We start from the raw sequence: 72,089 nt of genomic DNA on the forward strand, positions 1-72,089 counted from the left end.
ATTGTTTTTTTCATTTTTTGTTTGTATTTTAGATTTCTCATAAGTGACATCATATGATCTCTGTTTGACTTATTTTACTTAGCATAAAACCCTCTAGGTTCATCCATTTTGTTGCAAATGACAATATATCCCATTCTATTTTATCTACTACTTCTTCTTTATCCATTTGATTATTCATGGGCACTTAGGTTGCTTCTATGTCTTGGTTGGCTATTGTAAATAATGCTTCAGTGAACATATGGGTACATATCTGTTTCTGAATTAGTGGTTTGGATTTATTCACATATGTTATATATGGAAAAAAGGGGAATTGCTAAGTTATATGATACATCTAATTTTAATTTTTTGAGAAACCTTTATACAGTTTTCCACAGAGGCAGCACCAGTCTGAATTCTTACCCACAGTGCACCAGGGTTTCCTTTTCTACACATCCTTGCCAACCCTTGTTGTTCATTGATTTATTAATGGTAGCCATTCTGACAGGTGTGAGAGGATATCTCATTGCAATTTTAATTTGTACTTCTCTGATGATTAGTGATGTTGAGTATCTTTTCATAAGTCTATCTGTCATATGTAAGTCCTCTTTGTGAAAACATCTATTGAGATCCTCTGCTACTTTATTAGTTGGTGTATTTATTATTGTTGTTATTTGCTATTAGGCTATATAATTTCTAAATTAAACCCTTATTAGATATATCATTGATGAATATCTTCTCCCATTCAGTAGGTTGTATTTTAAATTTTTTGGTGTTTTTCTTTACTCTCTGAAAACTTTTTAGTTTGATGTAGTTCCCTTTCTTTATTTTTTATTTTGTTTCCCTCGCATGAGTAACTAAAAACTATTCTTAAGAGTAATGTCAAAGTTTAATACTTATGTTTCTTCTAGGAATTCTATGGTATCAAGTCTTACATTTAAGTCTTTATTCTATTTTGAGTTTACTCTTATTTATGTATTAAGAATGTGGCCTAGTTTAATTTTTTGCATGTATCTGTCCAATTTTCCCAGTACAATTTATTGAATAGATTGTCTTTACCCTGTTTTACATTCTTGCTTCATTTGTCAAATCTTTAAAAAAATGTTTTATTATTGTTTAGTTACAGTTATCTCCATCTCCCCCTATTAGTCTCTCCTGCCCTGCCCACACCCCTACATTCAACACCCCTCTTGTCTTGTCCATGGGTCCTTTAAATACATTTCTTGACTTGACCCTTCCCCTTCTTACCCCTATTAGCCCCCTCTTACTTCCACTGGGCACTGTCAGTTTGTTCTCTTTTTTTTCCCCATATCTCTGGTTATATTTTGCATGCTTGTTTGATTTGTTGAGAAGGTTCCACTTATAGGTGAGATCATATGGTATCTGTCTTTCACTGCTCGGCTTATTTCACTTACCATAATGCTCTCCAGTTCCTCCAGTACTATGCTCTCTAGTACTATGTTGAATAAGACTGATGATAGTGAACACCCTTATCCTATTCCAGATCTTAAGGGGAAAGCTTTTAGTTTTTTTCCTGTTGAGTATAATGTTGGTTGTAGGATTCTTGTATATGGCTTTTATCTCTACCTCACCTAGCTGAGTGTTTTATTATAAATGGGTGCTGTATTTCATCAAATGCTTTTTCAGTATCTATTGATATGATCATGTGATTTATTCTCTTCATTTTGTTTATGTAGTGTATTATGTTTATTGGCAAATGAGGTGCAATCCTTGCTTCCCTGGGATGAATTCCACTTGATCACATTGTGTGATCTTTTTAATGTATTACTGAATCCAGATTGCCAACATTTTGTTTAGTATTTTAGCATGTACATTCATCAGAAATATAGTTCTGTAGTTTTCTTTCTTTATTGTGTCTTTATTTGGTTTTCAAATTAGGATGATACTGGCCTTATTAAAAGAGTTTAGGAGTATTATCTCTTCTTGAATTTTTAGAATGGTTTGAGGATAGGAGTTAGCTCTTCCTGAAATGTTTGGTAAAATTCACTCATGAAGCCACCCAGTCCAGGCCTTTTGTGTGCTTTTTTATTTATTTATTATTTTTTTACTCCTGAAATTTCACTAGTTGTTATTTGGTCTATTCAAGCTTTCTGCTTCTTCTTGTTTCGGACTTGGAAGGTTTCATGTTTCTAGAAATTGGTTCATTTCACCCAGGTTGTCAAAGTTCTTGGTATATAGTTGTTCATAGTAACTTCTTACAGTCCTTTGCATTTCTCTGGTATTGGTTGTAATTTTTCCTCTTTTGTGTCTGATTTTACTTATTTGGGTCCTATCCTTTTTGCCTGATGAGTCTGGTTAAAGGTTTGTCTATTTTGTTTATCTTTTCAAAGAACAAGCCCCTGGATTTTTTGATCCTTTGAATTGTTCTTTTTTAGTCTCTATGTCATTGAATTCTGCTCTGATCTTGATTATTTACTTCCTTCTACTCCCTCTGGGCTTTGTTTATTGTTGCCCCTCAAGTTCTTGTAGATGTAGGGTTAGGTTGTTTATTTGAAAAATTTCTATATTATTTGGTATGCCTCAATTGCTTTGAACTTCCCTCTCAATACTGCCCTTGCTGTGTCTCAAAGATTTTGGGTTGTCCTGTGTTTATTTCATTTGTTTCCTGATACTTTTTGATTTCTTATTTGATCCCATTGTTGACCTAGTCATTTTTTAACATGTTATTCAGTCTCCATGTATTTGAATGTTTTTGAGTTTTTTTCCTTGAGGTTGGTTTCTAGTTTCAATCAATTGTGACCTGAGAAGATGCTTGATATTTCATTTTTTTTAATTTGCTGAGGCTTATTTTGCACCCACCATTGTGGTCTATCTTTGAAAATGTTCCATGTGCATTTGAAAGGAATATATATTTTGCTTCTTTGGGGTAAAAATTCTTCACATATTAATTAAATCTCTTTGATCTAAATAAAGTGTTGTTCAGTGCCTCAATATCCTTGTTGATTCTTTGTTTGGAAGACCTATCTATTGTTGATACTGGGTGTTAAAATCACTTACAATGATTGTGTTATTGTCAATATCTGTGTTGAACTCCTCCAAGATTTTCTTTATATATTTAGCTTATTTTATGTTGGGCCCATTATTGTTTACAAGGGTTTTGTCCTCTTTTTGTGCCACTCCCTTAAGTATTATGTAGTGACCTTCTTTGTCCCTTTTAGTGGCATTTGTTTTGGAGTCTATTTTGTCTAAGTATTGCCGCCCCAGCTTTTTATGTACATTTTGTTGGAATATTTTTTGCCATCCTTTCATTTTCCATCTGTGTAGATTCTTTGTTCTGAGTGGGTCTCTTATAGACTGCATATACATGGGTCATGTTTCCTTATCAACTCATCTATCCTATGTCTTTTTATTACAGCCTTTATTCCACTTATGCCTAAGGTTGTTATTGATGTGTACTTACTTATTCATTGCCATTTTTTTCCTACCTATGTTCTTCTCTCTCTCTTCTCCTTTCTTTAGCAGCCCCTTTTACATTCCATTCAGTGCTGACTTGGTAGAGATGTACTCTTTTATTCTTCTTTTGCTGGGAAGCTCTTTATTTCACCTTTCATTTTAAATGACAGCATTAATGGATAGAGTAGTCTTGAATGTATGTGTTTGCCTTTTATTACCTGGAATATTTCATGCCAATCCATTCTTATAGTGTTTCTGTTGAGAAATCAGCTGATAGCTTTATTGGAATTGCTTTGTATGTGACTAGCTATTTCTCCCTTATTGCCTTTAAGATAATTTGTCTTTAAAATTTGCCATTTTTATGGTGTTTTGGAGTAAGTCTCTTTGGTTTCTTCTTGATTGGAACACTTTGTGTTTTCTGAACCCATGTACCTTTCTTCCCCCAACAAGTTAGTGAAGTTTTCTCTCATTACTTTTCTACCCCTTGCTCCTTTTCTTCTCATTCTTATGTTCTGCAATGTTTTTACATTTCATGTTGTGCTATAGTTCCCACTAAGTTACTTGTAGTTCCCATAAAGTTCCTTGTAGGTCTAACTGAGTTCCTTGATCATCCTTATAATCAATATTTTGAATTCTATCTCTAATAAATTGATTGCCTCAATTTCTTTTAACATTTTTCCCTGGGGATTCCTCCTGTCCTTTATATTGAGGGTTATTATTTGTCTCCCCATTTTATCTATTTTTGTTTCTACATCTCAGGTTGCTCTACTTTGCATGCCTTTCTTTGTAGGGTGGGCATCTGTGGTAGGAGTTCTATGGGACTCAGTGGTCCCATCTCTTTGATCTCCTGATCTATATGTTCTAGGGTTGCTCTTTACTCAGTTTATGTTGGCTCTGTTGTTTAAACTGTACTTTGATTTTTGATGGCTCATTTGTCACTGGTTCTCTCCTCCATCTGGCTGACTGGAAGTCACAACCCCTGATACTATGTATGCTGCTATACAGATACTGGTAAACAAAGCAATATCACCTAGAAAAGCAAACCCATGCCAAAACAAATAGCTCACTATCACATTAGCATTATCAAAAGCATTGAGAAAAGATTAATAAAAGTGGAAAGAGATTAAGAATATTATAAGATAGGCCCTGGCTAACGTAGCTCAGTGGATTGAGCCTGGGCCTGTGAACCAAACAACTGCAGTTTGATTTCCAGTCAGGACACATGCCTAGGTTGCAGGCCAGTTCCCAGCAGGGGACACATGAGAGGCAACAATACATTGATATTTCTCTCCCTCTTTCCTTTCCTTCCCCTCTAAAGATAAATGAATAAAATCTCTTAAAAAAGAATAGTATAAGATAGGAAAAAGGGAATGTGAGATGACTAAAGGAGAGAAAAATGATCCTTTTTGAGAGAAAAGAGTGGGGAGAAACTATCTGATTAGGGAATAGAAACAAGGCAAAGAAAGAGAGAAAATATAATTTAAAATGTAAAAACAGGAAAGGATGATGGCAAAATAAAGTAAGAAAAGGGAAGCATATAACGTGAGGTTTAAAATAAAATTGAAAAAAAATACTGAACCAAGGGGAACAAAATTGCAGAAAAACCAAGACTGGATCAATAACAATGACAGATGAGCAAAGATTAATAAATGTTGGAAAGAGAATAAGAATATTATATGAAAGAAAAAAAAGAGTGTGAGATGTCTACAGTAAAGGAAAATGATTTGGGGAGCATAGAGGGTGGAGAAATAATAAGAATATGTAATAGAATCCAGGCTAAGGGAAAAAATAAAATTCCAAACTGAAATAAGCCTGGGTGGGTGAGGAAAAATGGAGTAAGATGGGGCCAAGAAATCCCCTTGCTGTGCACGTTTCTGATCTCTCTGCACAGCTCTATTCAGTAGGAGCAAACTGTGGTTTCAATCTTTTCCCTTTGCTGGCTAAGCAGCTATGCCCAGGGTCCCTGCCCTGCATGCTTCGCTTTTTTAAAGTCTTTCTGGGCACACCTACTGCAGTACTGAGTCATTGTCCAGTTTCCCACACATACCACCTATCCAAAAAGCCAAAAGTGTCTCAGTCCCAGCTGGCCATGGTCTGCCTTCACCTAAACCAGATGCAAATATAAGTCCCTCTTTCCCTGGCACTCTGCCAGCTAGTACTTGCCACTGCAGCTATGGGTATGCTGCTAACTGTGTGTGTACGTGGACTTGATCTCTCAACTTTGTGTATCCAAATCACTTCTGGCTCATGTCTGGGGGTTCTCTGCCCTGGGAATGGAGGGAGCCAAAAAGCTGCAATTTCTGACTAGGCCTTCTGTGGCGGCAGGTGCTACACATGGAGTATTTCCCTGTCAACTTTTAAAATCTCCTTACCACCCATTGTGAAGCATCTTCTGTTCTCCTTGGCACCCAAACTTCATATCAGCTAAGATTCCATTGAATGTTAAGTTTATATGTTGACAGACCAGACAAGTATCCAAGCTGGGGGCAAGAACAAGTGGACTCAGCTTCTATTTACTTGGCTGCCATCTTCTCCTCCCCTGATTGTGGTAAATCTTTGTAATGTACTGTTGGATTTAGTTTACTGATATTATGTTGAGAATTTCTGCAGCTATATTTGTAATGGAGTATAGTCTAGGAGGCCCCAGAACACTCCTTCCTGATACCCCACGCTGCCACACAAGTCTGGCTTGGGCATGGGAGAAATGGAACAGGGTCATTGAGGGTTATTTTGCATATCAACAGCAGTCTAGCTAGCGAGCTGAGTGTGACTTTGAGCCATGACATAACTGGAAGGCAACTCCCCTGGTTACAGTGCCTGAACAAGAGCTTAGAGATGGTTCACTCCATACCATAGGGCCACACCTACCTGGACGAACTATGTCAGCCAACAAAGCCATCTCCTGTGGGAGTGCTGGTAGTTGTAGCCAATTGTGGGAGTAGTGGGAAATGGGGGTATGGAGGAGGTTTCAGGCAGTGATTTAAACTAAAGGTGGGCAGCTATGAGCAATGAGAGACAATGCAGGGGGACAATATGAGACCATGTGGAAAGAAAAGGACACTTGATGGCAGGCCAAGAGGAGGTGCCACATGGCTTTGGATTAAGAACTGAAGATCCTGGCGACAGGGCTGATAGTGCTGGGGACTGCCCAGCCAAGCCCGTATTACTAGGAGGAACCAGGAGTCTAGCTGAGCTACGGATTTTTATTTCTTTTTCTGAGATGCGGTACCCTTGATTGGCCTGGTTTAGCAAGGGAAGGCAAAACTGTGTGCGTGTTCTGGGTGTTTTAAAGGCACTTTGAGATTTAATGATGATATTCTGCCATTCCTCTAAACCTGTATAACTTGAATAAATAGTTCCTTAACTTTTTAAAAAACTTTGGCATTGAGAGCCACAATTACTAATACCTGGTGGTGAGCAAGAAGAATCATAGTACAGAAAGACCCTGGGAGAGGGGGCTTGTTTCAGTGACAGTGTCTGGGCTCCCCAACAGGTAGATTTTGCAACGTGTTCATCAGTAATATTTATTTGCCTATAATTTTCTTTTTTTGAGGGGGTTAGTGTCCCATTGTCTCATTTTGGTATCAGGGTATGCTAGCCTGGTCGAATGAATTTCAGAGTCTTCCCTTCCCTTGAATGTTTTGAAAATATTTAAGAGTAGGTATTAATTCATTGAATTTTTGGTAAAACTCATCTGTAAAGCCATCTGGTGCTGGACTAATGTCTGTTAGAATTTTTATTTTTTTTAATAACAGTTTACTTTCAATAATATTGGTTTCAGGTGTTCAATTGTATACTTTACAAAATATTCCCTTGATATTTCCAGTACCCAACTAGCAACATACATAGAGCAATATTATTAATATATTTTCTATCCTGTATTTTATATCCCCATGACTACTTTGTAACCAGCAATTTGTATTTCTTAATCCCTTCACCTTTTGCCCAGGCCCCTAATCCCCCTCCTCTATGGCAATCACTATTCTATTCCGCTCTCTGTGTTTATTTATTTATTTACTTATTTTTATTGTTCTTTAGAATCTACATATAAATGAAATCATGTAGTATTTATCTTTCTCTGATGTATTTCACTGAGCATATTACCCTCTTTGTGGAACAATGATGTGGCAAATAGTAAGATTTTTATTTTGTTTTTTATAGATGAGTAATATTTTATTATATACCTGCACCATCACTTTTTTATTCACTCAACTATCAGTGGACCCTTGGGCTGCTTCCATATCTTGGAAGCTATTGTAAATAGAGTGATGAACATGGAGTGCATATATCTTTTTGAATTAATGTCCTGGATTTCTCTGGATATACCCAGAAGTAGACAAACTAGGTCATATTGCAGTTTCTTTTTAATGTTTTGAGGTAACTCCATACTGTTTTGCACAGTGGCTACACCATTCTGCATTCTTACCAAAAGGACAATAGAGTTCCCTTTTCTTCACATCCTTGCCAACACTTTTTTTTTTGTTGATTTATTGATGATAGCCATTCTGTCATATGTGAGGTGATAGCTCATTGAGGTTTTATTTGGAATTTCTCTGAGGGTCACTGACTTTGAGAATCTTTTTATATGTTTATTAGATTTCTGTATATCCTCCTTGAAGAAGTCCTTTGCCTATTTTTTAAACTGGGTGGTTTGGATTTGTTGTTATTGCTGTTGCATTGTCTGACTTCTTTATAAATGTTGAATAGTAACCCTTTATTAAATGCAGCATTGTCAAATATGTTCTCCCATTAAATGAACTGTCTTTTCATTTTGTTCATGGTTTCCTTTGATGTGCAAAAACTTTTTAGTTTGATGCATTCCTACTTTTTTACTTTTTCTTTTGTTTCCCTTGACCAAGTAGATATATCAGGAAAAAAATTATTACTAAAAGAGATGTCAGAGATTTTACTGGCTATGTTTTCTTCTAGAGGTTTTATAGTTTTGAGTCTTACATTTAAATCTTTAATCTATTTTGAGTTTACTCCTGTATGTGGTATAAGAAGGTGATCTAATTTCATTTTTTTACAAGTATCTTTTTTACTTTTGCCACACCATTTATTGAATAGATTGTCTTTACCTTGTTTTATGGCCATGCTCCATTTGTCAAACATTAATTTACCATGTAGACATGTGTTTATTTCTGAACTCTCTATTCTGTTGCATTTATCTATGTGTTTATTTTTATGCCAGAATCATGCTGTATTGATTACTATAAGGTTGTTATATAGTTTGATATTAAGTGTTATTCCTCCAACTTTTTTTCTTTTTATTGAAGCTTTTGTAGTCTTTTGTGGCTCCATATAAATGTCTTGAATATTTCTTCTAGTTCTGTAAAATACACCTTTGGTACCTTGATATAAATTGCATGGAATTTATAAATTTTGGGGGTAGTATGGGCATCTAAACAATTGTAATTCTTTCTATCCATGAGCAAGTTATATACTTTCATTTATTCATATATTCTTCAATTTCTTTCTTCAGTGTCATAATTTTCCAAGTACAGGTCTTTTACCTCCATGGTTAAATTTATCTTAGGTATGTTTTTTTGATAGAATTGTAAATGGGATTTTTTCTTAGTTTCCCTTTCTTAGAGTTTATTATTGATGTATTAAAATACAACTGATTTCTGAATATTTTGTATCCTTCTACTTTATTAAATTTATTTATCAGTCCTAGTAGTTTTTTACTAGAATCTTTATATACAGTATGATATTATGTGCAAATAATGATAGTTTTACTTCTACATTTTAAATTTAGATTTCATTTTTTTGTTATTTCTTCTTTCTTCTTTTTTGTCTGAATGCTATGTCTAGGACTTCCAGTACTGTATTGAATGAATGGTTAAAGAGGACATCCTTGTCTTCTTCCTAATCTTAAGGAAAATGCTTTAAAAATTTCTCCACTGAATATGATGTTAACTGTGTGTTTGTTATATAGAGACTTTATTGTGTTTTCTCTATTTCTGCATTGCTGAGATTTCTTTTTATCATAGAAGGGTGATAAATTTTGTCAAATGCTTTTTCTTCATCTATTGATATATGATTTTTATACTTCATTTGGTTTATGTAGTATATCATGTTTATTGATTTACATACATTGTATTAACCTTGCATACCATAAATAAATCCCAGTTGATCAAGGTGCATGCTATTTTAAATATATTATTAGATTTGGTGTGCTAATATTTTTTGAGAAATTTTGTTGCATCTATGCTTATCAGTGATATTGGTCTATAATTTTTTTCCTTGTGGTGTTTTTATCTGGTTTTGGATTCAGAATAATATTGTCCTCATAAAATGCATATGGGAGACTGTCCTTCTCTTAAATTTTTTGTAATAGTTTGAAAATGATAGGTGTTAGTTCTTCTTTGAATGTTTGAAAACATTCACCAATCAAGCCATCTAGTCCAGGTATATTGTGTGTTGCAATATTTTCTTATTACTGCTTCAATTTCATTAGTTGTAACTGGCCTATTCAGATTTTATGTTTTCTCTTGGTTAAGTTTTGGAAAAATTTATGTTTAGAGGAATTAGTCCATGTCTTCCTAATTGTCCAGTTGTTGGCATATAGTTGTTGTAATGTGTTCTTATCATTTCTGTTTCTCTGGTATCAGTTGTTATGTCTTTTCTTTCATTTTTTAATGCATTCATTTGAGCCCTATCCTTTTTTTATAATTCTGGTTAAATGTTTATCAATCTTATTTTTTTTTAAATAACCAGCCCTTTAAAACCTATTTTTGGTGAAATTTAAGTATTTGCCTCCATCTTTCATTTATACTTTTATCCTTTATTTTACAGTTTCATTTCTATTTAAAAGAAATATAAAATTAAATAAAATTAAAATACTAAGATGACAGTAAATAATAAAAATTCAGAAACACAAATGAAAAACCAGTGAAATATATGGCAGTCTAAGGTGTGAATATCTGAGAATATTTGGTTTGTGGGTCAACATTTATACTTCATATTTCAAAATTTTATAATTGTTTGAAAAAATCATTTAGGGCATCTATTTGGCCATCAATTAAATATTTTGTAACATTTGAGGTTGTACTATTATATAAACTTTACTGCTGAAAAGAATCGAAGAGCTAACCAAATTTGGTCAGATTCTTTCACAAACTATGTACCACTGACATAAGTCCTGAAAAAAGATTCTGTCACTCTACATTAATAATAATAGGCACTGTTTTCTCTAAAATATAAATATATTATAAACACATTTCTGATTTCTTTCTTTATGTATCCCTATTTTTGTTTTTATTTTAGAACTGTGGTATAATTTACATAATATATTATCATAAGATATACAATTTAATGATTCAATATTTTTATATATTTTGAAATGATCACAATGATATCTTCATTGTGATCAATACCTATCACTACACATAATTACCAAGAACTTTCTTTTGTTTATTTAAATTTTTAAATTTACTTTTATTTATTTATCTTGAAGGGAAGGGAAGGGAAGGGAAGGGAAGGGAAGGGAAGGGAAGGGAAGGGAAGGGAAGGGAAGGGAAGGGAAGGGAAGGGAAGGGAAGGGAAGGGAAGGGAAGGGAAGGGAAGGGAAGAGGGAGAGAAATATCAATGTATGGTTGCTTCTCATGTGTGTCCTGCTGGAAACTGGCCCCTGCTGGGAACTGGCCTGCAACCCAGGCATGGGCCCTGAGTGGGAATCAAACCATGATCTTTTGGTTCACAGGCCCATGCTCAATCCACTGAGCTACACCAGCCAGGGCTCCCAAGAACTTTCTTTTTAATTATAACTTTTAAAATTTACTCTCTTAGTAATTAATTTGAATATGACATTACATATTGTTTTTTAGTATATTTTATTGATTATTCTATTACAGTTGTCCCAATATTTCCTCTTTGTCCCCCTCCACTCAGTATCTACCTTCCCTCCGGCCATCCCCCACCCCCTTAGTTCATATCCATGGGGCATACATATAAGTGCTTTGGCTTCTTCATTTCCTAAACTATTCTTAACATCCCCCTGTCTATTTTGCACCTACCTATCATGCCTTTTAATTCCTATACCTTTTCCCTCCTCTCTCCAACTTATCCCCTCTAATAACCCTCTACATGATCTCCATTTCTATGATTCTCTTCCTATTCTAGTTGTTTGTTGTCATTGTACTGTTCATAGTTTCAATCTTTTTATTTTTCTTAAATAAGTTCCTTTAACATTTCACATAATAAGGGCTTGGTGATGATGAACTACTTTAGATATACCCTGTCTGGGAAGCACTATCTGCCCTTCCATTCTAAATGATAGCTTTGCTGGATAGAGTAATCTAGATTGTAGGTCCTTGCTTTTCATCACCTTGAAAACTTCTTGTCAATCCCTTCTTGCCTACAAAATTTCTTTTGAGGAATCAGCTGATAGTGTTATAGAAACTTATTTGTAGGTAACGCTCTTCTTTTTCCCTTGCTGCTTTTAAATATTCTCTATCTTTAATCTTTGGCATTTTAATTAGGATGTATCTTGGTGTGATCCTCTTGAGTCCAACTCGTTTGGGACTCTGTGTGCTTCCTGGTCTTGTATGTCTATTTCCTCTGCCAGATTGAGGAAGTTTTCTTTGCTCTTCCTCTTCCTTTTTTGTCATCCCTATGATTTGGATGTTGGCATATTTGGAGATGTTCCAGAGTCTTCTTAGTCTCTCCTCATTTTTTGAATTCTTGTTCCTTTATTCTGTACTGGTTGACTATTTATTTTTTTCTGTATGTTTCAAATTGTTGAGGTGAATCCTAGCTTCCTTCCCTTCATTGTTGGTTCCCCGTGGATTTTTCCTTATTTAACTTAGAATAACTTTCATTTCTTCTTTTATGTGTTTGTCATACTTGAAAAATTCTCTGAGCATTTTTATTACCAGTGTTTTGAACTCTGCATCTAATAGATTGGCTATATCCATTTTATTTTGTTCTTTTTCTGGAGTTTTGATCTGTTCTTTCATTTGGGCCATATTTCTTTGTCTCCTCAATTTGGCAGCCTCCTTATGTTTGTTTCTGTGTATTATATAGAGCTGGTCTTGGCATACCTGTAATGTTCTAAGTGATGGAGCCTTAGGTATTTTCCAGGATAGGGCAACCACTTCACTGCTTTGTGGTGCTGTATGTGGGGGAGGGGTCACAGAGGAAACAATGCTACTTGCTTGGTTCTCACCCTGTTTCCACACATCTTATACTTTCTATATGAAACTGGCACACTTCTAGATGTTCTCCTTGTGCTGAATCCAAGAATGGGTGTGTTTACATACATTCTAGTATCATGAAGTTCCTTTAAACGGACGCTCCTGAGAGACTTACAGTTCCTTCTGTCACCCCAATCCCCACTGGTTTTTATAGCAAGAAGATGTGATACTTTATTTTCACAGCCCTGAAACTCTGAGCAACTCTGGTTGGTTGCTTCTCAGTTGCTCCTCCCAGTTATTATCTGCCACAAGTCAATGTGGGACCGCCTATTCCTCCAGCCACTGCCACCCCTGCCTTACCATTTCCTCACAGCTGCCACCTTACCACTGCCACACCATGTCTTCTCCATCCTGGATGTCCATCTCTGTCCCTCCTACCCATCTGGATAAATTTTTTTAAAATCCTTGGTTGTCAGACTTCCTACAGTTTGATTTTCTGTCAGTGCTGTTTGTTTTCAGTTTTGAAGGTAGTTGTAATTCTTCCTATGGTTGTATGAGGAGGTGAAGCATGTCTACTTATGCCTCCATCTTTGTGGGAAGTTCCAATGCTGTATTGATAACTACAGTCATTATGCTGTATATTATGTTTCCATGATTTATCTTAGATTTGGAATTTTGGGCCTTTTCACCACCTTCACCCATTTTGCCAATCCCCCAACCCTCATCATTGGCTCTGGGAACCACCAATCTGTACTCTGTAGCTATGATCTCAGTGTTTTGTCTTTCTTTGTGGAGGGAAGGGATATTCAACATCCAAGTACAACTCTATTGTTATTGTCTTTCTGTGTCTGACTTATTTTACTTACTATAATATATTTAAGGTCCATCAAAGTTCTAGCAAATGCAAGCTCTCCTTCATGTTTATGACCAAATAATATATACCCATAATACTTAAAAAATTTGTCATCCATTAATAGACACTTGAGTTATTTCCACATCAACTATTGTAATTAATGCTGCAATGACCATGTATCTTTTCAATTTAGTATTTTTATATTCTTTGGATGAATACCCAGAAGTGGAATTGCAGGGTCATATGATAGTTCTATTTTTAATTTTTTGAAGAATCTCTATACTGTTTTCCATGGTGGTTGTACCATTTTACATTCCCATCAACAGTGCATTGTGTTTCCTTTTCTGCATACATGCTGACACTTATTATTTCTTGTCTTTTGGTAATAGCCATTCTAACATGAGTGAGATGTTTTTGGTTTTGATTTACATGGCCCTTGTGATGAGTAATGTTGAGCACCTATTCATGTACTTATTGGCCATTTGGATGTCTTCCTTAGGAAAATATTATCTATTCAGATCCTCTTCCCACTTTTGAATCAGATTTTTACTATTGAGTTGTATGAGTACATAAAGTAGATTTCACATATGAGTTTGTCCAGAAAGTATCCAGGATGTAATATTGAAAATACAGACATTTGTTGAAAATACAGATACTAGAAACATTGTACATAGGATAATGATGTCTCAGTCCCCTTCAAAGTAGGCACTTTAAGACCTCACACTATACTCCCAATCACCACCAGCTGTGTTTTTCCTGAATCTTATTGATGCTCTGAAATCTCTTCCCTTTCAAATGTGATAAGTTTTGGGAAATGCCAGAAGTTTCAGGGCACCAAATACGGACTGTAGTTGGGGCTGAGTCACCTGGGTGATTTGATATTTTACCAAAAAGCTCTGAATGAGACATGATACATGATCAGGTGCATTATTATGATGAATCTGCCAATAGCTATAGCCTTCTGAGTCATCCAAATAGTTTCCAAGAAAGAATGTTTCCTTTGAGGAGGGAAATGAAGCTTAATGCAAAATTCAAAGCAAATTCATTGCTTTGCTCACTCAGTCATGTTGAATGCAATGGCCATGGAGTACATATGTGTACTTAAAGGTGTTTACTGCTCCTATAACAAGTACAGTGAAGTCATCATTGTTCATGCATGTGCATTTCAGTCTACTCTCCCTAACTGCCAGGTTATATCAATGTAGCACAAATCATTCTTGATATATTAACAATGGTTGGACTTTTCCAAGACAGATATAACATTAAACCCTTATCAGATACATGATTTGTAAATATTTTCTGCCATTCCATAGGTTGCCTTTTTATTTTCTCGATTTTTCTTGTGATGCAAAACTATTTTATTTTGATGTAATCACACTTGTTCATTGTTGCTTTTGTTGTCTTTGATTTGATGTTAATCCAAACAATCATAGCCAAGACCAATATCAGGGCACTTATCACCTGTGTTTTGTTCTAGGAGTTTCATGGTTTTAGTTCTTACATTCATGTCTTATTCATGTTGAGGTAATTTTTGTGTATAGTGTAAGATAGTGGTTCAGTTTTATTTTTTTGCATATAGTTGTTCAGTTTTCCCAGCCCCATTTTGTGAAGAGATTCTCATTTCCCTATTGTATATTCTTAGCTACATTGTCATAAATTAACCATATAGGTGCAGGTTTATAATTGATCTCTCTGCTCCATTAAAATCTGTCATTTTATGCCAATATAACACTCTTTTTATTATTATAGCTTTGTAATATATAATAGTATATCATCAGGGAACACAATGACTCTAGCTTTGTTCTTTTTTCTCAAGATTGAATTGGTTCTTTGGAGTTTTTTGTGGTTCAAAACAAATTTTAGGATTGTTTTATTTCTGTAAAAAATAACATTGGCATTTAGATAGAGACTGTATTGAACATTGTATTGAATGTCTACAGAGATTGTTTTGCATACTATTTACATTTTAACAATATAATTCTTGTAATCTATGAGCACAGAATATCTTTCTATTTATATGTGTCCAATTTTTTTCATCAATGTTTTATGGTTTCCACATACAAGCCTTTCACTTCCTTGATTAGATTTATTTCTACATATTTTATTCTTTTTGATGTAATTTTAAATGGAATTTTTTATTTATTTTTTGATAACTCATTATTGGTAATATATTGAGTTATATTACCAATATTTGCAATATTGATATATTTGTAATATTGATTTTGTATTCTGCAACTCTACTTAAATCATTAATTCTAACAGTTTATTTTTGGTGGAGTGTTTACGGTTTTTTATATCCATAATGTCATGTCATCCACAAATGGTGAGAATTTTACTCTTTTTCTTTTTTATTTGGATTACTTTTATTTATTTTTTATGACTTATTGTCCTGTCTAGAACTTCCAATAAATACTATATTGAATAAAAGTGATGAAAGTGGGCCTTCTTATTTTGTTCTTGTCCCTAATTTTTTTTTTATCTTCACCCATGGGCGTGTTTGTTGATTTTAGAGAGAGGGGAAGGCAGGGAGAGAGAGATATGGAGAAAGACATTATAGTGAGAAAGAAATATCATTTGGTTGCCTCTCATATCCACCCCAACCAAAAATGAACCCACAACCTAATATGTACCCTGACCAGGAATGAACCTGTAAACTTTTGGTTTATGGAACAATGCCCCAACCAACTGAGCCACACCAGCCAGGGCTCTTGTCCCTGTTTTAAATACTCATCCTCACAGATATTCTTATAAACTTAGTAATTTTGACATTAATCTTATTATCGTGTTGAAGAAAAAATCTTTATAAATGTAGTTTTGCATTTAAGAGAATGTTTTCTTTTTCAATGACATGACCATTTTACTTTGTGATTGATACAGTGTTACATTTAAAGAACTAAACATTTGCTACTAGTCATTTTGTATTAATCACATGAGTGTATATTACTGAACACAATGACTACTGGCTGAAGCAACATTATCTGGATTATTTAGTGATCTTAGGTATCTTGATTTTTATGCTTATGTTAACATTTCCTGAATGCAGACATCTGTCTCTTTTGTGTCATGCTAGGTTGAAATTTGATTTCATTGTGCCAGTGTGACATAAAATACTCTTTTACAGAATTCTTCCATTTCTTAGGTCATTAGAGTCATCTTATTTATGATCCTTAAAACTATCTAAGGTATTTAAAATTATACAAAAACTCATAGATCTTACTGTTTTTATTTACTCAATAACTCGAAGATTTTCAAATTTCCCTTAGGATACTAAAGGATATGTTGGATTTACATGATAAGTTTAAGTCATTTCTGGATTCTTTTAGTCAGTGAAAACTAGTTAGCTGTGATGCCATGTAATTTGTTCAATGTCTATATATTAAATTCATTTACATATTACAGAATTTGGAAGCTTGCAGAAGTTTATCCAAATGTTTCCATCTATTACAGGGCTTTTAAAAATAATAAATGTGCAGTAAGCTCAATTAATATATATATTCATTACAACTAATGAATACCAGTAGAAAAAATCTTGTTAAAAAAACTTTTTGGTCATGTAGACCTCTGAAAACCAGGTTTTCTATTTTCTGCTACAAATTTAGAAATAACATTTAATGAATGACAGAATTGCAGGTAATATTTTGTGTTTTTTTTTTAAGATTTGATTTACATATTTGTAGAAAGAGGGAAAGGAAGGGGGAAAGAAGAGAGGGAGAGAAACACCAATTGGATGTCTCTTGCATGCCCCCAACTGGGGAACTGGCACAAAACCCAGGCATGTGCCCTGTTGGGAAATCTAACTGGTGACATTTTGGTTCACTGGCCAGCATTCAATCCACTTAGCCATGCCAGCCAGGAAGAATTGTAGTTAATATGTTTAAGTAAAAATATTTTGAATATTATAACTCTGTCTTGGGAGAGGGAAGGGAACTTAAGGGGAAAAAGGGGGAGGGATTTTGAGGAACAAGTATGAAAGACACAGAGATGAGGACTGGGGGTGGGGGGGGAATGGGAGGGAGGGGGGAGACCGGGCGGGGGGGGGAAGGGAAAAAAAATGTACTTGAAAAGTAACTAAATAAAATTAAGAAAAAAAAATAAAATAAAGAATACCAAATGTAATCAGCAAAAAAAAAAAATAAAGATTTTACTATGCATTTAGCAAATGCATAGGAAACTCATATTATACAAATGTATGCTGGTATTAATATGCATTCACAGTAAGCATGGATAATGATTCCAAAGGAATTATTATAATGTATGTTCTGAATATATATGAAGAATAAAATGTACATTTTGGGTTCAAATACGGTAAGGGTCCAAAAGATAGAATATATGGTTTTATTAATTCTCATTTACTGAAAATCTGATTAAAAAAGAAACATATCAATAATAGTACAATATATGTCTGAATACATATTAAATATATACCACAAGCTTAGCAAAGACCTTAGAAGGTATTTGTACCTATCATGCATTGATCAAAATAAAGGTTTGGTAGGTCTGCCTCCCTATGGAGAAATAATTTCCTAAGAGATTAATGCTCCCAAATAATACAACTGTCAATTTTGGAAAAAATATAAAAGTCAACTCCCTGAAGGCTATAAGTAAAGAAAATGGCCAAGCTTAATGCAAAATTTGATGTGAATTCATTGCTCTACTGGCTCAGTCATTTTGAATGCAACAGCCACACAGTGCATGTGCTCACTCAAAGGCATCTATTGCCCCCACTGACTAGTTCAGTGAAGTCATCACTGTTCACACATGAGCATTACAGGCTACTCTCCATGGCTGCCAGGTTATATGAATATTGTGAAAATTATTCTTGTTATATTAACAATGGATGGACTCTTTCCAGGCAGCCCTAATAAAGAAATATATATTACTATTATTTGTATTTTATATTTATATCATATATGTATTGTATATAATAATATTTATTGTATATGTTTTTCTGTCTTGGTAACAATATTCCCCTAGAGATATAGTCTTCCTAATACATTTTATATATAATTGCCTTGTTTCCTGCAAAGATTTATATTGCTTTATTTTTTCATTAAAATTCATTTGCTGTTGTTTGCCTATGGTTTAAAATAAGGTACAAGGAGATATAAGATGGCAGAAGAGTGAGTGGAAGCTACACTAACCTCCTCCAAACTAATCTGGAATTATAACTAAATTGTAGAGAAATCATCCTGAATAACCAACTGAATACTAGCTTGAGAGAAGCCTTATATCCAAGGAGAAACAGAGAAAACAACTTCACCAAAACAAGACTGGCAGGCAGTATAGAATAGACATAAGAAGGATGGCTGGGCTCCAGCAGATGGCAGCTGAAATTTAGGAGGGATATTTCAGTGGTTAAGAGCTTTGCCTGAGAAGTGTGGGGTCTAAACCCCAAGCTTGGCTCTTCAGCTTACAGCAACAGAGCCAGAAAAGAACCCAGATAACATCCAGCTATGAAAAACATCAGGGTTTCTGTCCACAACAGAGAGATGGCTAGAGATGCAGAGAGCTACTTAAAGAGCTAATGCACAAAATTTTGTTTGCATCCATTTAACCTGGGCTCTAGCACAGGGAGGATGGAGTGGACTAGAGGCACCTGAGGGGAGTCTGGGGATTGTGGTTCTAGAGAGAGAACTGAAGGTCCAGTTGACAGGATCCCTTTACTGAGTCATTCCCCATAATGCAGAAGACATCTTTATCAGGCAGACCACACCTTTCCAGGTGGCATCAGCCTGAGGGGAAGCAATAGCCAAGCCAAAGGAATTACTCTGCCTCACCCTGTGGAGCTTAAGCCCAGCTGCTGATTACAGAATAATTAGTTTAACAACAGATCAGTTTAAGAAATGATCAGTTTAACAGCTAAGGGGGAATATACAAAGAATCAGCCAAAATGGCCTGGCTGGCATAGCTCAGTGGATTGAGCACGGGCCTGTGAACCACATGATTGCAGTTTGATTCCCAGTCAGGGCACATGCCTGGGTTGCAGGCCAGTTCCCAGCAGGGGACTCATGAGAGGCAACAAAACATTGATGTTTCTCTCCTTCTCTCCTTCCCTTCCTCTCTAAAGATAAATAAATAAAATCTTAAAAAAATTTTTTTTAAAAAAAGAATCTACCAAAATGGGAAGATAAAGAAACAGACCCCACATGAAAGAATAAGAGAATTTTCCAGGAGAAGAGCTAGATGAAAGAGAGAAATGCAATGTATCAGATACAGAGTTTGGAGTAATAATTATAAGGGTACTCAACAGCATGTAATAAGACATAACAAAAGACTAGTCAGAAATAAAGAATGCAATATCTGAAACAAATAATACACTGGAAGGAATAAACAGTAGGTTACATGAATCAGAGAATTAAATATGTGTTTTGGAAAACAAGGTAGGAAAAAGCAACCAGGCAGAAAAGCAAAAAGAAAAATAAAAGAATTAAAAAAAATATGAGCAGAGCTTAAGAAACATTTTAAACAACATGAAGCATAACAATATTCACATCATGGGAATACCAGAAGAAAAAGAGACTGAACAAGGCATTGAGCACCTTTTGAAGAAATAATGACCAAAAACTTCTCCAATCTGATGAAGAAAAAAGATACACAAGTTCAGGAAGCTCAGAGAGTCCCAAACAAATTGGACCCAAGGAGCCCTACACTGAGACACATTATAACTTAAATGATGAGGCTTAAAGACAAAGAGAATCCTAAAAGCCACAAGGACAAAGAAGGTAGTCACGTACAAGGGGCTATCTTCCAGTAACTCAGCACAAACATTATGGACCAGAAAGCAGTGGCGTGAAATATTCAAATTAATGAAAAAAAAAAAAGGATGTACAACCAAGGCTACTTTATCATGTAAGGCTATAATTTAAAATTAAAGGAGAATAAGCAGTTTCCAGGAAAATAAAAAGCTAGAGTTTGTTAACCCCAAACCAGTACTACAACAAATATTAAAGGTCATGCTTTAAGAAGAAGAAAAAAGAGAGAGAGAAAAGTAAATTGAGAAAAACAGTCTAACAATAAAATGGCACTATGTATGCATCCACCAATAATCACCTTACATGTAAATGGCTTAAATGCTCCAATCTAAAGAAGGAGGGTAGCTGAATGGATAAGAAAACAAGATCCATATATAATCTGCCTCCACAAGACCCACCCCAGATCAAAAGATACAGACTAAAAGTAAAGGGATGGAAAAATATATCTCATACAAATGGAAAAGAATAAAAATCTGGGATAACTGTACTTATATCCAACTAAATAGACTTTAAAACCAGGCTAAGTAAGAGACAGAGGAGGACAACCTAATGATAAAGGGAACAATCCAATAGGAGAATTTAACCCTAGTAAACATTTAGGCACCCAACATAGGAACACCTAAATATGGAAAGCAAATCTTGATGGATGTAAAGGAAGAGATCTACAGAAATACAATCATAGTTGGGGATTTGAACACAACATTGACTTCAATGGTAGGATGTTCCAGGCAGTAAATCAACAAGGAAACAGAGGTTTTAAATAACATATAAGATGAAATGGATTATATTGATATCTTCAGAGCATTTCATCCCAAAGGAGCAGAATACATTTTTCAAGTGCACGTGGAATGTTTTCTAGGATAGACCCCATTTTAGATACAAAACAAGTCTTAAGAAATTGAAGAAGACTGAATCATGTCAAACATCCAAATACAGCAATGCCTCAATAAGATCATGCACCATGATCAAATGGGATTAATTTCAGGAATGCAAGGTTGGTACAACATTACCAAATAAATAACTGTGATCTACCACATCAACAAAATGAAGGATAAAAACCACACAATCACATCAATAAATGTAGAACAAGCATTTGACTAAGTCCAGCATGCACTTGAAACTCTCAACAAAGTGGGAATTAGAGGGCATATAATAAAGCCATGTATGACAAAACCACTGCAAGCATCATACTCATTAGGACAAAACTACAAGTGTACACCTTAAGATTGGGAAAAAGGCAGGGATGTCCTCTTTCACCTTTCTTATTCTACATAGTTCTAGAAATCCTAGCCATAGCAATCAGACAATAAAAGACATCCAAATTGGAAAGAAAGTAGTAAAACTGTCTTTATTTGCAAAAACCTTAATACTGTACACAGGGAACCCCAAAGATTCCACCAAGAAACTACTATAACTGATAAATGAATCCAGCAATATAACAGGATACAAAATTAATATTCAGAAATTAGTTGCAGTTTTATGTGCCAATAACAAACTGACAAAAAGAAATTTTGAAAACAGTCTCATTCATAATTGCTTCAAAAAGAATAAAATACCTAGAAATAAACCTAACCAGGGATGTAAAAGATCTGTACATGGAAAATTATAAGACACTGAAGAAATAAACTGAAGAAGATACAAATAAGTGGGAGCACATACTGTGTTTATGGATAGGAAGAATTAACATCATTACAATGCTCATGCTAACCAAAGCAATCTAGAGATTCAACATAATTCCTATCAAGATTCCAATGAGATATTTCACAGAACTAGAATAAATATTTCAAAATTTATATGGAATGACAAAAGGACCCACGTAGCAACAGTGATCTTGAGAAAAAAGAGCAAAGTAGGGGGAATAATGCTACTAAATACCTAACTATATTTAGTCCCAAAATTATCTTAGGACTGTATAAATATAACTATTCCTTAATTGTTAAGGAGTTGACATTACATTTGGCCCTTTGAAGGCAAACACAAGGCTTATGTGGTCCAAGGTGAAAATGAATTTGACACCCCTGCATTAAAAAAATGAAAATGGGCCCTGGCTGGTGTAGCTCAGTGGATTGAGCGTGGGCCTGTGAACCAAATGATTGCGGTTCAATTCCCAGTCAGGGCACATGCCTGGGTTGCACGCCAGTTCCCAGTGGGGGACGCATGAGAGGCAACCATACATTGATATTTCTTTTCCTCTATCCTTCCCTTCCCCTCTAACGATAAATAAACAAAATATTTTTTAAAAAATTAAAAAATAGATCTGCCTATTGACTAAGCAATCCCACTTCTGAACATATATCTATCTGAAGGAACCCCAAACAATACTTCAAAAGAACTTAACACCCCTATGTTCATTGCAGTGTTATTTACAATCACAAAGATGTGGAAGCAACCCAAGTGTCCATTGGTAGATGAGTGAGTAGGACACCTATGGAACATTTACACAATAGAATACTACTCAGACATTTAAAAAAAAAGAATATTTTATCCTTTGCATCAGTATGGGTGGGCCTGGAGAACATTATGCTCAGTGAAATAAGCCAATCAAAAAAAAGACAATTACAATATGATTTTACTCATATGTGAAATGTAATGAACAAACAACTAATGAGGAAAATGGGGATAGGCTCATAGATGGATAGCAGAATCCAGCTAGTTGTGGAGGGGTCAGGTGTGGAGTGATTGAGTAAAAAAGGAAAAAGGACTTATGGACATGGATAACAGTGTAGTGATTGCTGGGGGAAGGGGGTATAAGGGGACTAAATGGTAATGGAAAATATGCAATAAAGATAAAGATTATCTCAAAAATTGAAATAAAATACAAATTTATTTCTCAGAAATATATATTATATTAGCATAATTTATTAAATAATTTTTCTTTTGCACACTAAATGGAATATAATCTTTCTCATATATATTTATATATGTTTTATTTTTTAGATTTGATCCACTAGTCTCTTGGTTTGTTTATCAATACCATATCAATTTGATTATTGTTACTATATAGAAATTTCTAATAACTCATGGACAAGTTCCTTCATTGTGCTTTTTATCATGTAAAAAATGCAGAGTAATGTGGGTGTTTGGGGAAATGTTGGGAAATGTGGGTATGTTCAGGGTTTTTTTTTTTTGCCAAATTAGTTTTAAGATTGTTGTATCCTAAAACCAAAGGAAAACAAAAAATATAACTGTAGTGGAATCTAATAGGAATAACATTAAATGTATAAATCACATTTGAGAGAAATGTCATGTTATACTATTAAAACTTCTCTCAGAACATATATTATCTTTCCATTTGTTCAGATCTTATGTCTTTTAATAGGATTTTATATACATATAGGACATGTGTCTTTTTAAATTTATTTGTAGCAAATAAATTTCACAATTTTTTCACTAATAGGCAAGGAATAACCATCTTATTTCCATTTTAGTTTCTTAATGATCATTTAGAGATAAGTTAATGCATTAAAAAATGCTTATCTTCTCACTGAGCTCTTTTCTGTCAGTCTCTGGCAGTTTATGAATGTGCACAAGAGACAATTCATAGAGCTGACATTATTTTGCTTCCTGTGTTCAGAAGTATAACCTGATGTTTTATGAGACATTCTGGAAAAATAAAAAGGAAGAGAGGGTTGCAAAATGGGTTGCCACAGAGTAGGAGGATATTTCTCAGGCCTCTTTCCAAAATTAAATTAGAAATTAAATTTAGTAATTTAATTTCTAAGTAATATAAATAAAGGAACAGTCACCTGGAATTACCAACCAAAGACTACCTAAAGAGAAGACTTTAAACCAAGGATGGGCAGTAACCACCTCAAGACCAGCAGGAAGTATTGGTTTGTGCAAGGGGCTGGCCCAACTCCTGTAGGCAGTAGGCTGAGGTTATGGAAGAATACCACAGCTGTGTGAGCTTCTCCTTAAGAAAAGCGTAGGGCAAACCCCAGACTGGGATCCCCAGTATGGAATGCCAGAGTCTTGGTCAGCTGTCCACACAGTATCCAATGGTAAAAGGCTGCAGGATTTCTATATGCTGGAGAGAGATGAAGCTTGCTGGAGAAAAAAAAAATTAATTTTTTAAGAAGCCAAAGCACAAGTTTTTCATTTGTAGGCACTTACCCTGGGTTCTGGCAAAGGGACGACTCTGGAGACTGGAGTCACCTGAAAAGAGTTTGGAGTGGGTGGCACAGGAGAGAGATCCCTGTGTGGGGTGAACCCTGGATATCACAGCAGGCATTTTTTCTTAAGAACATAAGTCGCTCCCAGGGAAATCAACCCAGGGAAAAGCAACTACCCCAACCTCTGGGGTACATCTCACCCCCACCCCTTGGAATTTTGCTTGCTCAACCCTGCATCTTAACCCCTGCTGATAAGACAGCAACATAGGCAGACTCAGGGTATGTTAGAGACTGGATTTGGGTACAGCACTTCCCTACTTTCCTAGGAAGTAGACTGGTGCTTTTCCCTCAGGGGAGAGCCAATAGAAACACACATTAGAAACACCCTGCTGGTTTCAAACCATGAACTCTGGGCTCTGAGCCCCCCACCACCACCAACCCTGTCCATTTGAGGGAAATAATCTGAGACAGACTCAGACCTGTGACTCTGGGGTAGGGGAATGCATCCAACATCTTTCCTGAAGTCTGAATGGTACCTCCCCCTAATGGGAGATCCAGGGGTTCCATCATCCCAATTCAACCAGAAGCCCTCTCAGAAACAGCCATTTCAGTGACTAACACTGAAAGCCAGCCAGCAGGAAGGGGCAGAGGCAGAGGCAGAGGCAGAGGCAGAATCTGCAGTGCCTTGTGATGTATGCAGACCCACCGTGGGCTCTGTGCTTAGAAAAGCCATTCTAGGAGTGCAACTTTGCCCCTTACATGCACAACTAAACCTTGCAGAGACACTTATAAACTGTGGATCAGTAGTAACTATGTACAGGCTGCCAGGTATGGACATCATCTCATATTGGCTTACACCAGCTTTAGACAATCTCAGAGCAGTTTCCATAAGGAGATCCTAGTAGGTAGGCACTAAACTTTGCTGAGATGAATTCCTCTTTGTTCTTTTTCATTTTTTTTACTATTTTTTCTTTTATATATCTTATTTTACTCTTTTCTTACTCAATTTTTATTCTTTCCATTTCTATTTTTTCTTTCTTTGTTTTTTTCATTATTCTATTTCTATTTCTTATTTTTATTGTTTTTCTTTCTTCTTACAATCCTTTTCTTTTGTCTTATTTTTATTTTACTATTGATTTTCTGTTTTTTATTTTTTTCCTCTTTTGTAGTTATTTGTTCTGTTGGGTTTTTAATTTGTTTGTGTGTGTGTGTGTGTGTGTGTGTGTGTGTGTTGTTTAGTTTTGTTATGTACTATCAGCACCTGTACAAGAACTTGCAAAAATTGGTTGGGGATGAGCCTCTCAGTCAGCCAGCCAGAAATGAGATCCCACCAACAAATGGGCCAACAGAAATCAAGACAGTTACAACAGGAGGCCACATAACACACACAAGGAACACTCCTAGAGCATTCTGTTCAGGATATCAAGGAGATTGTATCAGTGATTCCCATACGACTCCTACCATATAAGGTCCTGTTGTGAATACTGGGAGTCAAAGAAGATCTATCTAATACATGGAAACAAACAAATAGAGACAACTAAAACAAGGAGATGAGTAAACAACCCCCAAACAAAAAAAAGGAGAAACCTTTAGAGAAAGACTAAATGAAATTGAGGCAAACAATTTATCAGACATAGAGTTCAAGGTAGTTATTATAAGAATGCTTAAGGAACTTAGTTAGAACTACAAGGAACTCAATGGGAACTACAAAGAACTTAATGGAAACTACATCAACATGAAAAATGACATAGAAACTAAATAACAGTCAAAAAGAAAGAATATAGTATTTGAAATGCAAAACATACTAAAAGAAATTCAAAGTAGGTGAGATGAAGCAGTGAATTGAGTCAGTGATTTGGAAGACAGGGCAGGAAATAATATCAATCACGTCAACAACAACAAACGACCTAAAAAAGAAAGAGGATAGTTTAAGGAAACTCTGGAACAACGTGAAATGTTACAATATCTATACCATAGGAATACCAGAAGGAGAAGAAAGTGTACAATGGATAGAAAACCTGTTTGAAGAGATAACGACAAAAAACTTGCCTAACATGGTGATGGAAATACTCAAGTTCAGGAAGTGCACAAAATCCCAATCAAGATAAACACAAAGAGACCCACACCAAAATATATTATAATTTAAATGTCAAAATTTAAAGACAAAGTGTGAATCTTAATAGTAGCAAGAGAGATACAGTTACTGACAAGGGAGTTCCCATAAGGCTATCTGCTGATTTCTCAACAGAAACACTTAAGGCCAGGAGGGAATAACATGAAATAATAAAAATAATAAGAAACATGGACTTCTATCATTTAAAATTGAAGTAGAAATAAAGAGCTTTCAAGAGAAGAAAAAAGCCAATGGAATGGATTACCACCAAACCAGCAGTGCAAGAAATGTTAAAGGGACTGCTTTAAGAAGAAAAAAATCAAGATAGAAAAACAGAAAGGAAAAAAATGGAGATAGGCAAGATGGCATCCTCTAAGGACCAATCTGGAATTACAACTAAATTGTGGAGAAATCACTAAGAAGAACAACTGAGCAATAGCAAGAAAGAAGCCTTATAATCGTAGACAGACAGAAGAATCATCGTCAGCCACTAACTGACTGTCCAGGAATGTGGTAGAGACTGAAGAGGGCTGTTTGGGGACCCACAGGTGCCAGCACCAGTGGGATAATAAAGCAACCAGTTGGATCCCCTTGAGAAGTGTCGGGTCTAAACTTTAAGCTGGGATTCCCAACCAAGAGCACCAGATCCTCAAAAGTACAGAGATAACAAGTGGTAGTGAAAAGTAGCAGGGTTGCTCTCTGCCGGAGACAGATGCAAAGAGTCATTTACAGGGCCAACACACACATTTTCATTTACAGACATTTACCCTAGGCTCTGGCAAAGGCAGGGACAGAATAGGCTGCAGACACCTTAGGAAAGGCTATGGACAGAAGCTTTGGGGAGAGAGCTCAGAGAGTAGCTTCTGGGTCCCCAGTGTTGAGTCATTACCCATAAGGCAGTAGCAGTCCTTCTCAGACACACCACTCCCCTCAGAGAAGCAGCAGCCTGAGGGGAAAACAATAGTCCAAACCCAGGAGGAATTCTGCCCCACCCTATGGGATTAAACCTGATTGCTGACTGCAAAGTGACTGATTAACAACTGAAGGAGACAACTATAGATAGCAGATCTCTGGTAGTCTCAGAGCAGGCTGCCTAAGGTCAGATGGGGTCAACATCTGACACCACCAGAAGTGGATCCAGAAAGAAAAAAAACAGTGGTAAATACAAAAGACTACCAAAATGAAATCCACTGTGGTCTTTTCCATGGTTGGTGATATTTTCTTTTCTGCATAGCTTTTTAACATTCATTTCTTGTTCAGCAAGTTTATGCATATTAAGTCACTAGAATTTATACTATAGTTTATTTCTAACCTTTAATAGTCTTAGTCTCTTTACACCCTTGTTAATACTATTCCATTTGCTGTCGATACTGAGATTGTGTTATGTTTTAAGGATTAAATATATATTAACTCATTTAATCCTCATCTCAGTTCTGTAAGGCAGTTGCTCTCATGTCCAATTTATTGCAGGTAAAACTGAGACAAAGAGTGGTTTGGTGACTTGCCTCAGGTCACACAGTTAACAAATGGCATACCTGGGGTATGAGTCTCAGCTTTCAGGCTCCAGAGCCTGTGGTCTAATCACTTACACTGTGATGTTCCTCCAACAATGACCTCAATTAAGTTACATACCTGAGAATTGATCACTTCATTTAATATTTGCTGTTAATCTTTCCTAGTAACTGAATCATGATTATCTATTGAGCACTCAAGACACATGACAGAACAGGCTGTCTCTGAAGTTATCACAAGCTGAATTCTCAATTTTAAGATCAAGTGTTCCCACTTCTGGGTGGCTGGAGAGCCTGCCTGGCCAAAATATAGCTTTCTGTAAAGAACTAGAAGGTAGCAAGCCTGCCTAGTAGACAGGCAGCATAAGCTACTGTAGCACAAATTAATAGCGAAGCTCTGTTTATTTCTTCCATACAAAAACCCCCTAGTTTCCCCTAAAGTAGAACACAGCTAAAAAAAATTATACTTTATTCCTACTCAAAGCTTTTTAATCTTGATTATCCTATAAATAGGAACAGGTATTTTCATTGTATGGAAGGAAAATAGAGACAAGGTGAGTTCTTACTACAGAAAGGTTACTGAATAAATTGGTGGAGAGGTTTTCAGTGCCTATAAAGCACTTAAAATGAGAAGAAAAATTGCCCTTAGTTCTTGTAGTACTTTGGACACATTTAAAGACACTCTCTTATTTATATTTATGAATATTTATATCTACTTAGCAGAACACTATTTTATTTCACCAATATTATGCTTAGGAGTTAAAAGTAGAGGTTATCTAGTGTGGTTTCTAGGTACCTCCTTAGTTTTCAGATATTTGGAATTTTAGTCTCTAACACAAAAAAGTCATACTTATGGCCAGGGGGGCAGGAAGCAGTTTATAAAGGGATATAAAATATGCTAATACTAAACATTATTAATAATTCACACTGCATAAATTATTTTGAATGTTGATTTTTGAAGGGAAAGAACCTAGTAGGCAGGGGGTGACTAGGAACCCAAATAGAAATTTGCTTTATAGAGGAGCAGAGGTGAAACTGAGAAAAAGCCCAGAAGGCAGCATGTAAGGACCCAAAAAGAACTGCCTCACTTTTGTTTTATGTAGAAGAGACTTACAGTGTAAGCAAGCCAAATCTATTAATCTTTATTATATGAGAAAAAATGGTCACAGAAGTTTTTACTACATAAGCCAACTTATATAGTATTAGAGTATTAAATGCAAAAATGCAAGATCAGTCATTTAAAACTATAACTAAACTTAAGCAGCTAAATTGAGCTACATATCAAACTCCAGCACGATTGTTTCTAAAATTGACTGGACAAATTATGCTGGACACTGTTGACATACGAAACAAGGTAGGTACTGCTGAAACAGAAAGGGAGCCCCCAAATGCCTCCATTGCCCAAATATAAAGTACTACCTAGAGCAAGCCTGGAGACCTGCTAAGGTTTTGCTTGGGAAGAGAGTCTAAAATTGGGATGAAATTGTCTGAAAGGATTTTTCTTAATTCTTCAAAACAAAGAATTAAATGATAGAATAGCTGCAGTGCCTCGGCCTGCGAGGCAGTCAACGGGGTCCGCCGATATACCTGTAACGGATGAAGGGGGATGGGACAGGAGGCGCGAAGAATGGCAGCAAGACAAAGGATTCTGATCAAGCTGCAAATTTATTTCAAAATGGAGGGAGTTATATAGAGGAGGGCAGTGGAGGAAGTGCAGTGGATAGGTGGCTTCAAAGTGTGCTCTAGCCTGCGATTGGCCGGGGGGTGCATGGCGGGGCGCGTGATCAAGGCACTGATTGGTGTGCCACCCGCATGTCCAGGAGGGGGGAGTTCTATGGCTCCTAACCACAGCATCCTGTTATTCAGGCGCAACCTTCAGGTCGGATTGTATCAGCCTGTTTCAGGCTTATCCCAGCCCCCAACATCTCCTCCCTTATTTTTATTTTTAAGGTGAGGAGTGGACATTAATCGGTTAGGGGAGGCAGAGGTCTGGCTCCTCCTGAGCTCGTCCCGAGCTCTGAAGCACCCTTTTCGGAGGAGAGGGTTGGGGCGCTGACCTCTATGCAAGCCGACTTGCCTCTCAGGAGACATGGCAGGGCCACCTTCGGGGTAGCTTCTCCTTGCGATGCCTTGCTCTGCACCTAGCGGTATCCATTACAATTGATATGTAAAGTATAATGCCAAGAGTTATACTGTTCTCGTAGGAGGTGGGGGTGTAAAAAGGGAGTTTATGCGCGGGGACATTCTCGGAGAAAACGCTGCGAGTCAGCGCCAGGTTCATTCATTTCTAGCTGGTGATAATGTATCTGGATAGGCTTGCCAAGAAGGGAGTTAAGTTGGTCTCGGATGAGGTTTGTGGTGCGCCTGAGAACCCAGGGAGCAAAGGTCAGGAAAAGAATGATAGCTATTAAAGGCCCGAGGAGAGGGAGAAGAAAGGGGAGCAGTCCGTTGAAGGCTGTAAGGAAAGGGCTCTCAGTCAGAGCTTTTCACCGTTTTTCCAGGTCTTCTTGAAGGGTCTTGATCTTGTCCCATACGATGCCTGACTTATTGGCATAAAAGCAGCATCGTTCCTGTAAAGCTAAACAGATACCTCCCTGCTCTCCTGTGAGTAAGTCTAGACCTCGTCTATTCTGTAGGACTACTTCTGCTAGGGAATCTAATTGGTCTTGAATGTCACTAATGGTACTGGACAGAGCCTGGACATCATCAATTAGTTGTTTAGAGAGCTTTGTGTATGAATGGACTGCGACTCCCAATCCTGCAGTCCCTGTGGCAACTGCTCCAGAGACGCCTAATCCAACTAATAAGGGTATGAATGTTAATGCTCTTTTTTGTCGCCCCGCAATATGGTCTAAGCTGGGAATGGGGACAGGCTCGTCTCTGGGGAGAACATCTATATCTGGTAGTAAGGTAGCCAAGACACATAGTGAGGTCCAGTTAGCGGGCAAGGCTGAAAAGGCCAGGTTGTTTCCACAAACGAATATTTGTCCATGACCTGGGCAAAGGGGGTTACTATAATTGGTTATGCTGCTACAACTAGTAAATTCTATAAAGCCAACGGGAATGTCGAAGCTATTATTTTGAGCTATGCCTTGTAAGCATGGGGAGGGTGGAAATATTGTAGGTTGGACTCTAAAAGGTAAACTAGGGTTACATTGTAGCTGTGATTTATTAAGGGTGGATGGATATATTGACAGGAATAGCTAAAGGCATGGGGGTGCCTAGGCTCATACATAACCAGCAATCCTCGGCTAGGTGAGGGTTAGATATGTTAAGAGCTTGATGTGTGGCTATTAAAATGTCAGCAGTCTGGGTATCTAGGTCTACTCCCCACGGTTTGGGGAAAGCGAGTAATTCAGTGGGGGGTGGATATGGTTAAATCAGTGGATTCTTTAGCCACGGCCTTGATTTCTCGAATGAGAATTAAGGCTTCTTGAATGGAGGTTTTTTGGAGAAGGGGTTTTTGGTGGATTGTTGGTGGCTCGGGGTTGTTTAGAATGGGGACCAGAATATGGGTGGCCGTGGGCGGTAGGTTTGAGGGTGCATAGGGGGGCGGCCGAAAAGCTGGGAGATCTTTAAGTAAGGGGCAGAAGAGAGAGGAAGCCAGTCAAGGTTATTGTAAGAAGCTGCCTCTTTTTCGAGTTCGGCCTCTTCTGCTGGGTTTAATTGGTCGACATGGTTATTTGAGGAATTACGGGAAGGGTTAGGGTTTTTTTTATCTCTTCCTCTATGTTAATAGAAATTGAGGGGCAAATTGAGGGGGCCCTCGAAGGGGCCCGAGATTGATTTTTTGAAATTTCTTGTCTCTCTTTACAGAGATTTTGGGCTGAAGGGGCCCTCGAGGGGGACCAGGATTGATTTTTTTAGAACTTCTTGTCCCTCTTTACAGAGGCTCTGGACATCCGGAGAATGCCCATGAGTGACTAAGATTTCTTTAATAAGATTAAAATAACTGAAGGCGGTGATAGGGACAGTCTCGGGGCCAGAGACTCCATAATAGTCATTAAGGCAATCTCCCACCCGGTTCCAACACTGCGGGTCAATCGTCCCCTCTTGGGGACCAGGGGCATATTTTGAATATAAAGTCAAAAAATAAAACTAAATCCTTTTTCTTAACTCGAGTTCCTCGCACCTTGAGTGTTTGCTTTAATTGACTTATAAAAATACCATTCTGTGAACATGCTTGTCCCATGATTGGGGGCCTTACCTGGCCGAGTTCGCAGTTGAGGGGAGAGGCTCCTGGATCTGCCTCGAGGTCGAGTAGTCGCGGCGATCCAATCTGTGCGGGGAAGTCACTGGCGGGGACGGCGCTTTGTTCCGGCGGCTATCGGGCCCCCACGTTGGGCGCCACTTGCTCCGGCCTGCGGAGCAATTAACTGGGGCTCGACCACCTACCTAGAACAAATGAGTTGGGGGGACAAGAGGTGCGAACAATGGCAGCAAGACAAAGGATTCTGATCAAGCTGCAAATTTATTTCAAAATGGAGGGAGTTATATAGAGGAGGGCAGTGGAGGAAGTGCAGTGGATAGGTGGCTTCAAAGCGTGCTCTAGCCTGCGATTGGCCGGGGGGTGCATGGCGGGCGCGTGATCAAGGCACTGATTGGTGTGCCACCCGCATGTCCAGGAGGGGGAGTTCTATGGCTCCTAACCGCAGCATCCTGTTATTCAGGCGCAACCTTCAGGTCGGATTGTATCAGCCTGTTTCAGGCTTATCCCAGCCCCCAACACTGCAGTATTAACTTAATAGAAAGAATCTTGCATTTAGAATTCATTCTGCAGGGGTAGAGAGTAATTTTCTTGTATAGCAGTCTTCTGAGAATGCTAGCAATTGAGGAAAATCAGCAAATGCAACCAATCTAAAGCTATCGTGGAGCAATCCTAGAGGAGGATATAAAGTTGACTAATCTATTGCAAGAAAGTTTAAAGTTGAAATATTTTTATTTCACATATTAACTATATTTTACTGTAAAAACTGTGAACACTCTGGAATCTACCCTATAGGCAAATTAACAACAAGCAAGATACTAGCTTGCCACAGGTTCACAAATACTGATACAAGACAGGAGACTCCTGGGTTTAAGGCAAAGAACCATTTGTTACTCACAGCAATAGCAGTAGCTACAACATTTGTGCTGTTTTCCCAAGTTTCAATTCCACAGAGAAATGGAAAGAGGGCCAGGTGAAGTCTAAATATACAATAGACTATTACAGGAGATCCCCAAGTATAGAGGACCCAATTTTTTTTGTAATAGGAGTAAGCTTGTCTGCCTTTTGACACAGTAGGTCTTTTAATGTTGTTTGTCATCTAAATATCCTTGAAAAGATAGTCTGGAACAAATGCAATTAGTGCCCCTGTTCATGAGACATATAGAAACACAAGAGATCCAAAGAGAATTGTCTCTAACAATAGGAGATTGCTTGTTAACTTTTATATTTAGACTTCCTGATCTTTCAGTAATATCTATTTGTACCTTTCTGTGATCCAGAAATATGAGGGAGCAAATGCGAAAAACCCCTCAGTAATAAAATTCCAACACTAAGAATGCAGATGTACTAGACATAATGTTTCTACAACCATTATCTGTACTACTCCATCTTCATTGTGGAATGGGATGTTTGGGTAAAAGCCATGCTCTCCCCAGCTCCTGAGGTGCTCTAAGATGGAATAAACCAATTACCAAAACCCATTTATCCTATACTGATCAGTTTTGATAACCTACTTTTAAGTAGTTTTGATAACCTACCTTTAAAGATTTAGAGGAGGGGTAGGATGACCCAATAAATCCCAATATGGTTTGAGCAAGTTTAAATGTAAGACACAACTAAAAGCATCTTATCAGTACAGCATGATTAAAAAACAAAAGTAATACAATAAGGTAATACAATGATTTTTATTTTTAACTTTCCTTTTTAAATGAAATTATTAAAGCAAATAATAGTATGGTTATACATTTCAATAAGTGGTTTTAGAAACGATGAGCTATCTCTCACAAGAGAAAAGCATGTTTACACATCAAAATATTTAATAACTTATCATTATCTTCCTGAGAAAAAAATTAGGATTATGCAGCAACAAAAATAATTCTCCATTTCTTTAAGTTTACTTTCTAATCTATGTCCCCTTCCATTATATGCACACAATACAAATTCTGTCATTTTATCTGGTTTATGAAGGATTTGTGAAAAAGAAACTCATTCTGAACGTTTTCCCATGCCTCTAGATAATGCTCATATCTGTGGAAATACCTATGCCATTTTGAAATTTAATGTGTGAATATTTTTTTCTTTTTATATGCTAAAGAAGTATCTATTCATATTTTTAAAAATTTTACATGTTGTGTTTTCAGGTTAAATTCTTGCTATTGAAAACATCTTTAATCAGCCCAGAAGCAGTTTCTTTATTAGGAGTATTAGGCAAATCATACATACTAGGATAGTGTGTTCAGTCTAAATTCAAGGACCACATATATCCTGATAATTAGTTATAGGAAAGGAGATGCAGTCCAGTACCACAAATCCAAAGATTTAGTAAATCTGGCATAAACAACATGCATTACAGAGTGGATCCTACCACATTCTTCTACTGTGGAATTACTGAATTACAGTCATGTTAATTATTTACTTACATACACCTAACCAGTTGGAATAGCCCCCAAACAAACAAACAAACAAACTTTGCTTCATCTCTGTAATAATAATATTTTAAAAATTTAAAAGATGAGTGTGAGCAACTAGAGTAGCACCAGGATTTCTTTGTCTAATCTTCAGTCTCTAAAGAAATATGTTAATAAGAATGAAAGACCCACTTTCAGCCAAGAGGGAGGCATAGGTAGACATACTGTGCCTCCTCGGACAACCAAAATTAAGGACAACAAAAATTCAGAAACAAAAAACAACCAGAACAGACAGAAAACTGAACTATACAAAAGTCCGACAACCATTCATCTAGACTGGTAAGAGGGTTGGAGGAGGAGGCCAGTGAAGAGGAGTGGAGTCAGGAAAAAGCAGTGGCTGGTGGACCCAGGCATGCAGGTGGCCATTGGCAGACCCCAGGTGTGGAGGGCAAGGAGCAGACCCAGTGAGGCATGTGAGACAGCTGGCTGACCATGGTCTCACATTCTCACACAGATAAACCAGGCAAAAATGGGTAGCAAGAGACTGCACGACCCAGGACAACAGTGCTGGGAATTAAAGCCTAAAAGCACCGACTGGAAAAACTTGTGGGGGTTGAGGTGTTGGGAGAGATTCCCAGCCTCACAGGAGAATTTGTTGAAGAGATCCACAGGGTCCTACAACATACACAAGCCCACCCACCAGGGAACAAGCACCAGAAAGGCCCATTTTGCTTATGGGAAGCAGCAGAAGGGACTGAGATCCAAGAGAGAGCAGAGCAAGCACCATTTTTTCCTCTCTGACCCCACCCCCACATACAAAGTCACAACCCAGCAACTCGGTTGACCCACCCTGGTGAGCACCTAAGGTTCTGTCCCTCATACTTAACAGGCAAGACAAGACAAAAAAAAAAGGCCCAAACAGAAAAACAGATCAAAGCTCCAAAGCAAATACAACTAAACAATGAAAAGACAGCCAACCTAACAGATGCACAGTTCAACGCACTGGTGATCATGATGCTCACAGAATTGGTTGAATTTGGTCACAAATTAGAAGAAAAAATGAAGGCTATGCTAAATGAAATGAAGGAAAATGCACAGGGAACCAATAGTGATGGGAAAAAAACTGGGACTCAGATCAATGGAGTGGAACAGAAGGAAGAAACAACCAAAGAGAAAAGAATGAAGAAACAAGAATTCAAAAAATGAGGAGAGGCTTAGAATTTCCAGGACATCTTTAAACATTCCAACATCTGAATTATAGGGGTACCAAAATGGGAGGGGAAGAGGAAGAGCAAGTGGAAAACTTACTTGAACAAATAATAAAGAACTTCGCCAATCTGGCAAAGGAAATAGACTTCCAGGAAGTCCAGGAGGCTCAAAGTGTCCCAAAGAAGTTGTATCCAAGGAGGAACACACCAAGACACATCATAATTATATTACCCATGATAAAAATGAAGGAGAGAATCCTAGAAGCATCAAGAGATAAGGAAACAGTAACTTACAAAGGAGTTCCCATCAGACTGTCAGCTAATTTCTCAAGAGACCTTTCAGGCAAGAAGGAGCTGGAAAGAAGTATTATAAGTCATGAAAGGCAAAGACCTACATCCAAGATTGCTCTATCCAGCAAAGTTTTCATTTACGAAGGAAGGGCAGATAAAGTGCTTCTCAGATAAGGTCAAGTTAAAGGAGTTCATCATTACCAAGCCCTTATTATATGAAATGTTAAAGGGACTTACATAAGAAAAAGAAGATAAAAACATGTACAGTAAAATGTCAGCAAACTCACAATTACTAACAATCACACCTAAAACAAAAACAGAAACAAACTAAGCAAATAACTAGAACAGGAACAGAAACACAGAAACGGAGATCACATGGAGGGTTAGCAACAGGGGAGTGGGAGAAGGAGAGGGGGGGAAGGTACAGAGAGTAAGTGGCATAGACAGTAGGTAGAAAATAAATAGGGGGAGGGCAAGAATAGTATGGGAAATGTAGAAGCTAAAGAATTTAGGACACATGGACATGAACTAAAGGGGGGAATGTGGGTGGGAGGGGTGTGCAGGGTGAAGGAGAATGAAGGGGGGATTGTAATAGCATAATTAATAATATATTTTAAAAATAATAAGAAGAAAGAATGAAAGACCCAGGAGTTTCACAGGACTTTGACCTTTTGTCCTTTGAGTTCTAGTAAACGGATTCTACTCTCAAACCATCAGAAAAATACATGCCATATAATTGTAGAGCTGCCAGATCAAATACTTTATGATAATGACCATTTATTTAGTTTGCCATTTTGAAATAATACCTAGAAAGTATAAAAAAGAGTACCTGGCACATAGTAACTAGTTGATGTATTAGCTATTATTATTACTGGAGCAGTAATATATTGGAACACACATGAGATCTTTAAAATTTTAAAATAAAATTTAAGTCAAATGACATTATTTTTATTGTATTTTTTATTACCATTTATCCCTCTTATTATACCCTCTTTGTCCTCCACCTCCACCCGCCCCTTTGCAATCACCACTCTGTTGTCTCTGTCCATGAGTCCTTTTTCATTTTGCCTGATCTGTGAGTAAATGACACTATTTTTAGCTTTGTATTCATTGAACTTTTATCATTTTACATATTACTTGTTCTTTCCTTAAATATGTGTGAAATTTTAAAAAGCATATTTTATTTTTATATAGTTGTCAATTTTACAAATATGGTGCTAAATAAATGCTCAAAATATTAGTCCATCAGTTGTATGTCAAGGCAAAATTTTCTTTCTTCTCCCCTTTTTCTTTCTTTGATGTCCCTATCTTTGATAGATCAGTAAATAGACAGCATTTAGGTATTAACTCAGAGGCATAATGTTTTGCAAGGTGGTCAACAGCAGTAAGAAAACTCTTTACTGCATTATAGTTATTTTTCTTTCATGACTGAAAAGACAAACTTTCCCCTGCCAAAAATAATTAGAATCTACTTAAGCACTTCCATTATAGAGTTGTGAATAATGTCCATGACCTTTAACTAGACAGAGTTAGGATTCAAGGTTAAGGACAGATCAGACAAACCAAAGTGCAATGTTGGGAAAATCAAGAAAATCAGAAAGCAAATAAGCTTTAAGATGCCCATACAGGTTTGACACTGTAAGAACAAAAAAGGGACTCTATAGGGAAAATAAAGAAAGATTTTATAATTTCATCAGACTGTGTGCTCATGACAAGATCAAAATGAACCTACACATTTTTCTAGATATTATGTACATCAGTGAGGCTTAATAACCACAAAAAGTGTTGTTTCCAAAGCTGAAATTAATTTTTCTCAGTAATTATTCTGATCCTAGAAATGAGAAAGAAGTAATTTTCTTTGCATGAGAGTTGTGTGTTATTCTTAATAATAGAGATAAATTTTAAAAGTGTTGCCTGGTAAATATAACTTAATAAATTTATGAAATAATTGCAAAATAACAGTGTCTCTTCTTGCAAGTGATGCTTACAGAGATGTCAATTTCTTCCAAAATTTAATGACTTCCTTCTACTTTTTATTGACTAGAACAGCTGTTTTTAACCTTTTTCATTTCATGGCACACACAAATTAATTATTAAAATTATGTGGTACAGAAATAAATTATATATATACATATATGCCTGATTTGACAAAATTCACACCAGACAACTATTGTTGTCTTGTCTGTTGTCATTTTGTAAAATTTGACAAGCTAAAGGAAAAGAGATCAGTGGCCTTACTAAGGAGTTAGTTATTGCATGTTTTAAAAAATTCTTATGGCACTCCAATGTGCCTCAGAACACTGGTGAAAATCACTGGAATAAAGCAACTAACAGATTATCCTTAGACAGCTATTTCATGTATTGTATTTACTCTAAAAAGCAAAATTATAAAAAAAAATTACCAGAATTAAGCACTGCTCCCTTCATCTTTTTTTTCCTTGTTGGCTGTTGCATTTACAATGTCATCATTATATTGTCAAGATTCTACTAGATTACAATTCATTTCCCTTTGTTACCCAAGAGCCTAAAAGCAGATTCACAACAATGAGTTGAGAAACATAAAACAATTCTTGAAAAAAATTAGATTAGATATGAAGCAATACAGAAAAAGTTGGAGATACGGAATTATACTTACCAAGTTGCAAATCAAGAAATGTCATTTGTGAGATCTCTAAGGAAACTGTTATGGCTGCTTGCTATATTGTGTCTATGATTCGTCAGGTTGCAGCATAGTTCTTAGATTCAAAGAAATGTAAATGTAAAACTGGTTCCAAGATAGACCAATTTGTCCATGTTTATTGTTCCTTCAAGGAAACTTCACTAAGTGGATTTTGCCTGAATAAAAGCTGTTGCTGAGCTGATATTTTTCTTCTTTCTGTGCAATCAATTTAGTTATCTCATAACTATGCCTCACCCCTTTTCTGAAGTTTTCAACAAACTTACTGATGAATACTGAAGTAAAATATAATTAAATTTACATTGTCTTGAAAAGGGGTGTTCAGATAATTTATATAATTTAAATCTACTCATAATGCATAACCTTCATGCTCTGACTTTCCCTGATCTTCTTCCTAGAACATGCTAAAAAGTAGTAAAGTCAATTTTACCTCCTCATTGTTTTAAGCCTGTCTACTTTTTAGTAGAGCTTCTAATAAGCTCTACTAAATTTTCTAAGAGGCCAGAAGAAGAAGAAAGGAAGAAGAAATGCCAGTAATGTCTAAAAAAGAAACATTTCAAAACTTTAAACATTTTTTCTACCAGGCAGAGATTACTTTCTGTTTGTTTATGGAATTATTTCCTTTATAAAGTTCACATGAATTTTTGGAAGAAACCATTCAAGCATTGATGTATTATAAACCTTGTAATTTTATATACTTTAACACTTTTTATTTACTGATATGCCATTTACTATATTTTAATGTGCACCCACGTTTTTGGCCCAAAGTTTCAGGGAAAATTTTTCCATTATAATTGTTTAATTCCATTATTTATTTATTTATATTTAGAACCAAATGGATGATCATATTCTAGGATGATCATATTTTGCATACATATAACATTATTGCTTTCTACAGTTATACTTTTAATGCACAAATATAAATTAAAGAATTAAGAACATTTATATAGATATGGAATTAGTAATACCTATGTATAATGTGCATCCTTATTTTTCCCTCAAAATTTTGGGCAAAAAATTGTACATTATACATGAAAAAATCTGGTAAAGAAATATCAATATCAAAAATAAAGTTCTCCTTTAAAATTTTTTTCTCTTTTTTGGACTTACAATGTTTTCTTCTTTTTTCTCTTCATCATACCTTAGTTTTTAAAGAAAGGGGGAGAAACAACCAATTAATAATCTTAAAATGCTGCAATGCCACATATTTGGAAACTAAAACACTTCCAAATATTTTCCGCTGTAGTAATGGAATAAGACAATTACAGCTTAAGAGTTTTATAACTCTTATCACTCTAGTAATTTTTGAAATATTTTCAATATGTAATAGAAAATGGCTTTCTGCTCAGTACACCAGATAAATCTCACCATGAAGTTACTTACAGGGTAACTAAAAGGTGTTGGGCTATGCTTTTACGGCTCTATTTATAGAATGATGGCTAAATCTAATATTCCTTTATAACTTATGAATAAATTATACACTTTGTCTTATTTTTTAACCTGAATTCTTGACTATGTGAGAAATGCAAGTATCCCACTGTTTAGCAAAATGATTTTACAATTATCTCACTTTAAAAAAAGAAAAAATTTTCACACAGTGCTACCTTCTTTCACCTGCCCCAACTATAGACAATTACCTCTGCTGTGTAAAACCTGAATCTCAAACTTACAATTTAGAAAAGTTTGACTAGAGGGCCCCAGACTGTATGCTTTCAAAATTGGAGTATGACTTTGCCCTCCTTTCTACTGACATTGTTCAGAGAGTGATCTGTGGCTAGAGGTAGATGGTTGTTATAAAATGTCTTCTTTATTAAAAAAATTTTCCTCTTCATAGTTCACTAATTACAGATACATTTAAGTTGACCTCCCTCTTGTCCCCATGAGTTTTTTAAAAGTAATAATATTGTAAAAGTTTTAAAATATAGAAATAAGACAAACATTATTTGAAGTGAATTGGATTTCTTCTAGTTGACACCAGCCTTATAAAGAATTTAGAAGAAAGTCTGAGACAGAACGAATTCAAACTTTGGCTTAGGCACTCAATAATTTCTGCAACCCTGGTAAATTACTCTCTCTGTATACTAAGCACAAGTGTAAAGCGAAGAGTTCTTTCATCAATTAAACAATGTCATGTGTGCAAGGTTCTTAGCAAAAAATAGTCATGTACCAAGAATCTGTTTTTTGGGAGTCCACTAGTCGGGTTGCACTGAGGTCTTGGTTGGCCATTCACTTATTAATGTAATGCAGCATATTGGTCCTCAAAACCCTGGAAGTGTACAAAGTTCTTCCAAAACTCAAGATGCATTAATCATTTTATTAAAAATCATCTTCCAAATCCATTGTTTCTAGATGTACTCTTTTCTAAACTTGATCTGTTGGAAAACTCCTTGTGTGATAAAGACAGCATACCAGCAGGACTTCCTTTCCTACAACTCCAAATTAGCACATCCCAACTGACAAATAAAAAAGAGAGGCATTTCTTTCACCTATCACAAATTTGTTATGATTCATTATTCAATAGTTAAAATGCTCTGGATGTCAAAGGGAGAAGTTGAAAAACTGTTGTACACAGACTCTCAGTTAATCAAGGTACCATAACAGCCTCATTTATACTACTGGAAAGGTACTTTTCAATACAAATTTACTTGTTATTGTTAATGATAATTTATCAAAATCTCTAATATATTTTATTGATTTTATAAATTGACTACAACTAATAATTATAATAATTCAATTGGAGGCAATCTTTAATACTCAAGCTTTATAGTTATAAGTAATTAAGATTTAATTTTAATTTATATTCATACTTTTGATACAGAATGTGTGAAAGAGTAACCAGTGAGAGAATTTCAAGCATGAAAAATGTTATATTATGATGATACTGTAGGAAAGTAATATACCAAAAGTATAATTTCAAGCAAAATAAGGAAGACTTAAATCAGTGATTCTGAGTACCATATCACCATCGCATTTAGAGTCCCTTTGAAACATTTAAAAGTGATCTAACTGTTAAATATTTAAATTACAATATTTACAATATGAGAAATTACATCTGTTCCAGTCACTTAAACTTATTATTTAGTATATATCAGATTGTACATAGGAAAAAATAATTTCCCATTATATATAACCAATGTGAGTTAGTCAGCATACCCCTGCTACAGAGGTTGAGAGCATGGACTTTCAAATCAGAAAGACTTTGACTTTGAAATCAGTCTCTGCCCCTTGGTTTGTAATGAACTGTGTTCAACTTTACCTTCTTTGGGCCTTGATTTTCTTATCTTTAAAACAGAGATAAAACCTGATAGAATTAAATAACAATGTATTCAAAATATTTAGGAGTGTGCCTGGCATTAGGCAGCTACTATAATTATCACAATTATTGTTGCATATGTGGGAAATAATGCAACTCAAATTCCTTAAGATAATGTATTACTATAATACTTATCACAGTAATATTCCCCAATAAATTGCATTCCATATAAAAATTATTGGATACAAATTTGTGACAAACTCTTTATATACTTGATGATAAAAGATATATTTGAAGGGAAGCAAATTAACATACATTTACTATTTGATCAAGTGATTCTCATTGATTCTCAGTGACTCAGGTACTGGTCTGACTTCCCATTGGGTCTCCTGCATTTTATAGCCAGAATTTTCCACTGTGCAATCTAAAGGCAGAGTTATGTGTTAGTTTAATAATTATAAGTGTAGTTCCTATAGACAAAAAACTCCCACTGGGTATATGTGCTCTGTGAAGAAGAGAACACCAATGAAGAGGTCACTAATCAGTGACAAATCACATAGTAAGAATATTTACCAAACCCATTTGACTATTTTTTCAAGGCTTTGATGGACATAAATAGTCATTTTTGGAGATCAGAGATTGGCTCAGGCTTTAGTTAAAATATCTTTGACATATAGCATTAATATCAAGAAATTTTAGGCAATCATTTATTTATTTATTCATGGCATAAAAATTATGTAATGGTTCACCATTTCATTCAGTCAGATTGAAGCAACATCTGAATTCCAAAATCAAAACAGTAAAATATAATATTCATGCTAGGGTCAGAATTATTGCCCACTCTAGAGTTAAACTGTAATATCCTTTGTAACAGGACTTTATCATACATGCTTGTTTGGATTTTATATTGGATTTGAATACAAAGCTGCTACTTAATTTGGGAGTGAAGGGTAAAAAAACAAACAAGCAAAGAAAACCCCAAACCCTACAAACATTAATCATTAGAAGATTTGTCAATATTGGCTAATCAATAAATCTAAAAAAATAGAAATAATCTTTTTCTTTGTTAATTTATGAAATAAATGGAGAATACTATAAAAAGGACTACTTTACACCCACCATTAGCAAATTTTAAAATCTAGCTATATCTTCTTTAGACTTTTAAACAATGTTTTCATTTATTTATCCCTAGAGAGAGGGGAAAGGAGCAAGAAAGAGAAAGAGAGAAACATTGATGTATGGGACCTGGCCTACAACCCAGGTATGCCCTGACTGGAAATTGAACTGGCAACCTTTCAGTTTGTAGGTCAATGCCCAAGCCACTGAAGTACAACAGTCAGGGCTCTTTAGACATTTTAAAAAGCATCACAGTTGTTCTTGAAGCTTTTTATGGGTCTCTCTTCAGTCCTATATCACTTTTTCTTTTTCAAGAGGTGAAAGAAAAAAAAAAGGGGGGGAGGGGAGGGGAGGGGAGGGGGGGGGAGGGGAGGGGAGGGAGAAAGATAGTAAGAAAGTAACCTGGGATAGAGGGAGAGAGAGGGAGGGAAGGAGAGAGAAAGAAACCTGATTTTTGTGTTTACAGTTATATGAATATTTTATTATATTTCCTTCAAAGGTATGTATCCAGGACCAGTCCACAGTGTGGAATATTTTTAAACTTCATTAATAGTACTCTATTATACACTTTATTTTATGATTTTATATTTGCTGAATACTTTTCAATATTTTATCTATATTCAAATACGTAGCTATAATTTAGTTATTTAATCACTATATATCATTTAATATAAATATTACCACAACACATTAATAGTACTTAAGGTATTTGGATTTTTTCCAAACTTTTGTTATCAAAATGAATGTTATAATAAACAATATTTGCAAAGATATGGAAATACAGAATCTGAAGATATGTAAATCTTCACATTTACTGGATATTGCCAAATCCTCTCCAAAATGGTTTGCGGGTTCTCATTCCGCCATACCTTGCACAACATTCAGTGTTGTCTGATTTTTTTTCTTTTTAAAAAAAAAATTTTTTAAGTTTTATTTAGTTATTTTTCAAGTACAGTTTTTTGTCTATTTCTCCCATCCTAGCCTCCCCCGCCCCTTGCTCCCCACCTCCCTCCGATTTCCACCCCCCTTAGTTCTCCTCCCTGTGTCCTTCCTTTTGTTCCTCCAAATCCCTCCCCTTTTTCCCCTTAACTTCTCTTCCCTCTTCCCTCTGGTCACTGTCCGCTTCTTCTCTATTTCACTGTCTTTGTTTTTTTTTTTTCTCTCTTTGCTTGTTTGTTTTGTTGTTTAGCTTCCTGTTAAAGGTGAGATCATATGGTATTTGTCTTTCAACCCCTGGCCTATTTCACTCAGCATAATGCTTTCCAGTTCCATCCATGTTGTTGCAAAGGGCAGGAGCTCCTTCTTTCTCTCTGATGCATAGAATTCCATTGTGTATATGTACCACAATTTTTGGATCCATTCATTTACTGATGGGCACCTAGGTTGCTTCCAACTCTTGGCTATTGTAAATTGTGCTGCTATGAACATTGTGGTGCACAGGTTCTTTGATATTGATGTTTTAGGATTCTTAGGATATAATCCTAGCAGTGGAATTGCTGGGTCAAAAGACAGGTGGATTTTTATTTTTCTGAGAAAATTTCATACTGTTTTTCATAACGGTTGTATCAGTCTGCAATCCCACCAACAGTGAACTGAGGACCCCTTTTCCCCACAACCTCTCCAACATTTGTTGTTTGTTGCTTTGTTTATGATAGCCATCCTGACTGGTGTAAAGTGGTATCTCATTGTGGTTTTAATTTGCATCTCTCTGATAGCTAACTATATTGAGCATCTCTTCATGTGTCTCTGGATGATCTATATGTCCTCCTTGGAGAAGTGTCTGTTCAAGTCCTTTTCCCATTTTTTTAATTGGGTTGGGTGTCTTCTTCGAGTGGAGTCATGTAAGTTCTTTGTGTATTTTGGAGATTAAACCTTTGTCTGAGGTATAATTGGTGAATATGTTTTCCCACACAGTTGGTTGTCTTGCTAATTTAATACTGATTTCTTTAGCCATGCAGAAGCTTTTTATTTTGATGAGATCCCATTTGTTTATTCTTTCCTTTATATTCCTTGATCTAGGGGACATATCAGTAAAAAATGTTGCTGCATGGAATATCTGAGATTTTCTTGCCAATTTTCTCCTCTAGGACTGTAATGGTGTCACGGCTTATATTTAAGTCTTTTATCCATCTTGAATTTATTTTGGTATATGGTGTAAGTTGGTGCTCAAGTTTCATTTTTTTGCACATTGCTGTCCAGTTCTCCCAGCACCATTTGTTGAAGAGGCTATTTTTACTACATTTTATGTTACTGCTCACTTTGTCCAACATTAATTGACTGTAGAGAGTTGGGTTGATTTCTGGGCTCTCTGTTCTGTTCCATTGTTTTATGTGCCTGTTTTTATGCCAGTAATAGTCTGTTTTGATTACAGTGGCCTTGTAATACAGTTTGATGTCAGGTATTGTGATCCCTCCTACTTTGTTCTTCTTTCTCAAAAGTGCAGCTGCTATTTGGGTTCATTTATGGTTCCATAGAAATCTTTGAAGTGTTTGTTCTATGTCTGTGAAATATGCTATTGGTACTTTAATAGGTATTGCATTGAATCTGTATATTGCTTTGGGTAGTATGGACATTTTGATGATGTTACTTATTCTTATCCATGAACATGGTATATGTTTCTATTTGTTTGTATCTTCCTTGATTTCTTTCCTCAGTGCTGTGTAGTTTTCTTCATAAAGGTTTTTTACCTCCTTAGTTAGGTTTATTCCCAGATATTTTATTTTTCTTTTTGCTATATCGAATGGGATTTTTTCTTGATTTCTGCTTCTGCTGATTCATTGTTGGTATACAAAAATGCCTTTGATTTCTGGATATTGACTTTGTAACCAGCTGTTTTGCCAAACTCATTAATTAGTTTGAGCAGTTTTTTGGTAGAATCTATAGGATTTTCCATGTACACTATCATGTCATCTGCAAACAGTGACAGTTTTGCTTCCTCCTTTCCTATTTGGATGCCTTTTATTTACCTTTTCTTGCCTGATCGCTGTGGCTAAAACTTCCAATACTATATTGAATAGAAGTGGTGAAAGTAGACAACCTTGTCTTGTTCCTGATCTTAGTGGAAAAGCTTTTAGTTTTTTCCCATTGAGTATGATATTGGCTGTAGGTCTCTCATATATGGGCTTTATTATATTGAGAAATGCTCCCTGTATTTCCACTTTGCTGAGTGTTTTTATCATAAATGGGTGTTGTACCTTACCAAAAGCTTTTTCTGAGTCTATTAATATGATCATGTGGTTTTTGTCTTTGCTTTTGTTTATGTGATGTATTACATTTACTGATTTGTGAATATTGAACCATCCTTGCATCCGTGGGGTGAATCCCACTTGGTCTTGGTGTATGATCTTTTTGATATATTGCTGGATGCGATTTGCCAGTATTTTGTTGAGGATTTTAGCATCTATGTTCATCAGTGATATTGGCCTGAAGTTCTCTTTCTTTGTTGTGTCTCTATCTGGTTTTGGAATTAAGATGATGCATGCTTCATGAAAAGAATTTGGGAGATTTCCATCCTTCTGGATTTTTTGGAATAGTCTGTGGAGAATAGGGGTTAGCTCTTCCTAAATGCTTTGTAGAATTCTCCTGTGAAACCATCTGGTCCAGGGCTTTTGTGTGATGGGAGTTTTTTGATTACTGCTTCAATTTCTTTTGCTGTTATTGGTGTGTTTAGATTTTGTGCTTCTTTTTCACTGAGTTTTGGAAGATTGTATTTTTCTAGAAATTTGTTCATTTCCCCTAGGTTTTCAAATTTCTTGGCATACAGTTCAGTTCTTCATAGTAATTTCTTACAATCCCTTCTATTTCTGTGGTATCAGTTGTAATCTCTCCTCTTTCAATCCTGGTTGTGCTTATTTTTGCCCTCTCTCTTCTTTTCTTGATGAGCCTACTTAAAGACTTGTCTATTTTGTTTATCTTCTCAAAGAACCAACTCCTGGATTCATTGATCCTTAGAATTGTGCTTTTAGTTTCTATGTCATTTAATTCTGCTCTAATCTTGGTTATTTCCTTCCTTCTGCTTGCTCTGGGCTGTCTTTGTTGTTGTTCCTTGAGTTCTTGCAGGTGTAGGGTTAGGTTGTTTGTTTGAAATGTTTCTATCTTCTTTAGGTAGGCCTGTATTGCTATAAATTTTCCTCTCAGGACTGCCTTTGCTGTGTCCCATAAGTTTTGGGTTGTTGTGAGATCATTTTCATTTGTTTCCAGGAACGTATTGATTTCTTCCCTAATTTCATTCTTGACCCATTCGTTGTTTAATAGCATACCATTCAGTCTCCATAATTTGGGGTGTTTTGGGTTTTTTCCTTTGGGGTTGGTTTCCAATTTCAGTCCCTTGTGGTCAGAGAAGATGCTTGGTATGATTTCAATTTTCTTGAATTTTTTGAGGCTCGTTTTGTGTCCTATCATGTGTTCTATCTTTGAGAATGTTCTATGTGCATTTGAAAAGAATGTGTGTTTAGCTTCTTTGGGATGAAGAGTTCTATATATATCAGTTAAGTCCATTTCATCTAGGGTGTTGTTTAATGCCACAATATCTTTGTTGATATTTTGTTTGGAAGATCTGTTAATTTTTTATAGTGTTGTGTTAAAATTTCCTACTATAATTGTGTTGCCATCAATATCTTTCTTAAAGTCCTCTAAGATTTTCTTGATATATTTGGGTGCTCCTATGTTGAGCGCATATATATTTATGATGTTAATGTCTTCTTGGTGGATTCTTCCATTGAGTATAATGAAGTGACCTTCTGGGTCTCTCTTTATGGCCCTTTTTTTGAAGTCTATTTTGTCTGATATGAGAATTGCTACCCCAGCTTTTTTTTCTTATCTGTTTGCTTGGAAAATTTGTTTCCAGCCTTTCACTTTTAGTCTGTGATGGTGTTTTGCCCTGAGGTGGGTCTCTTGTAGGCAGCATATGTGTGGGTCATGCTTTCTTATCCATTGAGCTATTCTGTGTCTTTTGATTGGAGCATTTAATCCATTTACGTTTAAGGTTATTATTGATAGGTACTTATTCATTGCCATTTTTGTACCTGTGTTCCTCTCTGTCTCCCTCTTATCCTTCCTTCCCTTAAAGCAGTCCTTTTAGTATTTCTTGTAGAGCTGGTTTGGTGGAGGCATATTCTTTTAGGCTTCTTTTGTCTTGGAAGCTCTTTATTTGGCCTTCTATCTTGATTGACAGCCTTGCTGGGTAAAGTAGCCTTGGTTGTAGGCCTCTGGTTCTCATTACTTGAAATATTTCTTGCCATTCTCTTCTTTCTTGGAGTGTTTCCATTGAGAAATCAGTAGCTAACCTTATTGGGGCTCCTTTGTATGTTATTTCTTTTTTCTCTGTTGCTTCCTTTAAGATTCTCTCTTTGTCTTGGAATTTTGCCATTTTGATGATGCTGTGTCTTGAAGTGGGCCTCCTTGGGTTCCTCTTGATTGGGACTCTCTGTGATTCCTGGATTTGTGTGACTTTTTCTCTCAGCAAATTAGGGAAATTTTCTCTCATTACTCATTCAAATACATTTTCTATCCCTTGTTCTTCTTCTTTTCCTTCTGGTATTCCTATTATTCGGATATTATTACGTTTCATATTGTGTTGCCTTTCTCTTAATCCCTCTTCATTCTTTCTGAACCTCTTCATTTTCTTGCTCTTTCTTTGAGATGCTTTCTACCTTGTCCTCCAACTCACTAATCCTGTCCTCTGCTTCATCTATCCTACTTTTGAAACTTTGTACCCTGTTCTTCAATTTGGAAATTGTATTCTTCATTTCCTCTTGTCCCTTGCTGATAGTTTCCATTTCCTTTTTCATGTTGATGTAGTTTGCAGAGAGATCATTGTAGTTCCCCTGTAGTTTCTGGTAGTTCACTGTGAGCTCTTTGAACTTCATAATAACCAGTGCTTTGAATTGACTATCTGATAGTTGATCAGCGTCTATTTCATCTAACATTCTTTCTGAAGTTTCTGCTTTTTCTTTCATTTGGGGATTGTTTCTTTGTCTTCCCATTGTTTGAGACTCTTGTTAGTCTCAGCTTCTAAAATTAATCTGTTCTGGAACCCTGGGTTTATGGTGTGAACTTCTGTGGTATGATACCTGTGAAGTTCAGTGGTGCAGACTCCTTCAAGTTTCTTGATGTTCTCTGTCTCCTCCTTCTCTCACTCTGGTCCTTGCACTGGTCCCCAAGTTGGTCGCCTACCAGTGCTGAATGTCCCGGCTCTAATAGCTGCCTCCTCAAGCACCCAGGCCCATTACTAAGGCAGTGGCACAGGGGCCAAGAATGTCCCTTCTCCCGTGGCTAACTCCTCAGGCGCCCAGACCCATCACAGGGGTTTGGAGTGTCTGGCTCCTGTAGCTGACTGCCTCGTGCCCAGACCCGTCCCTATGGCAGTGACACAGGGGCTGAGAATGTCCCGGCTCCCGTAGCTGACTCCTCTGCCTCCCAGGACCATCACAGGGGTTTGGAGTGTCCCATCTTCCATACCTGACTCCCAGTGTCCAGTCTCATGGCTGACTCCCCTGCGTCCAGTCCTGTCGCTATGGCAGTGGCACAGAGGCTTAGAATGTCCCGGCTCCTGTGCTGGCTCCCAGGCACCCAGGCCCGTCTCTATGGTGGCGTATCAGGGGCCTCCGGTGTCCCAGCTCCTCCAACTGACTCTTCTGTTGCCCAGGCCCGTAGCTATGGCAGCAGCACAGGGACCGAAAATGTCCCAGCTCTGGTAGTTGACTCCTCTGGCACCCAGGTCCGTGACAGGGGCTTGGAATGTCTGGATCCCGTACCTGACTCCCAGGCTCCCAGGCCTGTTGCTCCCAGCCCCAGGCAACAGCACAGGGGCTGCGTGTGTCCCAGCTTCAGTAGCTGACTCTGCTGCTGTCTAGTGTTTCAGTGTCAGTCACCATCTCTGGTCTTTTAATTTCATAAATGCTGGGTAACCGATGGTTTATTGTGCTGTTTCTCTATAGATCTGTCAGGATTTTCACCCATGAGTATAGGAGCTAGATAGAATCAGCTCCGTCCTACTCTGTCGCCATCTTCCCAGCATACTGATTTTATATTATTGCCTATTTCATATCTGTTTGGTATGAAATTAATTTTAGTGTCTAAATTTGTATTTTCATAATGGCCTTTGATTACTTTCCTTGAGAAAGTAATTACTGTTTTATTATTTAATTGGATAGTCTTTTATGTTATTTAAGTGCTGTAAATATTGTGGATGCATGATGTCTACATAAAATCAATGGTCAATTACAACAAATGTTAGTGAGAACACAATCCAAAAAGTTCTACAGTGTCTAGGCTCAGGACAACCTGTTTTTATATAAGATCATCCCTTCATGTGCACTTCTTTCACTACTCTGCAAAACCATACAAGACTCTCCCATTGTAGACATAATGAGATATATGCTTCCAATCCTGATTACTAGTTGTTTAATTAACCTGTAACTTTTTAAATAAATAATCACCTGAGAAATGAAGTCATTTAACCAAGGCAACAATTAAACCAACAAGTCTCAATTAAGCCTTCCATTCCATGCTGAAAAGAAGCACTTTAGTTCATCTCACTCTTTGTGGTGAAGAAAATGTGATCATCCTTTTTAACTTGCCTACTTTAACATCATCACTTAGTAACCTGTACATGTTGCTATGAATCTGTGGCTTAATGCAATCTAATTCTACAAAATAAATTCTATACATTTCCTCTGCTTCGTGGTATATTTCTTTTCTATAATTCTAGGCAAACTATTTTTTAATCCTCACCAAAGGATGTTTATTGAGTTGAGAAAGAGAGATAAAAGAGGAGAGAGGAAGAGAGACCCATATGAGAAATACCAAAACACTGATTGGTTGGTTACCTCCTGTAAGTTCCTGACCTGGTATTAAGACCAAAACCTAGCTATGTGCACTGACCAGTAATTGAACCACCAACCCATTGGTGTACAGGATGATGTTCCAACCAACTAAACCACTTAGCCAAAGCCCCATGAACATTCTTATTAAAAAAAAAAAACTTGCAATAAGTGTTTTCTATTATTTTGTAAGGATGTATTCTTTGGAAAACTTGTGTGAATTTTTTAATACAGTTTTTGAAAAAAACAATAGAAAATATAAAGGGAACAAACATGACATTTAAAACAAATATATTATTGTGTATATTTTATTTTTGTTTTACTCGGGATGACAATGCATTAATTTTATTTTCCCTCTCTCTTTCAATAAGGTTAATAATCTATCTTTTATTTTTAAGGAGGTTAGATCCTTGTTAAAAGTAATAATCATCAGTTCATGTTACTGATTGTTCTGAATTGGTTACTGTCACCACATATACAACTTAGTGTACTAACTTAGTGGGCAGTGGAGTCTTCTCCATAAAATATCACTATGTGATAAAGAAACCACATTAGTTTTACTGTGTAGAAGAATTGCTAAACTTTTGCTTCTTTTTGATTAATTTTATGCTTGACTTCATCAAAGATTAAGCCTTGACACAGGTTATAATTAAATATTGAAATCATGAAGTGCAAGAATGTTTAATTTTTAAAATATGAGTTTTAATTTACCTCATACAGAGAATAGCTCTGGTCACCTGCAGAGATGCATTACACACTACATTGCCTAATGTAGGATGCCTGAATAAGGCTGAGCATACAGTTAAAGTAAACTAATGCAATTTACTGAACAGCAGTCAAATATTTATCCAGTTGATGAAGCAAGACTTTATGTGAAATTCAGACAATAATTAAAGAGGAGCCTTGCTTAAAACATTGCTTACTGAAGTTTTCACAAGTACATATCCTTTTCACATCTTTCATTTTCCCAAGTAGCTCCATATACCAGAAGCACTGCCTTCTACAGCATTATAATGAATATGTTTCTTTCTTTTTTTAACATTTAGATGTTTTCTTTTTTAAAAATTTATTTATTTGTCTTTAGAAGGGAAGGAGAGAAGGAGAGAAATATCAATGTATGGTTGCTTCTGGTGCATTCTCTGCTGGGAACTGGCCCCTGCTGGGAACTGGCCTGCAACCCAGGCATGTGCCCTGACTGGGAATTGAACCACGATCATGTGGTTCACAGGCTCATGCTCAATCCACTGAGCTACACCAGCCAGGGCTTGCATTATAGTGAATATATTTATTGATATTTCATTGTATTTTAAAGCTGGGAAGGAAGATTGATTGCAACAAGACTCAACTCTTAGTCTCCAAAATATACAAAGAACTTACATGACTCCACTCTAAGAAGACATCTAACCCAATTAAAAAACGGGAAAAGGACTTAAACAGATACTTCTCCAAGGAGGACATACAGAATATCCAGAGACACATGAAAAGATGTTCAATATCGTTAGCTATCAGAGAGATGCAAATTAAAACCACAATGAGATACCACTTTACACCTGTCAGAATGGCCATCATAAACAAAGCAACAAAGAACAAATGTTGGAAAGTTGTGGAGTAAAGGGGTCCTTAGTTCACTGTTGGTGGGATTGCAGACTGGTACAACCATTATGAAAAGCAGTATGGAATTTTCTGAGAAAAATAAAAATCAACCTGCCTTTTGACCCAGCAATTCCACTGCTAGGATTATATCCTAAGAATCCTAAAACATCAATATCAAAGAACCTATGCACCACAATGTTCATAGCAGCACAATTTACAATAGCCAAGAGTTGGAAGTAACCAAGGTGCCCATCAGTAAATGAATGGATCAAAAAATTGTGGTACATATACACAATGGAATTCTATGCAGCAGAGAGAAAGAAGGAGCTACTACCTTTTGCAACAACATGGATGGAACTGGAAAGCATTATGCTGAGTGAAATAGGCCAGGGGTTGAAAGACAAATACCATATGATCTCACCTTTATCAGGAAGCTAAACAACAAAACAAATAAGCAAGGAGAATAAAAACAAAGACACTGAAATAGAGAACAAGTGGGCAGTTACCAGAGGGGAAGGGAAGGGAATTTAAGGGGGGAAAAAGGGGAAGGATTTTGAGGAACAAGTGTGAAAGACACAGGGATGAGGACTGGGTAGTGGGAGGAAATTGGAGGGAGGTGGAGAGCACGGGGTTGGGAGGGGGGGCTGGGATGGCAGAAACAGACAAAAAACTATACTTGAAAAAATAACTAAATAAATTTAAAAAAAAAACTGATACCAAACAAACAAACAAAAAAAGACTCAACTCTTCTCCTTTTGTAGCATACCTTTCACAATATGACTGAAGTGCCTTCCACTGAAGGTGCAGTCTAGTGTTCCACCTTTTGAATCTACCTCCCTTGTGAGTCATTTGTCCAACAGAATGTGCCAGCTATATTGTTGCAGACTGTTCAGAATATCTGCCTCAAGATACTGCATGCTTCTACTTGTTATCTTCGAACTCTGCCATGGGCATGAGAACAAGCCCAGGCTGCCTCTTGGAGGATGAGAAACCACACATAAGCTGTCCTTCAATAGTTGACTATTGTCTTACCACAGTGAGTTCCACTGAGATTGGCCAAGCCCAAGCTAGGGTGGCAGAACCACATAAACTACTTGCAGACTCAAAAGAAATAATGAACAGATACTATTTTAAGCCCTAGTGTTTAACATAGTTTGTTTAACTAGTTGAAGCAGGATTTGGCAATCCATTTCAACTTCTTCATTTTACAGATGAGATAACTGAGTCTCAGGGAAGTTAAGTCCTTTGTCCACATTGTCAGTGGTAGAATCAGATTCAGATATTGTATTCCCCAACTCTTCAGCTAAATCTTTCTTTCCTGCAATATAGCTTTTCTTTTGTTTCTTTTTAAAGGCAACAGAGATCAGTGAAAGTTTGCCAAGAGAATTAGAGTTTCAGCAGAATAAAATGACATTGGTTAAAAATAATTGTAAGGGTCTTATATATATTTATTACAGTCAGAATATAGATATTGTCTTGTGACAATATTTCTAGATCTATTTTCTAAGTTATGTGAAGAGAATTTCAAAGGACAGAATAATCCTATAATTTTCAGCCATTGTGATATCAGTATTACTTCTCACTTTTGAAATACTTCTCCAATGCTACACTTAACAGAGATCTTCTTTGAGCTTTCTTTAGCAAAATTAAAATTTTATCTGAATCTCATTGCATCTAAAGCTACCACCTGAAAAATTGCTAATAGGAGTGCATTAGAGTTATCCTACATTACATATTCCATATGATAAACATTTAAGAAATTCTTAGATACTTGCATTATATTTAATGAATGAACAGAGGCCAAGTCTATTATATCATGGGATGGTAGGTTATGAAATCTTGTTACTGGAAAGAATCATGCTAAGTGAAATAAGCTAGGTAATGAAAGACAAATAACGTATGATCTCACCTATAAGTGGAACCCAATGAACAAAACAACCAAGTAGGCAAAATATAACCAGAAACATTGAAGTAAAAAACAAACTGACAATAATCAGAGGGCAGGAGAAAGGGAGATGGTGAGAGAAAGAAATGAAAGGGTCATCAAGGAACATGTATGTTACATCCCGTCCTTGAGAGCAAGAAGGGTCGGAGACTGCTGGGCAGTCAGAGGTGTTTTATTGGCCAAAGTTTAAAAGTTTTACCTGCGCAGGGGCGAACTCTCGGGGTGCCTCCGGAGACATACGAGTGCCAAAATGGCTGCAAATGAGAGTCACACCTAATGCTTACAGGCTAGGATTCTTATAGAGGCGAGCAAGCAAGCAACTTCCAGAAGCAGAAGGTGGCAGTTAGCTATTGGCTCAGGGGCTATACTAAGGTGCGTGATCTGACCAAGGACTGGTTACTAGAGCTCGTGGACAGCTCGTGATAGTATGGCTGATTGGCTCTTAAACCTCATGCTGTGGTTGTGGTCTTTTTACCCCCCCCCCCACTTGGCATTCCAGGAGCTGACTTAACACAATCAGCTCTGTACCTCCTTTAAGTGCACCCTGTCCTTATGGTCGAGCGAGCAGCTAAAATTGAGAACAATCACTTCCTCATTTCCCTGGCTCCTTCAATGTATAAAGGATCCATTGACAAGGCCAAAGTGTGGAAGGATTGAGGGTGGTACAGGGGAAAGTGGTGGCAGGAAAATGGAGTCCACTGCACTTGAACAATAAAAAAATTGTTACATAAAAATAATAATATATTAAAAATAATAATAAAGTTGTTTTAAAAGTTGCTCTAGAATAAAATTTTTAACAAAAATATATTTGGGCTTCTTTCTAGAGTAGTAAATAGTTCTAGTTTTACTCCTGTTACATCTGCAACTTTCTGGTTCTATAGCAAGGGTGTCAAACTCATTTTCACTGGGAGCCACATCAGCCTTGTGGTTGCCTTCAAAGGGCCCAGTGTAATTTTAGGACTGTATAAATGTAACCACTCCTTAACAGTTAAGTGAGAGCTCAGTGCTACTGCCAGGTAGAAACAAAGTGCTGGGCCCAATAAAGCAAGGTAGAGGGCCAGATTCAGACCACAGGGCTTGAGTTTGCCATGTGTGTTCTATAGCACTGCTTTTTAATGTCTAACTTATCTGAATCACAACTTGTTAAATAACAAATTGTTGGGTTCCATCCCCAGAGTTTCTGATTCAATAAACCTAGGCTGTGGATTGATGATTTATTTTTTTTATTTTTTATTTCTTAAATATTTTATTTATTTAGTTTTAGAGAGAGGGAATGGGAAGGAGAAAGAGTGGAAGAGAAATATCAATGTGTGGTTGCCTCTCATGTGTCCCCTATTGGGGACCTGGCCTGCAACCCAGGCATGTGCCCTGACTGGGAATCAAACCACAATCCTTTGCTTCACAGGCCCGCGCTCAATCCACTGAGCTACACCAGCCAGGGTGATGATTTATATTTTTAACAAGTCCCCAAATGCTAGTTGAGGGCCACAATTTGAGAAACATTGCTCCATAGGTTTCCACAATTGTTGAAATATTTTGTGAATTAGTCCATCTTAGAATATATCTTATGACAAAATTTTAGTAGGAGTTAACAGGGGTAATATAAACTATATATACAATTTACATTGGAAAGTGAATTACACAATACAAAATCCTGTCAATCAAAATAAATGAGATAGTCACTATAGAGTTTTAAAAGCCTTGACTTTTGGTTGAGAAATGTCCAGAGTCTGTCCACAAAATGAGGAGAAATTTGTAAAAAAAATTACATACTGACACAAGAGCCATAATATTTGGAATGCAGGAGAATTAGCTCAAATGATCATTCTCCAAAGGGAAATAATTTGCCAGAGTTTTTAAGAGATAAAGAAATATCTACCTTCCAATCCATGACCATATTTTTAATGAGAGCATTTACATACTTTCCATGACAGCTTCTGCTTTCCATCACTCAACTCTTTGTGAAAATAGTCCATTTTTGGCTTATGAACTGTATGTCTGGGCTTGGTTCAAAAATGAACTTCTTGAAAGATTTACAAACATAATTACAGTTTTAAAAAAATTCTTGACTGCTTAAAATAAAGAAAACGACTATAAAAAGCATTGTGGGATTTAAACTGCATTTTTTTTACATTTAAATATGAGATAAATTCCTTTTTTATATTTTTATTTTTTATTTTATTTAATTTATTTTATTTTCTCAATAATTTTATTTAGTTATTTTTCAAGTACAGTTTTTTGCCTGTTTTTCCCATCCCAGCCCCACCCCCACCCCACGCTCCCCACCTCCCTCCCATTTCCACTCCCCCCCAGTTCTCATCCCTGTGTCCTTCATATTTGCTTCTCCAAATCCCTCCCCTTTTTTCCCCTTAAATAACCTGCCCTCTCCCCTCTGGTCGCTGCCCAGTTGTTCTCTATTTTAGTGTCTTTGTTTTTATTCTATTTGCTTGTTTATTTTGTTATTTAGCTTCCTGTTAAAGGTGAGATCGTATGGTATTTGTCCTTCAATGCCTGGCCTATTTCACTCAGCATAATGCTTTCCAGTTCCATCCATGTTGTTGCAAAGGGCAGGAGCTCCTTCTTTCTCTCTGCTGCATAGAATTACATTATGTATATGTACCACAATTTTTTGATCCATTCATTTACTGACAGGCACCTAGGTTGCTTCCAACTCTTGGATATGGTAAATTGTGCTGCTATGAACATTGTGGTGCATAGGTTCTTCGAAATTTATGTTTTAGGATTCTTGGGATATAATCCTAGCAGTGGAATTGCTGGGTAAAAAGGCAGGTGGATTTTTATTTTTCTGAGAAAATTCCATACTGTTTTCCATAATGGTTGTACCAGTCTGCAATCCCACCAACAGTGAACTAAGGACCTCTTTTCCCCACAACCCCTCCAACATTTGTTCTTTGTTGCTTTGTTTATGATAGCCATCCTGACTGGTGCAAAATGGCATCTCATTGTGGTTTTAATTTGCATCTCTCTGATGGGGAGCAATATTGAGCATTTCTTCATGTGTCTCTGGATATTCTGTATGTCCTCCTTGGAGAAGTGTCTGTTCAAGTCCTTTTCCAATTTTTTAATTGGGTTAGATGTCTTCTTAGAGTGGAATCATGTAAGTTCTTTGTATATTTTGGAGATTAAACCTTTCTCTGAGGAATAATTGGCAAATCTGCTTTCCCATACAGTTGGTTGTCTTTTTAATTTAATACTGTTTTCTTTATCCACACAGAAGCTTTTTATTTTGATGAGATCCCATTTATTTACTCTTTCCTTTATATATCTTGCTCTAGGGGACATAGCAGTAAAAATGTTGCTGCGTGGAATATCTGAGATTTTCTTGCCGATGTTCTCTTCTAGTACTTTAATGGTGTCACGGCTTATATTTAAGCCTTATCCACCTTGAATTTATTTTGGTATATGGTGTAAGTTTGTGCTCAAGTTTCATTTTTTTGCACATAGCTGTCCAGTTCTCCCAACACCATTTGTTGAAGAGGCTATTTTTACTCCATTTTATGTTACTGCCCCCTTTGTCGAATACTAATTGACTGTAGAGAGTTGGGTTGATTTCTGGGCTCTCTGTTCTGTTCCATTGGTCTATGTGCCTGTTTTTATGCCAGTACCAGGCTGTTTTGATTACAGTGGCCTTGTAATACAGTTTGATATCAGGTATTTGATCCCTCCTACATTGTTCTTCTTTCTCAAAAGTGCAGCTGCTATTTGGGGTCGTTTATGGTTCCATATAAATTTTTGAAGTGTTTGTTCTATGTCTGTGAAATATGCCATTGGTACTTTAATAGGTATTGCATGGAATGTGTGTATTGCTTTGGGTAGTACGGACATTTTGATGATGTTAATACTTCCAATCCATGAACAAGGTATATGTTTCCATTTGTTTGTGTCTTCCTTGATTTCTTTCTTCAGGGTTGTGTAGTTTTCTGCATACACATCTTTTACCTCCTTGGTTAGGTTTATTCCCAGATATTTTATTTTTCTTGTTGCTATATTGAATGAGATTTTTTCTTGATTTCTGCTTCTGCTGATTCATTGTTGGTATACAAAAATGCCTTTGATTTCTGGATATTGACTTTGTAACCAGCTGTTTTGCCAAATTCATTAATTAGTTCGAGCAGTTTTTTGGATAGGATTTTCCATGTACACTATCATGTCATCTTCAAACAATGACAATTTTACTTCCTCCTTTCCTATTTGGATGCCTTTTATTTCCTTTTCTTGCCTGATCGCTGTGGCTAAAACTTCCAATACTAGATTGAATAGAAGTGGTGAAAGTGGACATCCTTGTCTTGTTCCTGATCTTAGAGGAAAAGCTTTTAGTTTTCTCCCATTGAGTATGATATTGGCAGTAGGTCTCTCATACATGGCCTTTATTATATTGAGGAATGCTGTCTCTATTCCCACTTTGCTGAATGTTTTTTTATCATAAATGGGTGGTGTACCTTATCAAAAGCTTTTTCCGAGTCTATTAATATGATCGTGTGGTTTTTGTCTTTGCTATTGTTTATGTGATGTATTACTGATTTGTGAATATTGAACCAACCTTGCATCCCTGGGGTGAATCCCACTTGGTCATGGTGTATGATCTTTTTGATATATTGTTGGATGTGATTTGCCAATATTTTGTTGAGGATTTTAGCATCTATGTTCATCAGCGATATTGGCCTGAAGTTTTCTATCTTTGTGCCTCTATCTGGTTTTGGAATTAGGATGATGCTGGCTTCATAAAAAGAATTAGAAAGTTTTCCATCCTTCTGGATTTTTTGGAATAGTCTGTGGAGAATAGGGGTTAGCTCTTCCTTAAATGCTTTGTAGAATTCTCTTGTGAAACCATCTGGTCCAGGGCTTTTGTGTGATGGGAGTTTTTTGATTACTGCTTCAATTTCTTTTGCTGTTATTGGTATATTTAGATTTTGTGCTTCTTTTTCATTGAGTTTTGGAAGATTGTATTTTTCTAGAAATGTGTTCATTTCCCCTAGGTTTTCAAATTTCTTGGCATACAGTTCAGTTCTTCATAGTAGTTTCTTACAATCCCTTCTATTTCTGTGGTATCAGTTGTAATCTCTCCTCTTTCAATCCTGGTTGTGCTTATTTTTGTCCTCTCTCTTCTTTTCTTGATGAGTCTACTTAAAGGCTTGTCTATTTTGTTTATCTTCTCAAAGAACCAACTCCTGGATTCATTGATCCTTAAAATTGTGCTTTTAGTTTCTATGTCATTTAATTCTGCTCTAATCTTGGTTATTTCCTTCCTTCTGCTTGCTCTGGGCTGTCTTTGTTATTGTTCCTTGAGTTCTTGCAGGCGTAGGGTTAGGTTGTTTGTTTGAAATGTTTCTATCCTCTTTAGGTAGGCCTGTATTGCTATAAACTTCCCTCCCAGGACTGCCTTGGCTTTGTCCCATAAGAGTTGGGTTGTTGTGAGTTCATTTTCATTTGTTTCCAGGAACGTATTGATTTCTTCCCTAATTTCATTTGACCCATTCGTTGTTTAATAGCATACAATTCAGTGTCCATGACTTGGGGTGCTTTGGGTTTTTTCTTTGGGGTTGGTTTCCAATTTCAGTTCCTTGTGGTCAGAGAGGATGCTTGGTATGATTTCAATTTTCTTGAATTTTTTGAGGCTCGTTTTGTGTCCTATCATGTGGTCTATCTTTGAAAATGTTCTATGTGCATTTGAAAAGAATGTGTATTTAGCTTCTTTGAGATGAAGCGTTCTATATATATCAGTTAAGTCCTTTTCGTCAAGGGTGTTATTTAATGCCCAATATCTTTGTTGATATTTTTATTGGAAAATCTGTCCATTTTTGGTAGTGGGGTGTTAAAATCCCTTACTATAATTGTGTTGCTGTCAATATCTTTCTTGAAGTCCTCTAAGATTTTCTTGATATATTTGGTGCATATATGTTTACTATGTTAATGTCTTCTTGGTGGATTCTTCCCTTTAGTATTTTGAAGTGACATTCTGGGTCTCTCTTTATGGCCCTTTTTTTGAAGTCTATTTTGTCCGTTATGAGAATTGCTACCCCAGCTTTTTTTTCCTGTCCATTTGCTTGGAAAATTTGTTTCCAGCCTTTCACTTTTAGTCTGTGATGGTGTTTTGCCCTGAGGTGGGTCTCTTGTAGGCAGCATATGTGTGGGTCATGCTTTCTTATCCATGCAGCTATTCTGTGTCTTTTGATTGGAGCATTTAATCCATTTATGTTTAAGGTCATTATTGATAGGTAGTTATTCATTGCCATTTTTGTACCTGTTTTCCTCTCTGTCTCCCTCTCATCCTTCCTTCACTTAAAGCAGTCCTTTTAGTATTTCTTGTAGAGCTGGTTTGGTGGAAGCATATTCTTTTAGGCTTCTTTTGTCTTGCAAACTCTTTATTTGGCCATCTATCTTGATTGAGAGCCTTGCTGGGTAAAGTAGCCTTGGTTGTAGGCCTCTGTTTCTCATTACTTGGAATATTTCTTGCCATTCTCTTCTTGCTTGGAGTGTTTCCATTGAGAAGTCAGTAGCTAACCTTAGGGGCTCCCCTGTATGTTATTTTTTTTTCTCCGTTGCTGCCTTTAAGATTCTCTCTTTGTCTTGGAATTTTGCCATTTTGATGATACTGTGTCTTGAAGTGGGCCTCCTTGGGTTCCTCTTGCTTGGGACTCTCTGTGATTCCTGGATTTGTGTGACTTTTTCTCTCAGCAAATTAGGGAAATTTTCTCTCATTACTCTTTCAAATTATGTTTTCTATCCCTTGTTCCTCTTCCTCTCCTTCTGGTATTCCTATTATTTGGAAATTATTACATTTCATATTGTCTTTCATTTCTCTTAATCCCTCTTCATTCTTTCTGAGCCTCTTTTCCTTTTCTTGCTCTTTCTGTGAGATGCTTCCTACTTTGTCCTCCAGCTCACTAATCCTGTCCTTCACCTCATTTATTCTACTTTTGAAACTTTGTACTGTGTTCTTCAATTCAGAAATTGTATTCTTCATTTCCTCTTGTCCCTTGATGATATTTTCTATCTCCTTTTCCATATTGGTGTATTTTGCAGAGAGATTATTTAATTTCCCCTGTAGTTTCTGATAGCTCATTGTGAGCTCTTTGAACTTTGTAATAACCAGTGCTTTCATAACCAGAATTCACTGTCTGATAGATGATTGGCCTCTATTTCATCTAACATTCTTTCTGAAGTTTCTGCTTTTTCTTTCATTTGGGGATTGTTTCTTTGTCTTCCCATTGTTTGAGACTCTTTTTGGTAGTCTCAGCTTCTAAAATTGATCTGTTTTGACACCCTGGGTTTATGGTGTGAATTTCTGTGGTATGATTCCTGTGAAGTTCAGTGGTGCAGACTCCTTCAAGTATCTTGATGTTCTCTGTCTCCACCTACTCTCACACTGGTCCTTGCAGTGGTCCCCTTGCTGGTCGCCTACCACTGCTAAGTTTCCCAGATCCAGTAGCAGACTCCTCAAGCTCCCAGGCCCATTACTACAGCAGCGGAACAGGGGCTGAGTGTGTCCCAGCTCCTGTAGCTGACTCCTCTAGCACCCAGGCCTATCACAGGGGCTTGGAGTGTCCAACTCTCGTACCTGACTCCCCTGCTCCAAGGCCTGTTGCTATGGTGGGAGCACAGGGGCCACGGTTGTCCCAGCTCCCGTAGCTAACTCTGCCTCCGTCTGGTGTTTCAGTGTTGGTCACAATCTCTGGTCTTTTAATTTCATAAATGCTGGGTAACTGATGGTTTATTGTGCTGTTTTTCTATAGATCTGCCAGGATTTTCACCCATGAATATAGGAGCTAGAATCTGCTCCATGCTACTCTGTCGCCATCTTCCCAGCACCCCTGGGTCATATTTTCTTATCTATTCAGCTACTCTATGTCTTTTTAAATATATACTTTTTATTTAATTATTGTTCAAGTACAGTTTTCTGTCTTTTAATCCCAACCCAGCCAACCCCTCATGCTCCCCCACCTCCCTCCCATTTCTACCCCTGTTAGTTGTTGTCCATGTGTCCTTTATACTAGTTCCTGTAAATCCTTCCCCCTTTTCTCCTGAAATTCCCTCCCCTCTCCTCTCTAGTTGCTACCCCCATTCTTTATTTGTGTCATTGTTTTTATTTTGCTTGCTTGTTTGTTTTCTTATTTAGCTTCCTGTTAAAGGTGAGATCATATGGTATTTGTCTTTCAATGCCTGGATTATTTCACTCGGCATAATACTTTCCAGTTCCATCTATGCTGTTGCAAAGGGTAGGAGCTCCTTCTTCCTTTCTGCTGCATAGAATTACATTGTGTATATGTTCCATAATTTTTTGATCCATGCATTTACTGAAGGGCACCTAGAATGCTTCTACCTCTTGGCTATTGTAAATTGTGCTGCTATGAACATTGTGGTGCATAGGGCATTTGATATTACTGTTTTAGGATTCTTAGGATATGATCCTAGCAGTGAAATTGCTGGGTCAAAAGGCAGGTCAATTTTTATTTTTCTGAGAAAATTCCATACTGTTTTCCATAATGGTTGTACCAGTCTGCAATTCCACCAACAGTGAACTAGGAAATCCTTTTCCCTACAGCCTCTCCAACATTTGTTGTTTGTTGCTTTGTTTATGATAGCCATTGTGACTGATGTAAAGTGGTATCTCATTGTGGTTTTAATTTGCATCTCTCTGATATTGAGCATCTTTTCATGTATCTCTGGATCTTCTGTATGTCCTCCTTAAAGAAGTGGCTTTTCAAGTCCATTTCCCATTTTTTAATTGGGTTAGTTGTCTTCTTAGAGTGAAGTTGTGTAAGTTCTTTGTGTATTTTGGAGATTAAACCTTTGTCTGAGTTATCATTAGCAAATATATTTTCCCATACAGTTAGTTCTCTTTTTGTTTTAATACTGTTTTCTTTAGCCATGAAGAAGTTTTTTATTTTGATGAGATCCCATTTGTTTATTATTTTCTTTATATTCCTTGCTGTAGAGGACATATCAGTAAGAATGTTGCTGCGTGAAATATCTGAGATTTTCTTGCCAATGTTCTCCTCTAGGACTTTAATGGTTTCATGGCTTATATTTAAGTTGTTTGTCCACCTTGAATTTATTTTGGTGTATGGTGTAAGTTGGTGCTCCGGTTTCATTTTTTTGCATGTAGCTGTCCGGTTTTCTCAACACCATTTGTTGAAGAGGCTATGTTTACTCCATTTTATGTTTACTCTATTTTCTGCTTTGTTGAATATTAATTGACTGTAGAGAGTTGGGTTGATTTCTGGGCTCTCTGTTCTGTTCCATTGGTCTATGCTTGTTTTTATGCCAGCACCAGGCTGTTTTGATTACAGTGGCCTTGTAATACAATTTGATATCAGGTATTGTGATCCCTCCTACTTTATTCTTCTTTCTCAAAATAGCAGCCGCTATTCGGGGTTGTTTATGGTTCCATACAAATTTTTGAAATGTTTGTTCTATATCTGTGAAATATGCCATTGTTACTTTAATGGGAATTGCATTGAATCTGTAAATTGCTTTGGGTAGTGTGGGCATTTTGATGATATTAATTCTTCCTATCCATGAACATGATATATGTTTCCATTTGCTTGTGTCTTCCTCGGTTTCTTTCTTCAGTGTTGTGTAGTTTTTAGCATACAGGTCTTTTACCTACTTGGTTAGGTTTATTCTCAGATATTTTATTTTTGTTTTTGCTATATAGAATGGGATTTTTTGTTGATTTCTGCTTCTGCTGATGTATTGTTAGTATACAAATATGCCTTTGATTTCTGGATATTGACTTTATTCTGCTGTTTTGCCAAATTCATTTATTAGTTTGAGCAGTTTTTGAGTAGAGTCTATAGGATTTTCCATGTACACTACAATGTAATCTGCATACAATGAGAGTTTTGTTTCTTTCTTTCTAATTTGGATGCCTTTTATTTTCTTTTCTTGTCTGACGTCTGATCGCTGTGGCTAAAACTTGCAATACTATATTGAATAGAAGTGGTCAAAGTGGACAACCTTATCTTTTTCCTATCTGAGTGGAAAAGCTTTTAGTTTTTGCCCATTGAGTATGATGTTGGCTCTACAGCCTGCTCTCTTTTATATGGCCTTTATTATATTGAGAAATGCTCCCTCTATTCCCACTTTGCTTAGTGTTTTTATCATAAATGGGTGTAGTACCTTATCAAAAGCTTTTTCTGCGTCTATTGATATGATCATGTGATTTTTTTTGGCTTTTGCTTATGTGATATATTATATTTACTGATTTGTGAATATTGGACCATCCTTGCATCCCTGGAATGAATCCCACTTGGTCATGGTGTATGATCTCTTTAATGTATTGTTGGATGCAATTTGCCAATATTTTGTTGAGGACTTTAGCATCTATGATCATCAGCAATATTGGCCTGAAGGTTTCTTTCTTGGCTGTTTCTCTATCTGGTTTTAGAATTAGGGTGATGCTGGCTTCATAAAAAGTGTTTGGGAGTTTTCCGTTATTTTGGTTTTTTTTGGAATAATTTGTGAAGAATAGGAGTTAGCTCTTCCTTAAATGCTTTGTAGAATTTTCCTGTGAAACTGGCCAGTTCAGGGCTTTTGTGTGTTGGGAGTTTTTTGACTACTGCTTCAATTTCATTTGCTATGATTGATCTACTCAGGCTTCTGCTTCTTCTCCGTTGAATATTGAAGGATTATATTTTTCTAGAAATTTGTGGATTTCACCTAGGTTTTCAAATGTTTTGGCATATAGTCCTTCATAGTATCTTGTTAAAATTCTTTGTATTTCTGTGATGTCGGTTGCAGTTTCTCCTCTGTCATTTCTGATGGTGCTTATTTGTGTCCTCTCTCTTTTTTTCTTGATGAGCCTACTTAAAGGCTTGTCAATTTTGTTTATCTTTTCAAAAAAAAAAGCTCCAGGATTCATTGATTCTAAGAATTGTGCTTTTAGTCTTGTGTTTTAATTCTGCTCTGATCTTGGTTATTTCCTTCCTTGTACTTGCTCTGGGCTTTCTTTGTTGTTGTCCCTTGAGTGCCATCAGGTGTAGGGCTAGGTTGTTTGTTTCAAATGTTTCTATCTTCTTTAGGTAGGCCTGTATTGCTATGAACTTCCCTCTCAGGACTGCCTTCGCTGTGTCCCAGAAGTTAGGGGTTGTTGTGAGTTCATTTTCATTTGTTTCCAGAAACATTTTGATTTCTTTCCTAATTTCATTCTTGACCCATTCGTTGTTTAATAGCATGCCACTCAATCTCCATGATTTTTAGTGTTTGAGTTTTTTTCCTTGGGATTGGTTTCCACTTTCTGTTCCCTGTGGTCAAAGAAAATGGTTGGAATGATTTCAATTTTCTTGAATTTGTTGAGGCTCGTTTTGTGTCCTATCATGTGGTCTATCTTTGAAAGACCTTTGCTCTACTTAGAATATTAGAATTTTTTTGGTGTTCTTTCCTGGCTTATAGTGTTTCTATTGAGATGTCAGCTGTTAGCCTTATTGGGTCTCTCTTATATGTTAATTTCTGTTTCTCCTTTGCTGCCTTTAAGATTCTCTTTGAGTTTTGCCATTTTAAATATGATGTTTCTTCTATTGGGTCTCTTTGGGTTCCTCTTGACTGGGACCCTCTGAGTTTCATGGACTTGTATGACTTTTTTCTTTCATCAGATTAAGGAAGTTTTCCATCCTTACTTTTTCAAACATTATTCCTTTTCCTTGCTCCTCTTCTGATGGTATCCGTATTATATGGGTATTATTATGTTTCACGTTGTTGTGTATTTCCTTTACTTCTCTTCAATCTTTTTGTGTCTTTGTTTTCTTTTTTGCTTTTTCTCAGAGATTTTTTCTACCTTGTCCTCCAACTCACTGATTCAATCTTCTGCTTCATGTAGCCTACTTTTGATTCCTTCTACTATGTTCTTCAATCAGAAATTGTATTCTTTACTTGCTCCTGTCTCTTGTTGTTTGTTTCTTGGTCTTTTTACATGCTGATATAATTTGCAGTAAGTTTCCTATATTTTGTCTGTAGTTATTTCACTGAGCTCATTGACTTTCCTTATAATTATTGTTTTGAACTGAATATCTGATAGTTTACTTGCCTCTCTCTATCAGTTAGAACTCTTTCTGTGGATTCCTCTTTTTCTTTTGATTGGGGGTTGTTTCTTTGTCTTCCCATTGTTCATGAGACTCTTCTTGTTTGCTTCTGCTTTTTAAAATGATCTAATTTTACTCCCTGGCTTTGTAGTATGATTTTCTGTGGTAGGATACATGTGAGATTTATTGGTGCACTCTCCTCAATCTTCTGAACTTAATGCACTTTGGATGCCCTTTATGCCATTTATGTTGGTTTTGTGGTTGTAATTGGGTTTTGATTGTTGTTAAGTCATTCTTTGATGGGTCCTTTTCTCCAGCTGGTGGACTGAAGTTCACTTCACTCATCACATTTTATATGCTGCTGGGCAGGTGCAGTCAGTTTGTGCTGAAGCTGAGTCTCCTGTCTTCTGCCTTATAATGCCTATTTCTTGCTGTAGTTCAGTTGTTTATTCAGGTGACTTTCCACAATTTAGTTGTAATTACAGATTTGTCCTGGGAGCAGAGTAATGTGACTTCCATTCATTCCTCTATTCTATTGCTTATTGTGAGAATTTAAATTAATTTCCCAAGTAAATATAAGCAAATAGCAGGACCAGGATTTGAACACAGCAAATATACACAAATTTATGTGCCTACCATATTACACTGCTTCTTGAAAATAATGCTATTCTACGACAGGAGAGAAATCCATTTCAGATACCATATTTAAAAATTGCTAAAGTACTTTAGAATTGTATGATTATGATTATTTAGCATTAAATGATAAAAGTTTGCATTTCATTTATTAGGGTAAATGTGCAAAGACAAAAAGCTGAACCACAAAGAAGTCAAAGAAAGAGAAAGAAATTCCTAACAGAAACATAGTCTTAAGGAATTCTATTGGACAATTATAGTCTCCATAACCTCTCTCATTTCAATACTTATTTGTGATAAAAAATAAAATAAAATAAAATAAAACAAGAATTCAGAAAGCTAATCAGAGGTTCTGAAATAACAATCTAAGTTTTTTAAATATATTTTTATTTTATTGATTATGCCATTATATTTGTTCTATTTCCCCCCTCCATTCCCCTCCACCCTGCATACCCCTCTCCCACCATTCCCCCTTTAATTCATGAACACGTGTCTCAAGTGCTTTAGATTCTATATTTCCCATACTATTCTTATCCTCCCCCCTATCTATTTTCTATCTACTGTCTATGCCACTTATTTTCTGTACCTTCTCCTTCTCCCACTCCCCTGTTGCTAACCCTCCATGTGATCTTCATTTGTATGGTTCACTTCTGATCTAACTGTCCTCTTAATTTGCTGTTGTTTTATGTGTGGTTGTGAGTTTGCTGTCCTTTCACTGTTCATCTTTTTTATCTTCTTTTTCTTAGGTAAGTCCCTTTAACATTTCATATAATAAGGGCTTGGTGATGATGAACTCCTTGAACTTGATCTTATCTGAGAAGCACTTTATCTGTCCTCCCATTCTAAATGAAAGCTTTGCTGGATAGAGCAATGTTGGTTGTAGGTCTTTGGTTTTCATGACTTGGAATACTTCTTTCCAGCCCCTTCTTGACTGTAAGGTCTCTTTTGAGAAGTCTGCTGACAGTCTGATGGGAAGTCCTTTGTAGGTGACTGTCCCCTTATCTCTTGCTGCTTCTAGAATTCTCTCCTTCATTTTAATCTTGGCTAATGTAATGATGATGTGCCTTGGTGTGTTCTTTCTTGGGTCCAACTTCTTTGGGACTCTCTGAGCTTCCTGGATTTCCTGGAAGTCTATTTCCTTTGCCAGAATGGGGAAGTTCTCCTTTATTATTTGTTCAAATAAGGTTTCCACTTGTTGTTCTTCCTCTTCCCCTTCTGGTACCCCTATCATTCGGATGTTGGAGCTTTTAAAGATGTCCTGGAGGTTCCAAAGTCTCTCCTCATTTTTTTGAATTCTTGTTTCTTCATATTTTTCTGTTTATTCATATTTTCCTTCTTTCTGGTCTACTCCCTTGATTCGAGTCCCAGTTTTCTTTTCATTACTATTGGTTTCCTGTGCATTACCATTCATTTCAATTAGTTTAGCCTTCATATGTTCCTCTAATTTGTGACTGAAATCAACCAGTTCTGTGAGCATCCTGATCACCAGTGTTTTGAACTGTGCACCTGAAAGTTTTGCTATTTCTTCATTGCTTAGATTTATTGGCCCGGGGGCTCTGAGTTGTTCTTGAGCCATATTTTTATCTGTTTGTGCCTGTTACAAATGAGGAGGGGAGCCTTAGGTGTTCACCAGTGTGGAGCCACCCAGATCTGTGGTTTGTGATGCTGTATGTGGGGGCGGGGCCAGAGAGGGAGCAATGGTGGTCCTCTCCGCTTGCCCAGTCCACTGCATTGCTAACCCCCGCCTGTTTATTTGAGCGCAAATGTGCAAGCCCATTGCCTTGTGCCTCACGGTCTCAATCCTTGCCTCTTCACTGGTTTATCTGCGTGCAAATGCACAACTGACCACAGACAGCCAGCTGCGCTTCTTCCCTGTGTCTGCCCATAGCCAGCGCACACCTGGGATCTGCACCCTAGGCTGCCTGAGCACCTCCCAGGTCAGGGGATCTTTTTTGTCCAACCTGCTCTGCTGGTGGCTTCGCTCCTCTCACCGGTTTAGCTGAGCATTTTGTTGTTTTAGGAGTCCGTATTGTGGATTTCCTATGTGGTTTGGTTGTGTTTATTGGTGTTGAAACTTTGTTGTTTTTAGATTTGGTTGTGTGAGGACGGGAGGTGTTTCCACCTTTTCCTCCATCTTGGAAGAAGTCCTCATTTTCTGCAGCAACTCCAGCCCCTGCTGCCCTCCCAGCAGTTGCAGTTGAGGTCTTGGGGCTTCCTCGTGGGATTGTTGGCGATGATCACAATCTAAGTTTTTTCTACAATTTAAATAAAGTAATCCTGGATTCCTGGATATAAGGAAGCTTAAGTACAGTGTGTTGAACCATAGGTTAAAGTCTGAAAAAGCAGAAATTTTATGAAGTAGATAGGGTGTAATTTAATAAGATAAGAATAATTATATAAAATGAGAAAAGCAGAGTCATTTTTTTTAAATCAAAGCTGGGAAATTTTGGAGACAGTAAGACTAACAATGAAAATTAGATCCAACTTATATTCTAATTTAATTTTTTTCTGAGTTTGTTTTCTTGCTCTTAGGCTACTCCACTTCTCAGAAGTATACATCACTAGTGACAGTGAGAGATGACAAAAGCCTGAAAGAAATAATAATGGTGATAGATGGCTGCTGAAGAAAACGAAGATGGTATGTGATATTTAATAAGGGAAGAGGGAAAGGAAAGAAGGTAGGAGTCAATAGGAATCTTTCAGAATGCCTTTTGTTTCTGTCATGGATGTCAATTGGATTGTGTTACAAAAACATAATGAGTATAAGAGAGAATCTGAAGAAAGGTAGTGAGCAAACTTTTGAATGTTTTGATTATTACTTGTAATTGCATTTTTAATGTTATAATTTTCAGAGATCCACATGACAGAGACCACAGCTATATGGATATGCAGGTCTGGAACACAATAGAGAAATCTGGATTATAAAGAGAAATGTAGCTAGAAATAAAGCTTCAGGAATCATCGGCATACGGACAAAGAGAAAATTCCACTAAACAAGTTGGGTATGTCCAGAGGAGGAAAGAGACAAAGAAGAATGCCATGGAGTTGATAGAGAGGCCTGAGGAGCCAGAAGTATACAGTATGAGCTGCCACAGAGACCTCAAGCAAGGATTAAAGGTTGGGGGTTTTAAGGGATCAGTGTACTGGAGCCTTTGTTAGAGCAGTTGTATTGCTATGATGACAAAAAAATCTGAAGGGCATGGGTTGGGAGGAGAACGGGAAGCTGAAATTAGAGTATAGGATATGACATAATACCCTTTTTTATTACAAACATTTTTATTACAAAATTACATGCAGAAGTATGTAATTCTGTGACATAAAAATATCACACTCAAGCACACCATATGCCATTTTAGATGGAATGTTCAAATTAAAACTATAAATTATTACACCCATTTATTATTCTACCAAACACACTCAAGCAGGCATTACTTATTGTAGACTCTGTATAACATTCTATGGATGAAGTAGATGGTTAAATAATGAGACAGAGAGGCGGGAGAGGGAGTAAGAATTAAAGAGAAAAAGGAGAGGGAAAGAGAGAGAAAGAGAGAAAAAGTTAGTTGGATGCCAAGGCAAAGTCAATAAATGGAAAAACTGAAATTATCTGAAAAAGAATGGTTGATAAGTACCTGAAAGAAACAAAAAAGGATAGGACTCAAGAACATGGATAAAGGGGTGAGCATTAAAGAGGAAAAGCAGGTGCTTCATTTATGATGCAGTGGTCCTCAAGGCAAGAGAAGAACATGTTATGATTGTGCCTGAAAAAAAATTGGAGGCCCAACCAGCACTAAGTAAGTGGGACCAAGGAATTTATAAGACATAACAAAGTGTTGCCCCATGTCCCATACAACTATCAAATATCCTAAGGGACATTCATGTAGATAAATAACCTATGATGAGAAGTGCTAAACAATTAGTATCAAGTGCCTCTAAATGGCTTTAATACATACAGATTTTCATGCAGTAGAACTCCTCTTTAATTCAAGGGAAAGTTAATTTAGGTTTACTCAGATACATACTAAAATTTAGATAGAAATTCTGAAATTCACATGACAAACAAGAAAAGTAGCCTTATTTAAGTGAAAGAACCTAGACATGAAAGGTCACATATTACATGATTTGTTTTATATGAAATGTCTAGAATACATAAATCCGTGAGAACACTCTTTTATTTATTTATTTATTTATTTATTTATATTTTATTGTTGTTCTATCAAGGTTGTCCAAATGTTTCCCCTTTTGGTCCCCACTAACCTGTCAACTCCTTCTGCCTCAGTCAGTCAGCACACTGCTGTCCATGGGTCATCTATACATGTTCCTTGACTAGTCCTTTTCCTTTTTTCCCCCTCTTCTTTTTTTCCATTTTTGTTCCCGCTGGTCACTATAAGACTATTCTTGTTCCCCTGCTTCTGTTTTTATTTTGCTTGTTTGTTTGCTTTGTTTATTATGTTCCACTTATAGGTGAGATCATACAGTATTTGTCTTTAATCCCCCGGCTTATTTCACTTAGCATAATGCTCTCCAGTTCCATCCATGAGGTCATGAAAAGTAGGAGTTCCTTCTTTCTTTCTTTCTGCTATGTAATATTCCATTTTGTTAATGTACCACTGTTTTTCCTCCACTCACTTCCTGATGGGCACTTAGGCTGTTTCCAGCACTTGGCTATTGTAAATAGCACTTCTTCGAACATTGGGGTGCACAGATTTTTTTGAATTGGTCTTTCAGGATTCTTAGGGTATAATCTCAGCAGTGGAATCATTGGATCAAAAGACAGAGACATTTTTAGTTTTTTTTAGGAAATTCCGTATTGTTTTCCACAGTGGCTGCATGAGTCTGCATTCCCACTAATAGTGCACTAGGGTTCCCTTTTCTCCACAACCTCACCAGCACTTATTGTTTATTGATTTGTTAATGAAGGCCATTCTGACTGGTGTGAAGTGATATGTCATTGTGGTTTTAATTTGCATCTCTCTGATGGCTAGTGATTTTGAGCATTCTTTCATATGTCTTTGGGCTTTCTGTA

The sequence above is a fragment of the Artibeus jamaicensis genome, unplaced genomic scaffold (genome assembly GCF_021234435.1).
Source record: "Artibeus jamaicensis isolate MK-2021 breed Jamaican fruit bat unplaced genomic scaffold, CSHL_Jam_final contig_311, whole genome shotgun sequence".
Taxonomy (NCBI): domain Eukaryota; kingdom Metazoa; phylum Chordata; class Mammalia; order Chiroptera; family Phyllostomidae; genus Artibeus; species Artibeus jamaicensis.